Source organism: Canis lupus, chromosome 4, assembly GCF_048164855.1.
Source record: "Canis lupus baileyi chromosome 4, mCanLup2.hap1, whole genome shotgun sequence".
Lineage (NCBI taxonomy): Eukaryota > Metazoa > Chordata > Mammalia > Carnivora > Canidae > Canis > Canis lupus.
The window spans coordinates 88,764,592-88,836,680 of NC_132841.1; positions in this window are offsets into that span (position 1 = coordinate 88,764,592).

Consider the following 72,089-nt stretch of genomic DNA (forward strand, 5'->3'; position numbering starts at 1 on the left):
GTTCTATGAGCTGAAATCTGAGGTGCCTAACATCTTAAGATGAGAAGAAGATGGTAACATATCTTACAGCGTGAAGACCCGTGGCTTGAAAGATGTCGTCGGGCAGTTACCATCAAATCTCCAACATGGAAGTAATCTCTGTTGAGAGAATGAGTGTTGAATATCCACTCCCAAGAAGACAACTCTGATTCATCTAATACTTGCACTATCTTATATTTTACACTCTTTGAATCATTATAAAGGATGTTTTCTCACTTAAGCTGTTGTCCTGAAATCTTTCTTTCTGAAAGCATAGTTATCACCAGCCATTGTTCAATGTTGGAGCCTAAAATCTTGCAGAACTTGGAGCCACTTTAAAGGCAAAAACAAGATGCCCTGGACAGTTTCTACTCTAATGATCCACAACATTTCAATTTGCAAACATATCAAAAGGAACGGATGTTAGAAGTTGCGGTAACTTCATGCAATTGGTCAAGAAAAAGCTGCCTAAAAGCATTTCTAAATTATTCTGGTCCTTTCCTGACATTAACATTTTATAAAACAAAGGGAAAGATAAGATCTGTTATGAAAACTTTAGTTCCAGTCATCATGTTACAAAGTGATAAAGTGAGTTCCAATTTGGGGGACAACTAACCTACAATCAATGCATATCTTAGGAATCAAGTCTCGGTAACAATAGTGCATCTTGATGTTGGAAGCAAAAAAAATAATAGAGTCCATGATAATTCATCCACAGAGCACAATTAATCCACAGAAGTCTTAGGAAAGTAGAAACTAAAGATAATCCATAATTTTGAAATAGAAAAATACACCCTACTCTCTAAGGCAGACAATGATTATTTGGGTTCACGGATACCAGTCTAGGCATGAGCTTGTCTATACACATCACTGTATCCTTACGTGGCGGGGAGTACATTTTGTCAGTAAACCTGATAAATGAACCGGGGCTTAATTCGGCTTGTGAGTTCACCTAGTGAAAGACAAACATTTGCACTTCATTCAGCCTCGGATAATTCAAAAGTTATGTTGTTCTAACAAGATAATCCATTAAGCATAGTTGCTCAAGTGTCTGTCCATTTGGGGGAAGAATTTGTCAGGGGGTTGTCAGAGGAAAAAGAACCCAAATGATCCTTCTCCAGATATTGAGCTTACCCCGTAGATTTGAGAAGGGACCCTGCCAAAGAGCCCACACCGGAGACAAGCCTCCAAGCAGATTTATGGAGCATGGAGACCACACTCGAAGAAAGGGTCCCATGGCAGCCTCCTCACCTCTTCATAAGTTTTGGGTTTGGCTTCACCAACACTGAGCTCTCCTACACATTTACAATGATCTATAGCCTCATTTTGAAGCTCATCCAAAGATAACTGCAGAGCCATCAAGTTTTATTTCTATTAGGATCTTCTGGAATTTACTGAGTCTGCACTGGACCTTGCACAAAAATGACCTTGGTTTGCTCTGTCACAGGAACATAAGAATGAAACATTTCAATCATTAGCTCCTCATGGACTACGAAAGCCTAATATTAAAGATTGAGCCTATTAAAGATTATATTCCATAGAAAGGTTGTGAGAAATGTTTTCTTCTTTGATGTTGAAGGTTAACGGAGATATCATGGAAACACTCCCACACCCATAATTCTGTGGATACCTGCAGGAAGGACGCACAGTCACCGGTAGTTGTGTTTAGAATCCGTGCCTCAAAAAGAGAGTCGAATGTAGTCTACACTGCTTGAGTAGTAAATGTAGTGGGTCATGGGTTAACAGAGGGAAATCCCAGGGGAAGCCCTCGTGTTAATACCTGACGACATAAACAGCTAGAGAAGAATGACACAAGGGTTTGGGGCAGAGGAGACAATACTTGTGGCGTTGTCTGGGATCGTGCTGTATTACCGGGCTGGGCTCTAGGCAAAGGACAACTCCTGTTGTCTTCTACCCAATACATCTTCCAAGTCTTTGTTTTAAGCCTTTTCTTTTTTTAATAAATTTATTTTTATTGGTGTTCAATTTGCCAACATATAGAATAACACCCAGTGCTCATCCCGTCAAGTGCCCCCCTCAGTGCCCGTCACCCTTTTAGATGATGAACGTGGTATCAGATCTGCCAACCTTCTCCCACAGATGCCGGGTCTTCAGCCCGTCAGCCACGCCGCGTCCTCCTTCCAGGCCCAGCAATGTTCTGAGACGCTGCCATCGTGTGGCCACTCCCGGAGAGAGCACGCGGCCGGCCACCTGAAAGCCCTTCACCGAGGGAGGAGGCTGGGAGGTCAAGGCATTTGGGGACTGTTAGTACCCTCCAAAATGTATAGTAATGTGCCCAACGCGATTCATACGATAAGTGACATTTATGTAAAACAGAATTCAGTTTTTAAAAATTATAACATCATTTCCAGAGGCCTGAGTGTGTACACAACCCAGGAGCCATTCTGGGAAAAACAAAATAGAATTAAAGACGCAGTAAAAGAAGACAAGGAAAGAGGAGGAGAAGGAGCAGAAGAAGGAGGGAGAGGACGGGGAGGGAGAGAAGAATATGAGCAATGTCAGCACTGCCGCATAGAATTTTCTGCAATGATTTAAAAAAGAAAGAAAGAAAGAAAGAAACAGTAAAGCATATTTCAAGAAGACATCTGCACACGGAGGTCACTCCGAAGACGATTATTTCTGATCTGTGAGATGAGTTCTGCACAGGGCATTCCAGAAAAGAGGTTGAGATCATGTTTTCCCAAATTTTTATTTTTGGGAAATTTTCAAACTTTCCAAAAAGCAACCCGCCACCCCCCCCAAAAAAAAATAGCACCATAAGACAATGGTATTTCTGTCCTTTTGATTCACCAACTGATAGCATTTTGCTCATATCTTTATCTCTGTATTCCAATTAGAACAATTGGCAGCGAGTTACAGTCATCATCAGCCCTTACCCTGAAATGCTCTCCAGTATTTACACCCCAGGAATAAGGGCCTCCTTCTCTGTAACCACAACATCCGTGTCACACTTAAGAAACTGAACATGTCAGCAACACGATGTAACTTAGAGTCTATATTTCAATTATTTTCAACTGTCCCCCCAAAATCTCCTCTACCTTGTCGTTTTTCCTGATCCCAGTTCCACTCAAAGATCACATGATGCGTTTGATTATTATGTGTCTTCAGTGTAGGTAGGACCCCCCCTGCCCATCACCGTTGTCACTGTTCATGACACTAATGCGCCTGGAGAGCTGAGGCAGTTGACCACCATATTTCTGACATTTTGGACACGTTCGTGTACTTTGCCTTCAGAGGACAAAGTTAGCCGATGCCAGCCTTTCTCCTATCTGCCTTCATTTTCATTAAATATAAACTTCTTAATTCTTTCTGTAGGCTCCTAGAATGAGCCCTGGAGCCCCTCGGGACTCCAAAGAATATCTCATTTAACCAAGAAATAGCTCATTAAACAATTTGCCTGTCTATGTAAAATCTCAAGGGAGAGAGACATAGAGGTCCTGGGGTTTTCAGGGGGTCAAGGATGGGAGAAGAATGCTTCTGCTCATGGCTGGCAGTTACTCTCAGGCTCCGTTTTCTTGGGCCCCACATCCACACAAGCAGAAATCAAAAGCTTACGCTTTCATTTTCACTCCCATGTTCACAGATACTTTCATCAAACCTCGTCTTTAAGGCAAAGAATCATGAGACGGTCAGACTATGCAAAAATATTCTGAAATCCATCACATTTCAAACACAATCCCGCCCTGTTTTATATCCTTTCCTGTTTCTCAGCCACGGTCACTTGCAGCCGAGGCGGAGTGTTCTTTGCTGTAGAAGTACAGTCAAATCTTCCATTGTTGTTCAAATACACATCTGCCACCAGCCTGCAGTCCGCTGCACCCACCTGAACGCTTCCAAGTCCTGCTCTCTGTTCTTTGCATCACTGTTTGGGATCTTCCAGAAACTGAGGACCTGCTTGGCTTCTTCAGTTATTTTATGAGTACCTGAATCCGTAATATAGAATCTACCAATGTCAAGAAACCATCTAATCCCAGTCCGATCTGGCTCCTCCTTCCCCTAATGCTGTTCCATTCCCAACACACCACTGCCCCAGGCCTCCGAGCTTGCTCCTGTGAAAATCCGATACCTCGCTCTGGGAGGGCGACCGTGCTGGCCCAAGGGGCGCCTGCATAAACCAGGGGCAGTAGCACCTGCTTGTCCAGCGGTGTGATCCAGGACAAAAGTTGCTCTTTCCCAGCCTTGGCACTCAGTTCCTTCCTAATGTCTGATTACCAGCTAATTACCACCTGGCCATTCTGCTTGCTAATGGATGGCCTCTCTTTTCCGTGGAAAAAAAATTAACAAGGGCACTAAACTATTCCCTCACACCAAGAGAAGGAGTGCCTATAATCAGGGACACACACACACACACACACACACACACACATCAAGGAGGTCTGATTCTGGGGTCAGATATGCCTGAAATTCCAGCTCAACCAACCTTCAGGAGGTTAGTCTGGGAAAAGTCACTTATATCTCTAAATGTCCACTTTCTCACGTGTAAAATACTGATGAAATGTGCCCTATAGGAAGCTCATAAATCTTAGTGAGATAACGTATAGGAAACACTTCACTTTTCAGGCTCCTTCAAGTGTCCCAGTGCGTGTGATATGTGATCTCAGGGTGTATTATTAGCCACGGCTAATGTGATTCATAGGACTCCCAGATTCACTGATTAGTGAGTCAATGTCAGGAGGAGACATCGTAGAATTAGATAAGACCCTTTGGGAATTTGAAGGCAGTGGTGCAAAAGTTCTTTATGGATGATAAAAACTGTCACTTCATGATAAAAAAGTTGAAAACCCATAATAATGGGCATTGCATACACATTGTTCAGGAGCATTTCACAGAGGCCTTTGCCAAGGAAGGGGAAATTTTAGTAAACTGGTTCCACCTCCCAGAGTACAGGACTATTTGGCCAGCGGATGCAGGATTTCCTGACCATGCTTGGCTGGAGATTTGGCTTGGTTGATACAAGCACGTAGACCTATATCCTGGCCAAAATTGGAGAGATAAACTCTCTCTCTCTCTCTGAAAGCTTCCAGAAGAAGTGAATTTGGCTCGATCAGCAGGTCTGGGTGCATGACCCTGCACTAGGAGGGAAGGCAAGGCTACACTCACAGCTCCTGAACACCTGGCAAGCTCGCCCAGTCCCATCCTGCTCCTCCCTCCAGTTCACACTGGCATCACCACCTTCACAAGCCATCACTTCAGGTCATCACAATGAGCCAATAGGAGTGGACACGCAGCGCAATGCTTAGTCCTCAGCTCATCGGCCACTCTCCTTCTGGGTGTGGGGTATTTTTGCTAAATCATTGGGGTTGGACTGCTTTCCTAAATTTCTCCTTGTGATGCTTCAGGGTTTTTCACCATTTCAATGTAGATTCTATTATTATGTAGTCCTATTATTATGAACTTCATCTTCATTCCTTCCAGAAGAATGAGAATGAAAACCAGTCTTGTAATGAGAGCTAATACCTCTAAGCTTACCATGTGCCAGAGATCACCTATGTCTATATGGTAGATCGTGAAGTCACATGACAACGCTATGAAGTAGGTACCATTATGAGCCACAGTATACATATCAGAAAAACACCCAGGGGTGCCTGGGTGGTGCAGTTGATTAAACATCTGACTCTTGGGTTTTCTACCTACAGTATCATGTCATCTGCAAAGAGGGAGAGTCTGAATTCTGCTTTGCCAATTTGAATGCCACTTATTTCTTTTTGTTGTCTGATTGCTGAGGCTGGGACTTCTAGTACTATGTTGAATAGCAGTGGTGAGAGTGGACATCCCTGTCGTGTTCCTGATCTTAGGGGAAAGGGTCCCAGTGCTTCCCCATTGAGAATGATATTTGCTGTGGGCTTTTCGTAGATGGCTTTGAAGATGTTGACTAATGTTCCCTCTATCCCTACGCTCTGAAGAGTTTGATCAGGAATGGATGCTGTATTTTGTCAAATGCTTTCTCTGCATCTATTGAGAGGATCATATGGTTCGTGTTTCTTCTCTTGTTGATATGATCAATCACGTTGATTGTTTTATGAGTGTTGAACCAGCCTTGCATCGTGGGGATAAATCCCACTTGGTCATGGTAAATAATCCTCTTAATGTATTGTTGGGTCCTATTGGCTAGTATCTTGTTGAGAATTTTTGCACCTGACTCCACCCCAAGATTGCTAGAACTCATACATCAATTCGGCTATATGGCAGGATACAAAATCAATGCCCAGAAATCAATGGCATTTCTAAACACTAACAATGAGACTGAAGAAAGAGAAATTAAGGAGTCAATCCCATTTACAAGTGCACCCAAAAGCATAAGATACCTAGGAATAAACCTAACCAAAGAGGTAAAGGATCTATACCCTAAATATTATAGAACACTTCTGAAAGAAATGGAGGAAGACACAAAGACATGGAAAAATATTCCATGCTCATGGATTTGAAGAATTAATACTGTGAAAATGTCAATGTTACCCAGGGCAATTTACACATTCAGTGCAATCCCTATCAAAATACCACGGAGATCTCACAGAGGAAGACACAGACGTGGCCAACAAGCACATGAGGAAATGCTCCGCATCACTTGCCATCAGGGAAATACAAATCAAAACCACAATGAGATCCCACCTCACACCAGTGAGAATGGGGAAAATTAACAAGGCAGGAAACCACAAATGTTGGAGAGGATGCGGAGAAAAGGGAACCCTCTGCACTGTGGGTGGGAATGTGACCTGGTGCAGCCACTCTGGAAAACTGTGTGGAGGTTCTCAAAGAGTTAAAAATAGACCTGCCCTACGACCCAGCAATTGCCCTGCTGGGGATTTACCCCAAAGATACAGATGCAGTGAAACGCCGGGACACCTGCACCCCGATGTTTCCAGCAGCAATGTCCACAATAGCCAAACTGTGGAAGGAGCCTCGGTGTCCATCAAAGTAGATGGATAGAGAAGCCATGGTCTAGGTATACAATGGGATATTCCTCAGCCATTAGAAATGACAAATACCCACCATTTACTTCAACGTGGATGGACCTGGAGGGGATTATGCTGAGTGAAGTAAGTCAGTCAGAGAAGGACGATCATCGCATGGTCTCACTCACACGGGGAATATAAAAAATAGTGAAAGGGATTATAGGGGAAAGGAGAGAAAATAAGTGGGAAAAATTAGAGAGGGAGACAAACCATGAGAGACTCCTGACTCTGGGAGACAAGCAAGGGGTCGTGGAAGCGGAGGTGGACGGGGGGTTGGGGTGACTGGGTGACGGGCACCAAGGGGGGCACTTGACAGGATGAGCACTGAGTGTTATGCTATATGTTAGCAAATTGAACTCCAATAAAAAAAAGATACAAAAAATTTTTAAAAAATTTAAAAAAAAAAGCATCTGACTCTTGATTTCGTCTCAGGTCGAAATTGAGCCCCAAGTCAGGCCCTGCAGGCAACAGGGAGTCAGCTTGAGATTCTCTCTCTGCCTCTGCCCCTCCTCACTCGTAAATAAATAAATAAATAAATAAATAAATCTTTTTTAAAAAAGAAGAAGGAAAGAAAGAAAAGGAAAGGAAAAGAAAATAAAGGAAAGGAAAAAGAAAAACACCCAGAGAAGTCAAGCTGTTTGCTAAGGCCACAGAGCTGTGAAGTGGCACAGCCAGGCACGGACTCCAACCTGTGAGGTCTGCGAGGAAACACCACCGTGTGCCATCTCCAGGATGCGTTTGTTCACTCCATAGGCAGTTATCACTTAAGACTGTGTTCAAAGGTATATAAATTCTACTTCTACAACTTTATGGGTTTAATTTATAATGCTTGCCGCAGCACTTCATTATAAGAAGGTGCGTGAGCGTATTTCACACGGATTGTATTTTGTATTTAGGAAAACTCCTCTGCTGCCCTTTGTCCTCTTGATGTTAATTATCTACACCAAGCCATAATAGAGAGTTCATCCCTCATCCACTTCCAGAATTATTAGACTGATGCCTCTTTTATCTCTTTGCTATAAATTATTAAATACAGGGAATGTTCTGTGGTTCATGAGAAAACATTGAGAACGTTGAAAAGTGAGAACGTTGTCACCCAATATATGAAAATATACATTTCAAATATCCTCAAAAAAATCCAAATGCCCCACATCTCTTGACTCTCTCAAAGAGAAGAGGTATTGACATATTCATCATCTTATTTGTAAATAATAACCATCAGCACATCGGGAGCAGGTAAAGAGGAGAGAAAAAATAGCAAGTTTTGCTTTTTTTTCTTAAAAAATTGTGGGTCAATGTGGTAGGATGATATAATTGTTCGTATCTATTATTAAGGCAGAAGCTCCAGACATTGAAATAAGGAGTGTATTTTTTTAAAAAAAGAAAATATTTTTTTTAATATTTTTTATTGGAGTTCAATTTGCCAACATATACCGTAACACCCAGTGCTCATCCTGCCAAGGGCCCCCCTCAGTGCCCGTCACCAAGTCACCCCCACCCCCTGCCCACTTCTCTTTCCATGATCCCTTGTTCGTTTCCCAGAGTTAGGTATCTCTCATGTTTTGTCTCCCTCACTTATATTTTCACTCATTTTCTCTCCTTTCCCCTATAATCCCTTTCACTATTTTTTATATTCCCCAAATGAATGAGAACATATAATGTTTGTCCTTCTCCGATTGACTTACTTCACTCAGCATAATACCCTCCAGTTCCATCCACGTCAAAGCAAATCGTGGGTATTTGTCATTTCTACTGGCTGAGGAATATTCCACTGTATACATAGACCACAGCTTCTCTATCCATCATCTGTCGATGGACACCGAGGCTCCTTCCACAGTCTGGCTATTGTGGACATTGCTGCTGGAAACATCGGGGTGCAGGTGTCCCGGCGTTTCACTGCATCTGTATCTTTGGGGTAAATCCCCAACAGTGCAATTGCTGGGTCGTAGGGCAGGTCTATTTTTAACTCTTTGAGGAACCTCCACACAGTTCTCCAGAGTGGCTGCACCAGTTCACATTCCCACCAACAGTGTAAGAGGGTTCCCTTTTCTCCGCATCCTCTCCAACATTTGTGGTTTCCTGCCTTGTTAATTTGCCCCATTCTCACTGGTGTGAGGTGGTATCTCATTGAGGTTATGATTTGTATTTCCCTGATGGCAAGTGATGCGGAGCATTTTCTCATGTGCTTGTTGGCCATGTCTATGTCTTCCTCTGTGAGATTTCTGTTCATGTCTTTTGCCCATTTCATGATTGGATTGTGTGTTTCTTTGCTGTTGAGTTTAATAAGTTCTTTATAGATCTTGGATACTAACCCTTTATCTGATACGTCATTTGCGACTATCTTCTCCCATTCTGTAGGTTGTCTTTTAGTTTTGTTGACTGTATCCTTTGCTGTGCAAAAGCTTCTTATCTTGATGAAGTCCCAATAGTTCATTTTTGCTTTTGTTTCTTTTGCCTTCCTGGATGTATCTTGCAAGAAGTTACTGTGGCCAAGTTCAAGAAGGGTGTTGCCTGTGTTCTCCTCTAGGATTTGGATGGACTCTTGTCTCACATTTAGATCTTTCATCCATTTTGAGTTTATCTTTGTGTCTGGTGCAAGAGAGTGGTCTAGTGTTATTCTTCTGCACGTGGATGTCCAATTTCCCCAGCACCATTTATTGAAGAGACTGTCCTTTTTCCGGTGGATAATCTTGCCTGCTTTGTCGAATATTAGTTGACCATAAAGTTCAGGGTCCACTTCTGGGTTCTCTATTCTGTTCCATTGATCTATGTGTCTGATTTTGTGCCAGGACCACACTGTCTTGATGACCACAGCTTTGTAGTACAACCTGAAATCTGGCATTGTGAGGCCCCCGGCTCCGGTTTTCTTTTGTAATATTCTCCTGGCTATTCGGGGTCTTTTCTGATTCCACACAAATCTTAAGATGATTTGTTCCAACTCTCTGAAGAAAGTCCATGGTATTTTGATAGGGATTGCATTAAATGTGTAAATTGCCCGGGGACGAAAACAATTTCCCAGGAACTAAAAATTTAATCTCCTCACCATGTAAAGGTTCCACTCTGCAGTGGAATTCAAAACCAGAGGCACAAACCATGTGACTTCGAGAAAGTCATCTAACCTTCCTGGGAGTCTCAGAACCTCCCCGATATGATAGGGAAAAACCAGAAGCATTTCACATTATCAAGGGGAGATGAAAGAGATCAGTCATGCGAAGGGCTTACACAGTGCCTGGCACAGGGACAGCATTCAACACTGCCCACCCTGATCATCGACAGCCAAGATAGAAGATATTATTTTGCTTCTGCATTCCTTTTTGTTAAATACATATTTTTTAAGATTTTATTTATTTATTCATGAGAGACACAGAGAGAGGCAGAGACACAGGCAGAGGGAGAAGCAGGATCCCTGCTGGGAGCCCGATGTGGGACTTAATCCCAGGACGGCAGGATCACGTCCTGAGCCGAAGGCAGACGCTCAACCACTAAGCCACCCACGGGTCCATGTATCCCTAAGTATGACTCATCTGCATCACTCTTGACACATATTAATAAAAAAGGCAAAGATCTCAAAAAAATGTGAGAAATTAAAAATCTGAAAAAGTTACCATCGTCCACAAGCTCCAGTCCAAGGACAGGAGGGCAGGAGGACCGTCATTGCTCTGCTAAGGCCTTGCCATGCTGGGCACTTGGCGTTGTCTTTCAGTCCCCACGAGCACCCCGTGGCGCAGGGTTGTCCCCTGCTCTGTGTGGCAGAGTCAGGCACGGTCCAGAGAAACGCCCAAACCTGTCCCGAGAGAAACCTGCTCTTGACGCACTAGTACTTCCTGGCGCAGAAGTGAGTTTGTGCTGCAGCACGTGACCCCACCCCTCTGATCCCATGTGGGTTAGACAGGGATGGAGGTCTCAGCAATGGCAAATATTATTTCAGGTCTGTCCACCAGGGACAGGGGCTGGGTGGTGGCTGCCCAAGAGGGTCAGACCTTGCTCAGGGATTTTGACTCAGGATTCAGAGCTGGTCTGCAGGCGGCAGGAGGAGCAGAGGAAACCAAGGGGACAGTGTGAGTTACCTAAACGGCGGAGCTCTAGAAGCACAGACACGCGTGTGCTGCTGGCAGGAGGCAGGTAGCCCGCCCTTCCCCACGTGGCCCTGGAGACGGGCCTATCCTGAGAGGGAGGCAGGAGGGGTACCAAGCACTGCCGGGGCCCTGCTGAGGCCCGACGCCAGGAGAACGTTCTGATGAGTGAGCAAGGTGGAAACAACCCTCCAGGAACTTAAAATTCTTCTCTCTCCAGGAGAGCAGGAGGGAGGGAGGGATGAGAGAGTAGGAAAGAAGGAAGGAAGAAAAGAAGGAAGGAAGGAGGGAGGGAGGAAAGGAAGGAGGAAGGAAGGAAGGAAGGAAGGAAGGAAGAAGAAGAAGAAGAAGAAGAAGAAGAAGAAGAAGAAGAAGAAGGAAGGAAGGAAGGAAGGAAGGAAGGAAGGAAGGAAGGAAGGAAGGGGGGAGGGAGGGAAGGAAGGAGGAAGAAGGAAGGAAGGAAGGAAGGGAGGGAAGGAGGGAGGAAGGAGGAAGAAGGAAGGAAGGAAGGAAGGGAGGGAAGGAGGGAGGAAGGAAGGAAGGAAGGAAGGAAGGAAGGAAGGAAGGAAGAAAGGAAGGAGGAAGAAGGAAGGAAGGAAGGAAGGAAGGAAGGAAGGAAGGAAGGAAGAAAGGAAGGAAGGAAGAAAGGAAGGAGGAAGAAGGAAGGAAGGAAGGGGGGAGGGAGGAAAGGAAGGAGGAAGGAGAAAGGAAGGAAGGAAGGAAGGAAGGAAGGAAGGAAGGAAGGGAAGGAAGGAAGGGATGGAGGGAGGGATGAGAGAGTAGGAAAGAAGGAAGGAAGGAGGGAGGGAGGAAAGGAAGGAGGAAGGAAGGAAGGAAGGAGGAAGAAGGAAGGAAGGAAGGAAGGGGGAGGGAGGAAAGGAAGGAAGGAAGGAAGGAAGGAAGGAAGGAAAGGAAGGAAGGAAGAGATGGAGGGAGGGATGAGAGAGTAGGAAAGAAGGAAGGAAGGAAGGGGGAGGGAGGAAAGGAAGGAGGAAGGAAGGAAGGGTGGGAAGGAGGGAGGAAGGAGGAAGTAAGGGAGGGAGGGAGGGAGGGAGGAAGGAAAGAAGGAAGGAAGGAAGGAAGGAAGGAAGGAAGGAAGGAAGGAAGGAAGGAAGGAAAGAAGGAAGGAAGGAAGGAAGGAAGGAAGGAAGGAAGGAAGGAAGGAAGGAAGGAAGGAGGAAGGAGGAAGGAGTAAATACCAGGTGTGATCGTGTTTTCCTTTAAGCTACTGTCCCAGGGCGACCGCACCAGACTTCATGTTCGTAGAGCAGCCACGCTGACCGACGTCGCTCGGCGTCTGCTGCCCACCCTCGTGTTCCTCAACGCCAGCAACCATCCAGTTTGCAGAGACAACTGGGAAGTTTCAGCAAATTGGTTCAGCGACCACCACAGGCCGATTTTTTCTCTTGGGGTCGCCCTTGCAATGAGCCATGCCTCTTCCCAGGTGACTGCTGCCTGGAGGGCTCCTCTAAGAGGATCTACGTCTAGGCCAGTCCCTCCCCGCTCACGCCGAGACTTCAGTGCTAGATCCAGGAGCCGGCTGACAAGCATCCACAGGCACCCCGCTCCAGCCACATCAAGATTATTTTCTCCCTAAAGAAAAAAACATATCTAAGAAGGGGAAAATATACGTTTATGTATGTACGCACACGCACACATGTGGAGAGGGGGAAGGAGGTAGTCCTAAAAGGACATAGACGGGGATCATTTATATAAATTCCTTTGTATCTACATCCTTGTATGCGTGTGTGTATGTGTCATGTATGTCTACATGTGCGTGGGCGTGGGTGTGTATACACACGTGTAGAGAGAGACACACACCTACAGTTTATTATATATCAGGTCGCTGGAACTTAGGTTGAACTTTTATTGATTTATTTATTTTAATTGTTTTTTGGGGGGAGGAGATGAGCTGGGAGAGGTGGGGGAAGAAGGAGAGAGAGAACCCCAAGCAGACTCCCCGCTGAGCACAGAGCCTCAGGCAGGGCTCACCCTCACCACTCCCAGGGCATGACCTGAGCCCAAATCGGGGGTCAGACGCTCAACCAGCTGAGCCATCCAGGCGCCGCACATCGGCTAACCCTTTAATAAGCGAAACTACATACCGTTTTTGGAACCGGCACTAAGATCATAGCGTATTTATGGCCCAAATTCTAATCTAGAAGTTTTGACTTTTAAATATCATCAGCCCCTATACTTGTGTCCAGAGGCTCTCAGGCACATCTAATTATCATTTATAGAAGCATCTGATAAGCGCTCACTAAGTCTCGGACTCTCAAGAAAAAATGGTGTCTAGTTCAGCTCGTTCCGTTCGAATTTCTGATCTGGAGAGCACAGGAAATTGCAGAGTTGCACAACCACCGATCAGAGAGGCTTGTTTTCAAAGACTGCCAGCGGGGCTTTACAGGACGAGCTACAGGGTGTGTGTTATGGGAGGGTGAGGCCAGGCTGGTAGATCCCCTTCAACATGTGATTGCAGCCCAGAATGTTCCACAGCCCTTGCCTTAGCAAAGGGGGCCAAGGCTGTTCTCCTGGGAGGCTCTCAAAGGACACAACCGCTGGCACTTTAAAAGCACCGTAAAAGCCACTTCACTGGAGATAACACCTAGAAGAAGCAGTCTTCAACCAGGAACTCGCCCTCTTCCCTAATTACCGCCCTAGAAATCCAATCAGTCACTGTAGGGAATCATATTAAAATTCCTACATTATTCCTGACCTCAAGGAGACAGGGAGGTTGAAAGTGCTCAAGGCCAACCAGAGCCAAGCGTTAATGTGACTTAATAAAATCATGACCTGTTTTGATAGAGCCCTCGGCACAGCCTCTCATTAAACCTAACATGTGGGATTCTTAATGCTTCCAAGGGCTGTAGAGCTTTTAGGTTAGAAGGTAAAGGTAGTGCCAACAATCGAAGCAGAAGTATCATGAGAGACGAGGCGTTGGAATCCCAAGTAGTCAGCACAACAATGATATGGTCTGCGAGCCGTGCACAGTTAAATACGTCACATACGCCGAACACAAAGGCACCCACCTGCCGACCGAACCGCTCCTATTCCTGATGCCCACGTTTCTTAATTCCAGAGCAACCGCAGCTCTCCACAGTGACCCAGGGTCTCGCTGACTTTGCAGCCAAGGCAACCTGGTCGCATATTCCTCAGAGATTATTATTTGGTTCCTCCTCCAGTCGCTATGGAGGTTGTGCATTGGCCTCGTTTCTTATCATCAAGGCTAACTTATCCCCATTGCACTATGGCCAGTTCTTTATCTCTTCGTGGACAGACAAATTAGATTCGCAATTCTTGTCAAGAGTTTCATGGCGTTATTTACACTGCCTCTTCCTCTTTACTTTTTTTCTTCATACTATAATTTATTATCTTTGTGAGTTAATCCAACTCACTCTTTCTCAATAGCTAGACTATTGGCAAGTTGGAACTCATCAAGAGGCAATAAAATACCACGCATTTCCCTGAACCTTAAAAATAATTATCTGGGGATGCCTGGGCGGCCCAGTCAGTTAAGGGTCTGCCATCAGCTCAGGTCATGATCTCAGGGTCCTGGAATCGAGTCCTGCATCGGGCTCCCTGCTCAGTAGAGAGTCTGCTTCTCCTTCTCTCTGCTCATGCTCCCTCTCCCTCTCTCTCTCTCTATCTCTCCCAAATAAATAAATAAAATCTTTAAAAAGAAATAATTCTCTGGAAGGGTGCCTGGGTGGCTCAGTCAGTTAAGAGGCCAATTCTTGATTGTGGCTCAAGTCATGACATCAGGGTCCTGGACGGGGCCCTGAGTCGGGCTCCTTGCTCAGCGGGGAGTCTGTTGAGGACAGTCCCCCTGCCCCCCTCCTTGCTCACGTGCCTTCTGTCTCTTTCTCTCTCTCTAAAATAAATAAATACTTTTTAAAAAAACAACAATTCTCTAGGGAGCCCTTCATTGGCTGTGGTAAATGCCTGGATCAGGGTTTACAGTGGTAATACGTTCAAGAGGGTCTAAGACATGAAGTTTGGGTTAAGCTGTATCTCTTCTTTCATGTAGCTGCATGTCCCTTGGAGAAACCTCCGCCATAGAGAGGCCACAGGGCTCCACTTGGCTCAGAGTCTCAGCAGATTTTACTGGCTTTGCAATGCCTGCGACACCTTGGGACAGGACTGGGACTCACTTTATGCCCGAATTTATGGGGGAGAAGGTCACAAAACTTCTACAGATGAGATTGCCCACCCCAGCCCAAGATTACAAGATTTTTTCTTGATCGTTCTCAATTCATTTCTTCCCAAAAACATCACCATTCATACCCAGGAGTAAAAGTGTGTAAAAGGCTTTTGATATTCATACTTTTGAGGCCTTGTTTCCTTTCTTCATCATGGGCTCAAGTGCACCTATTAGCCATTCTGCATTTCCACAACTTAGTTCAAGTTTGTGCTTTGAAGTTCCTGATTTATCTGAATTTTACATTTCAGATGGGAGGTGGGGGTTGGGGACCTAAGAGGGGGACATTTGAAGAGTTGCCAGAGAGACTGTCTTGACTGAGTCCCACTAGTCCAGCTGCACCTGAGATGAATCACAACAGAACCTCCGGCGGGGAGATGCAAGCATTATTAGTATTTGGTAGGACTCCATGTGCAGAAGAGATTGAAAACTCCTGCTGTAAATAGCCAGGAGTCCCTTATCCTACTTCTTCTCTGGCCTCAGGCACCCCCAGCCATGGGCCACCCATAGCCTCTTGCTCTCAGAATCAGGCAAAAGAACAAGCCCAATCCTGACCCCAGAGAGCACATGGCTTTGCCCCTCCCTGCCCGCCCCCCCCCCCCAGGGAGCTACCTATGGGAAGACAGTCTTGGGTCAGCAGATGTCAAACTTTTAGGGTGTTTATTTATACATCTTTTCTCCAATGCGCAGGTGAAGCAGAGTCTTCCTTTGCTGGAAGGCTCGTCTTTAGGGACTCACGAGTCACTTCACAGAGTTCAAATCTGATGGCAGCAGCGGGTTTCATGTCTAATCAGTTGTGACTCCCTCGACCTAAAGAGATTAACACAAAGGGAAAGAGAAAATGTAAGCAGTTTGGTAATCAGGGCTCCTGAGCATCACCTAGGAAGGCCCAGGGGCTTTCTCCCCCCCCACCCCCGGAGCTCATAGAAGGATGACCCACGGCTGGGGTGTAACACTGTGGTCGCTAGGGCTGCAGGACCCCAGACAGCCTGGGTAGGACAGAGGAAAACAGTGAGCTCCAGAGGGCAGCCAAGAGCTACATGTCTCCCTGACATTTCATCAATAGTGCTGAGGGCACAATTGTAGGACTGGGAACTGGAGGTTATGTCTCCCCACCCTGCCCCGGACCCCCCATTCCCTGGGAGAAAGGATGAGTGGCAACCTGTAGCTTCAAGCTGCTGGGAGAGGCAGCCTGGACATGGGAGGGAGCTTGGCAATGGTGGTTTTGCAGGTGGAGATGAGTGAAAAGAGGGCAGGGAGGGCTGCAGAAGGTCAGACTTGGGAGCAGGATTCCAGGGTGAGGAACCTGGGTGGTGACGGGCTGGGCAGCACATCCAGGAGGCCAGGCAGGAAGGAGATGTGTGGGGACTGGGTCTCCCTGGTGAACTGAGGGAAAATCCTTCAAATCGGGGCCTTTGTTTCCAGTTTTCCACACTAGCTCACATGGAAGAGAACACTTCCTCACAAGTTCCCCCTATGCTTCTGGTAATTTCTTCCTGTATCAAGTACGTGGCTCTACTGAGATTTTTCTAAGACTCTGGTACTTATTCACTTGTTCAGCAGAATAACTAAGTGAGAACAGCTCATTGAGCATCTCCGATGTGCCAGGAATTATGGTAAGTGCTAAGGACGTGACGGTGAATATGAAGTTGACATGGACCATGGGTTTGTGGTGCTTCGAGGACACTGTGAAGAGCTAGACGATGAATTTTAAATGTAGAAACGCACACTTACAAAATGATTACATTTTGATTGCAAACACTACGGTGAACAAGGAGGATGCCGTGATTGAGGGCTGGTTGGGCCATCATGAGAGGCCTCCCTGGCGTGTGAGGAGGATGTGAAAGGCCGATGGGAGTGGCCCAGGAAGAGGACAGCCAGTGCCGTGGTGCTAGGTGAGGAAGGGCTCGTGTGCCAGCAGAACCAACCAAGGGACAGGAAGTGAGGTCCAGCTGTCGGAGACCAGCTAGGGCCACTGTTGTGTGGTCTGGGTTGCACTCAAATGCCTTCACCAGCCACTCGGGTGCATATGCAAAGGCATCGGGATCCAACTGACTCTTAACACAGGACTGCAGCTCTTACCCACAGGTAAGTGGGTAAGAAATAGGACGGTGGCAGGAAAGGAGGCAGAAAGCTGCTCAGAAGGCTGTTGGAAGAGGTGGCGGTGCAAAGAAAGGAAGAGGAGGAAATGAGGATATGCTGCTGGACACAGAATCACTAGTGTCTGTGGGTGAATTCATCATGGGGTCTGAAAGAAGGCAAACCGAAGGCTGACTCCGACTTTGGCTAAAGCCCTGGGGCACGCCCAAACCAACCCCTAGATGAGAAGCTGGGGAAGAGGGATTTTGGCAGCACTAGAAATCCAGGGCTCATCCCGAACATTGATGCTGTGCTGCTCCTGGAACGGGACTGTCAAGTAGAGCCGTGAAGTTGACCTGTGGGTTCATGACGCCGAGGCTCCGAGCAGGGGTCTGGGCCCAATGCACGTATGTGAGCTGTCGCAGTGCGTGAGCTTGCTTGGGCTTCCTCATGGCATGGTGGGTCGGGACTCCCCTGACGGCAGCCAGGGCCCCCCCCGACCCCGCACAGTGGGTTCCAGGACACTCGGGCAGAAGCTATAAGGTTCTTCTGACCTTATGTGAGAAGTTACAGACCTTCCCTTCCCACAAACTGTAAAGCTACACTTCCATCAGATGTTTTCCCCAACTCTTCTCTGTAGGTGACTTAACTGCGTCTGATGCTTCCAGACTCCAGGTGGAAGCTCCAATTCTCTTACAGGGCCCATAATTAAACCACATTCTAAAATACGGATTTTTTTTTTAAATTTGAAAACATACTAACCAACTGAAATATGAAAGAAGGGGCCTCGCTGCAGAGACCTCTCTTTGGAAGGCCAGCAGGAAAGGCAACACTGGAATCATGAGACCATGAATAGGAAAGAGAACAGCCATTTTCCAAAGCATCAGTGCTCTTTACCACCAAACACACAAAATCTAACGTGGATCCGGTTCGCAACTAGAGTTACAGAGAATCCCCCAAAGTGCTTTCACAAATACAGTAGCTTCCAGCCATGTTCCTTCTCCCTCTCGTTTGCCCAAAATCTTGTTTCTACAACTGGCATTCGCCTTCGCTCTTCATACGCCTCCAGACCACATCTCCAAAAACAATACACCAAAGCTGCACAGTATTTTTTTTTTAGAGTTTCTTTAAAAATCTCTATTTAATTAAATTCCAGATTGAGATGTCCTACTAGTCTGTCTAGACAGTGACGGCAATTTGATTAAAATAGTCGTGCACATAATTATATCAAGAATGTGTTAGGGTTACTGAGACCACAGTATTTAATTATGTCAACTTTTTTTATAATTAACATTTTTTCGTAGGGAACTTCTGGCCCCGGTCCTAATGATGCCTTAGGAAATGTGTCTCACTAGTTCTATACTAATTCTTATTCCAAGGAATCTTTTTAATGCTACATCGATTGGAGTGAAGTCTTTTTTTTTTTTTTTTTTCCTTTTTGAATTGTATCAAAGCACCAAATGCCGTGAAGACGAAGGCCGGTGGTGAGATTGCATTTGAAGGACGAGTAGGGAACACACCGAGGGCCAAGGGGAGGTGGCTCCCTCTGCACAGCTTCTGTTCCTCATCCAAGGCCAGCAGCTTGGTGTTACGAGTCAATGACAGATGAAAGACATCCCTGGGAAAGAGCAAAGCACCTGAAGCCACAACTAGAATTATCAGAGACATTGTCATTTTTTAAAAAACAGGAAGAATGGTGTTTAATTCAAAAGGAAGTATAATAAAACAACCTGGTCATTCTTTCAGTCCAGGAGTGAAATGTTTGGAATCCTCTGAACTACTGAAATGTCAAAGTTTCACCAGCATCTACAATGCTCAAAATTAGAACTACAATGGATATTTATTGAGAGTTCTATAGAAGATTGATTAGCACATATCTGAAAAACGTCCTTGCTGAATTATCATGGTCATACTCTTTGGCAGAAATCACAGTGTCCACAGGCCAGATCTGGGCGTCATCCGTGTCTCAGCCGCCCCTCATCATGTTAGAAATAGTTGAGAGATCTCATCCAAAATTATTCATTCGTGCACTCGGCAAATACTTGCTGGTGCCAAATACCATCATAGGTGCCAAGCTCCGTGCTCGATGCTATAAAAAAATATTACGATGAAAAAAGACGCGATCCTGGTTCTTGTGAGGCCCACGTCGAGAAAGCAAGATGGATAGTCCAACAAGCAGTAAGGGAAAGTACGGTGAACGCCTTGACCAAATAAAGGGCACTGCTGTGTGTGTGTGAAACAACTAGTACTGATTGAGTGTTTACGATGCACTAGGAGTTGTATCCTGGCTTTCCCCGCATGCCAGCATCACAGCAGCCCTTTAAAGGAGGATAATCCTATCATCTCCATATTTCAGATGAGCATTCTGAAGCACAGAAAGCTTTGGGAATTTGTCCAGTATCATAAAAAGTCGCGCTTTCGAATTCTATGTTTTGATTTATCTATTCTGGATTATAGTCTCGAGTCATTTATTTCAGGAAAGGACCATGGATAGTTTCATGGCAACAGCAGTGAATTATTCAAATCCTATTGGGAATGTCAAACTATTTTCTAATATGTTTTTCTTATCCTAATCCGTGGATAGAACGTTTGCAGTGTGATGTACTGGATGCAGACCGCGGGGCCAGTTAGACTTCAGTCGGTACTTGAACCTGACAGAGCTGCGCAGGCAGACTGTGGTCCGCGTGACCTTCACCCGGCGTGTCAGCCCCATAATTATGTTATGCTACGCGGCAAAAAAGACTTTGCAGATGTAATTAAAGTTCTAAGCCAGTTGACCTTAAGATACAGAGACTATCTTGACGGGCTCGCCTCAGTCAGATAAGATCCCTCACAAGTGGATAGCTTTCCCTGGCTGGGGACCAGGGATGCTGCAGAAGCCAAAGATCAGAGGCGTGACTCCGTGTGCCGTGGCTGGCCTACTGGGTATCTGATGTACGTCATGCGGTGTCTCGGGCATTTAGTAAATGGTAGATTTGATGTCGATTAAATCTTAATGAAAGGCACTTTTATAATGTAAAATTACTTACAAGTGTTTCTACCAAAATTTGAGTTTCATAGCCATGATTCTCTATTCCCCAGCCAACACCTAGATGGACCCAGCCAAGGTCGTTCTCTATGTGCCCACTGGGCATCAATGTGTATGATCCCACCCAAACTCACCTTATTTCTCTGGATATAGAGAACTTTTTTTTACTGCTTGTTCTTACTCTTTTTTTTTAAGATTTTTTTTTTGTTTTTTTCTTTTCTTTTTTTTTTTTTTGTTTTTTATTTCAAGTGGTGTTCAATTTGCCAACATACAGAATAACACCCAGTGCTCTTCCCATGAAATGCCCCCCTCAGTGTCCGTCACCCATTCACCCCACCCCCCACCCTCCTCCCCTTCCACCACCCCTAGTTCATTTATTTATTTATTCATAAGAGACAGAGAGAGAGAGAGGCAGAGACACAGGCAGAGGGAGAAGCAGGCTCCATGCAGGGAGACCAATGCGGGACTCGATCCCAGGACCCGGGGTCATGCCCTGGGCTGAAGGCAGGCGTTAAACCACAGAGCTCCCCGGGGATCCCCTTGTTCTTACTCGGATGCCCTTCATTTACACTTCTCCAGTCTGGTTCCCTGGGTCTGCGGTGTTGGAACACAGTATCATAAGCACCAAAAAGCACCTCGGGGTTATGAGCCATGTATATTTATATTTTGCATTATAATTTAGCAGTAAATAGCTCCTAATCCTTTTGGGGAAACTCGGGATATATATATTAATCATCAATTAACTTCCCATGCCAAGCCAAAAAAATGAGTTATACATGTAGAAATAGACAAAATACAGATTTGTTAAAAATAGGACAAAATAGTCTCTGCCTTAAGTTCTATGTTATTTTGAGTAAACCAATATGTCATCGTTTACCATAAAACTTCATCAATAGGTCATTTACTGAAAAGTTGAAAATAAAATGAATTTTTGGAACTCAACTTTGTTCTTACAGCAATTTTTATATAAAGCAATATACCTATGGTGAATTCCTGTGTTTTGTAAATTCAAAATAGACATAACGTTTTGTTTTCTTATTTCAATGTACATCTAACAAGGCAACTTAGGAAAATTTAAGGTGCTTTATAGCTCTAGTTATCCATCCATCCATCCATCCATCCTTCACTCTTATTATCAGTAGCCTTAGGATGTACTGAGCTATGATCTAGGCAAGGCACTGTTCCCATTTTTCTCCCTCTAAGAGTTTGCAATCCATTAGGGAGAAAAGAGAGATAAGAATAATCATGGTACAAGGTATACAAGCTAGATCTTGTATAAGTCACCTCCCAGGGCGGAGTGAAGGACCATCCCACCCTCAAGTAACACTTGGAGGCAATTTCTCTATACAGCAGTAGAAAGATATTCAGACCTTGATGCTCTATCATTCATTCTTCAGGTGACTTCAGGCAGGCAAGTTCCCCTCTCGGGGCTCTGGTGTTTTAGAAAATGAAAGGAACTCTCGATGTAAAACAGGAGGAGTCACTTGATGCCTCAGGACCTCATGGCCAGTCAATTTGTTGTCCCTTGGCCTTCACCCAACTGAAGAGTCAAAAACAAAAAAGAAGTGAGAAACTGGGGAGGAATCTGGTTTTGGGCCTCTTTCTCTCTCTAACCGAGAGGCAGGAAACTGAGGGATTTGCAAAGGAGAAGGGAAAACCATGTGGGAACTTCCCCGGGAGACCTCAACAATGATAGAGGGATTAAATGGAGGCTACCTTGATTTTTACATCCGTGGTCACTGTGAATTTAGAACAAAAAATAATCTCATAGAGTCTTATCTTTATACCTAAAAAAAAATCACTCAACACCCAACATAGCTAGAATTATGCCTACCAGCACTCATAAAACCACACACTTGCACTGTGCTCGTCCATCTCACCAGCATAGATGTAATGAGTAGAAACTCGTATCTAATACAAAATTCAAACTCAAATCTCCTCCCCTACATGGAAGGTCAGTCACTTCCTTGCGCTTTTCCTAAATCTAGGAGTCACCTCTCACATCTATACTCTGCAGTCTGAGATCTTAAGATATATAAACGCCAGATAGCTTCTAAAATATATAAACATTATTTTAACTTCAAATAAAGTGTTTTTTAAGAAGGCTTTAACATTATATATATAAAAAAGAAGGCTTTAACATTTTTGGCTAATTCCTCATTTTATTTTTTTTAATTCCTCATTTTAATCTCTCTGAAATTATGCACCAATCCTGAAATTTGGGTCCTCTTAAAAAAAGGAAAACTAGAAATTTGAAATATAGGAGGCCGAGTACCAACACCCGTCACATCGTGACTATGTACAAGGAACTGAGAATGTGACCTTGCAAGCCAGACCGCGTGGGTCTGCAGCCCATACTCAGGAAGAAGGAAACTAGAGCTCACTTGTTGCAAGGAGGCATCTCAAAGAATTTGTGGACATATCTTTTTAAGTACCAGGCTACCTTGACAGGATTATGGTCAAGAGTAAATGAATCAATATGTGTAAAACATTGAGAACACGTAATGAGAGCTTGGTAAATGCCAGCACTCATCAAGATTTTTATTATTCATGGTGTATTCAGCTGCGTTCTAGGCACCGGGATCTGTCAAGGAGAGGTTAAGGCAGGATAAAACCTACGACAGTCCGACTCTGGAGCCAGCATCCCAAACAAGGACGGAGCAACACGGGGAGGAGAAAGAACACCAGGAAGCAAAGACAGGGCTGAGTTAGGTCAACCCCAAATCCCACCGTCCTTCTGGACGTGCCTTAATGTTTACATCAGTTCAAATTGCTGTTGTTGATATTTTCTTCCCAAATCATCCTCACTGATAAACCCCTAAACACTTGCTCCCATATCTTACGTATTAATTTGATCGTTGATCTAAACTACGGTGACCAGGAGGCCTCAGGGAAACCTATTTAATTAATCCAAATTTCGTAGCACCTGCGTTTAATGTCTGGCGGCTCCTTTTCTTCCTGGATGTTAAACAGAAAGCACGAACGGTGGATTAGCCGGTGGTGGCCTGTCGTTGTCACTTTGTAATATCAGTTTCATTTATAAAGAGTTAGACAACATTAGTAGGAAATACAATAGAGTAGCTCCCTGCTAAGTATGCTCCTTAAGCATATTTTCATTTCTTGAGGAATATTTAGTTTGGAAAAGAAAAAGAACCACAGAAATTTTTAATAAATTAAGAAAAATTCCTATGTGGAGTTTTAGTTAATTATGGGAACTCACACACTGCTAATTCCTAGCCATCTATCTTTGGGCAGACTCTTTAAATTTCTTGTTGGAGTCAGGATATTTTCTTTGGTTTGACATTAATGATATTTAAAAATTAATTTTCCCCCCACAGGAAATATTAGTCTTTCGTTTGAGAGTCAATAATATTATTTTTCTCAGATAAATCATCAGCGAGTCAGCCAGCCCTGAAACTCAAGATTCATAAATTATAAAATCATGAGGTTGAAGGCATCTTAGGATCTCTGAGCCTTGTCCTTATATGGATATGGATGCTGAATCTTGGGAAGTAAAAAGAATTGCCCAGAGTTTCAAAATGGAAAGGGCAGACCCAAACCCAGTTTTCCTTCCCAGATCCCTTATTTTCTGGCTACACGATTGCTGGGCTTAGGAATAAATTCCGATTGTTATTTCAAATAAATAAAATTACGAATTGAATTTTAATTATTAATCAGTCATCAAAACGGAAAAGAAGCAGAAGCTGTTACATCCCCCCCCACCCGCCCCCATCTCTATTGGGTGACGTCCCCGTGTGATGGAGCTGGACTTGACTTCCTCTGCTTGTAGCCCGGAGGGAGGATTTCTCACGTTTTCTGTTCCTAAGCACCACAAGGTAGAGGTTGGGGAGGCTCCGTACCCTCAGGTAAGGGTCGTAAGCTCACCAGTCAGCCTGTAATTAACCACCAGGTTGGTCTAAAATGATTTGTGTTCCACGGCTTGGCCCTGCGCAAGCTGCTTCCCCCTCACCAAGAGATGAGCAGAGCTCCTCCTACGGTTGGCCGCCACTCAAACACATCTGAAGACAACTGAGGATTTCGTAGCCTTAAACCCGTGCTCTTCACGGCGTCGACCTGCCCAGGGAATGCCATGAATAGCACTTATTCATCTTGTTGAAAGAATGTTGGCTTTGAACGTGCAGCGTGCACTTCAGGGAAAATCAGCTTTCACCTCTGTGCGTCCTTCTTGGCATCTCATCGCGGTATCTGAAAAGGGGAGGTTTCTTACAAAGGAGAGCAATTTTCTTGTTTTACATCAGCTTATTGAGTTTCTCTCTGGAAACTGTGGCCCAAATGTTTCACATTAGTTGATTCTCATTTCTCAGTTAATCACCCAGTCAACAGAGCCTTAACGACGGTTTTTTATATTTCAGTGTGTCTTGGACTTTCTAGAGCAGCGACTTCTTTGTCTGCCTTGGAGATAATTCCTGTAATTAAAGAATATTGCATTTCTACAAAGCCAAAGAGTATTTATTCAGACACGAGGCCACGTCTCTGCCCTTTGGTTACTTAAATGTTAAATTGATCATCATAGAGTTAATAAGAAGCGTGCAGTAGATGGATTCTCCAAGAGATGCATGAAGGGGAAAGTCACAGAATTCAAATATTAGCTTGGAGAGTGGGTAAAACAAAAGACGTGGCATCTAGTTGCAAAACTCATAGGTATGGAAGCATCGTTTAAAAAAAAAAAAAAAAAACAAAAAAAAAAACAAAAAAAACAAAGCCAGGAGAGCTGCTCACTTCTTCAGACGCCGCTTGCCCCTCGTGCCCAAACAGGAGTGGGGGGGGTTGGAATCGGGAGACCCTACTCTTAAACAAAACTGGTAGGAATGCATTTTATTCAATGAGATAAAAGAAAATAAGTGAAACCTGCTTCCACATCCCAATTTTCTGGAGTGACTGGAATTCAACCTCATTTATGTTGGGGGTCCAACGAGTGACATTTATTCGTGTCATACGAGAATCTAAGGGGCTAATAGTACCAGAAGACACGGAAGACGAGCTCCAGGCTTCCCTCGAAGGCCAAGAGTGGGTGCGCAAAGCCTTCACTGTGGGCCTTTACCCTTCATAAAGCCATCATGCTGGACGCCCATGTGTCATTCGGCAAATGCGTCTCCTCTTTAGGAATCCCTGATTCCTAGCAGCACTTTGTGAAATCAGATTTGTTGAGATATGACCCATATATCACACAATTAATTCATTCAAAGTATACAATTCAATGGTTTTTAGTCCATCCACAGATATATGCAAACTTCCCTGGGGCCAATTTGGGAACATTTTAACCACCTGAATAAGAGACTCCACACCCGTCGGCAGTAACTCCCGTCACCCACCCCCAGTCACCAGTCCACACTCCGTCTCTGTAGATTTTTCCTATTCTGGCTTTTTGTGTAGACAGAGTCATAGGAGAGGAGCTCTGCGACTGGCTTCCTTCCCTTAGCAGCCTATCTGCAAGGTCCGCCCGTGCCATAGCGTCTATCGGAAATTTGTTCCTCCTCATTGCAGAATGCTGTGCCTTGTATGGATCATGCGACGTTTTATTCATCCATTCATCAGTTGGTGGACATTTAGGTGGTTCCCACTTTTTTGCTGCTGTGAACATCCACGTACAAACGTTTGTGTGCACATATGTTTTCCCTTTTCTTGGGTATGTACCAAAGAGTGGCATTGCTGGGCCAGATGACAACTTCACGGTTAACATTTCGAGAAAGTGCCAGACTGTTTCAAAGTGGATGCACCACTCTACGTTTCCTCCATCAGTGCATGAGGGGTCTGATTTCTCCACATCCTGCCAACACTTTTTTTTATATGTTGTCTGTCTTTTTTATTGTAGCCATCCTGGTGCATGTGAAGTAGGATGTCATTGTGATGTTTTCATTTTCCTGAAGACTAATGCTAAGCATATTTTTACGTGCCTACCACTTTTTAAAAGCCCCAGTAACTTCCACTGCCTTCTTCCTAAGTGAAGCTCTTCCCCGCACCAGCTTCCAAACTTCAGAGCCCTCTCCACCCTTCAGGCACAAACTCTTCTTAACTCTGGTGTGAGAAAATTTGAATCTTGGGTTTGAAAGTACAGCTTATTGAAGAAAGAAGAATGGAAAAAGCGCACCTGCAAGGTAAAGAGACCCCATGAGTAGCTGCAAAGTAGACCTTCAGAGTGGACACTGAACACATGGGCTTAACCGGAAACAGCATGACCCTATGAGGGACGCAGTGGGAGGACCCTCATGATTCCGTATTCCCACGGCCTGGCCTCTCGTTAAGAAAGGGTCAAGGGCAACTACTGCTCAGCCTCTCACTTCACGTTGTGTTTAAACTAGCACGTGGATAAACAAACCTCTTGTTCATGAGACAAACAGCATCTTAAATATTTGTGCAAATTAGCAATAAAAATATTCCAGTTATAAAAGAATCATAAAGATAGGGCCCTGGGGGGCTCAGCGGTTGAGCATCTGCCTTCGGCTCAGGGCGTGATCCTAGAGACCTGGGATCGAGTTCCACGTCGGGCTCCCTGCGTGGAGCCTGCTTCTCCCTCTGCCCGTGTCTCCGCCTCTCTCTCTGTGTCTCTCATGAATAAATAAATAAAATCTTTAAAATATCATAGAGATGATAAGTACAGCATAGGAAATATAGTCAATAATATTGTAATAACGTTGTAGGGTGACAGATGGTGACTATACTGATTGTGGTGAGCAACGAGTGATGTATAGACGGTCACATCACAATGTTGTGCACCTGAAACTACTACAACACTCTATGCCAACTGTGCTTCAATAATAACATTTTTTAAACAAATAAGTAAATATACATTTTCTATAAAATATATATAAAATGATATATATATAACTTATATATATGCTCAAACCAGGATAAAAAGTCCTTGGCGACACAATAACTTGATTGAGAGCTACTCTGAAAATCCTGAGAAGAAAAGAGAATCTCTGAGTGAATGAGAAGGGAAATGCTGGATATTTGTTGTCTTTGCTGCTTTATATCTGTAAAGAGAACTCTGCTCATATGGAAGGAAAACCTTATCATGCTTTTGCTCAGAATACCTTTATAATAATCATTTTTTTCAAGTCTTTTTAAAAATGTGATATTTCTTATTTATTTGAGAGGGAGCATGCACATGCGGGGAGAGGGGCAGAGGGAGAGGGAGGAGCAGACTCCCCCCCCCCACCGAGTAGGGAGCCCGAGGCGGGGCTCGACCCCAGGCCCCTGAGATCATGACCTGAGCTGCAGGCAGACGCTTCACCAAGTGAGCCACCCAGGCACCCCTGCTCGAGAGCTCTTTGTCTTTAGCCAAATGTTTTCTGGGGGGAACTAAGAGGGCTGTGTCCACTTCCTCCGACTGCTATAACCCGCACCACACACTGGGCAGCTCAAGCGGCAGACATTTATTGTCTTGTAGTGCCTAAGCCTGCAGGTCTGAGATGAAGGTGTCAGTAGGGTCAGTTTCTCCTGGGGCCTCTCTCCTGGGCTGTAGATGACTGTCTTCCTCCGGCAACTTCACAGCGAATATATCTTGTTGCCTGAATTATCTCTTTAAAGGCCCTATCTTCAAATACGGTTGCATTCTGAGGTGCTGAGAGCTAAGATTTCCACATGCGAATTTTGGAGGGACACAGTTCATCCCATAAGACTCAAGCAATAAGACTCAACCCATAAGACTCAAGCAATAAATTAATGAATTTGCAAAATATGAATTTATTCAATTCTCACAAATAAGTGTGTGATTTAGACACTTATTTATATTTATATTTTTATTTTTTTAAGATTTTACTTATTTATTCATGAGAGACACAGAGAGAGAAGCAGAGACACAGGCAGAGGGAGGAGCAGGCTCCATGCAGGGAGCCCAACGCGGGACTTGATCCTCAGACCCTAGGATCATGCCCTGGGCTGAAGGCAGCGCTAAACCACTGAGCCACCTGGGCTGCCCATATTTTTAATGTAAAAAGATAACAATAGGTGCTCAGAGAGACTCAGAAAGTTTTCTAATTTTATTTAGCAAGCCAGATACTTGTTTTTTTTTAACATAGCAAAATATCCCAGCAGTTAGTCCATTGTTTAACACTATAAATTCTAAAATAAATTTATTACATAAATTTATTACGTTTTCATTACATAGGAAAAAATTAGAAGTACTAAAATAGAATATTCATCAACAATAAAATAATCAGATAGATAATAGTCATGCATACTATGAAATATTATACAGCTATTTAAAAAGAAAAAGTTAGATTTATATGCATCGACCTAATCATAAGTCCATGATATATTAAATGAAAAAATTAAATTATTATAGTAAGCATATGTTCCTCAAACAATTCTTATGTTAAATAAAGGATAAAATTATATCCATAAAAATCTCATTAAATTATATTTTCAAAAAAGTTAAAAGCATAACACAAATATTAAGTGAAGATGTGTCCAAAATATATTAAATAATTCATGAAGAAATAAAAAATGATATAGCTAGTTCAAACATCTGAGAAAGAGAATTTTATATAGTCACTGAGAAACGCATTTCTTTTTTACAAAAATGACAGTTAGTTGTTAGTTTAGACACAAACTGCTTAATATTTTACTGAGCGATAAATGATATATTTTTTTATATCTTTCTTCCAGACAGCAATTACTGGGGTTGTTGTCGCTTTGCTACAACTTAACCACAACCCTTACAGAGTCGTAAAATATCCTAATTAATAGTAAATACAAGTCGCACAAAGGTGTCCATCCCTGAAATCCCAGGTGGACCTGCTGGGACAACTCTCTGCACCGTACTGCAAGGACACCCAATAATTCCTTCTATTTCTAAGTTTTCAATAATTTTCTAATCTTCCTGGTTCCGTTAGACAACTATAAACATTATTCTCTGAGATTCCCGGAGATTAAACCTATAATACAAAACGGATGGGAAAATCATGCCTATTGTCAACTATCCAAATACAATTCACGTATGGAGTGACAAGGAATTCATCTGCGTACGAAGCCTACCGCCCCCCCCCCCCCAACGGAGCGCGAACAACACCGGAGACATTCAGAGTTTTAGCTGCTCCGAGGTTAGCACACGCCTACCTGTCGTGGCCTTTGCGACCCGGCCAAGGGTAGGCCGCGGCCTGTCCCCTTGGGGTCACGCCCTCTCCCGAGGGTCAGGAACTGAGGACTCCCGGCCCAACCGCGTGTGGGGGGACGTTGGAAAACCCGCAGAAGCCCTTACCTGCGGAGGCCCTGGCGGCTCACAGCTCTACAGATGTGAGTATTGCAAGAGTAGGTTTTGCATCAGGAGCATCTGTGGGCGCTTTTGAGGACATCACACGAGTCAGGTAGGGGAGCAAACGCAGGTAGGGGAGCACCTGACTCAGGCAGCCATCAAGCCGCTGAGAGCAACTGGTACAGCAGGCGCAGCTCCGGGTGGCACCAACTCGAAGAATTCAGGAGCCCCCGTGCCAGGAGGCCTCGGTGCTCAGGACTCATCCTCACCTGAACTCCCCTGCTGACCCTCACGTGGGCCGAGCCCCACCCCAGGGTGGGAGCTGCACCCAGCCCTTACCCAGCTCAAGCACTGCCCACCTTCCGGAAGGGATCCGGGGCTGTACCCAGGGGCAGGGGAGGGCGATCGCAGACTGCTCTCCAGAACCTCAAGGAAAGTTCCATGGATCTGAGGAAATACAAAAGATCCCTTGCTCCCTGGATGCTCGTGAAACACCCATGAGCTGCAGAGAACGGCTTCCTCCTTCCAGAAAGAAAGGGAAGGAGAGGCAGAGACAGAGGCAGGAAGACGGACAGAAGGAAGGAAGGAGGGAAGGAAGGAAGGAGGAAGGGAAGAAGGAAGGAAGGAAGGAAGGGAGGAAGGAAGAAGGGAGGGAACGGAGAAAGGAAGGAGGGAAGGAGGAAAGAGAGAAGGAGGAAGGAGGGAAGGAGGAAGGAGGGAGGGAGGAAGGAAGGAAGGAAGGAAGGCCGGCAGCCATCACTAGGGTATGGTGGTCTCAGCGGCCTGCCCCTTGGCTTCTCTCTTGGGCGGGCAGGGGAGTGAGGAAGTCTTAGGTAGCCTCCACCTCAGCACAAAGCCCGACCCGGGGCTCGATCTCCTGACCCAAGATGAGGCCCGAGCTCCAGTGGAGAGCCGGACACTACGGGGCCTCCCCGCCAGGCGCCCCACAGCCGCACCTGGGGGGGGGACAGCAGCGGTGCCACTACCCTCTCCTTTGGGGGTCGCAGGCCTTTGCCCAGGCTTCCATAGCAGAGTCTGAGTCCCTCTATGGCTCTTACTTTTTTCTTATTAAAAATGTCACCGGCCACCGGTTTCAGCAGCTGTGGTCTGGGCCCCTAGGACAGCGTGGATGGTCACAGAAAGCCCAGCTTTCGCTCTAAGCAGGTGACCACAGTCACAGGACCTTTTCTCAAAGACCTTTGTCCTCGAGTCCGATGCCGAGCTGCCACCGTGGAACCACCAGGCCGTGTTCTCCGGGCTCTTCTCAAGCTGAGTGACGTCGAGCAGCTCTTAAAACCCAAAGTCGTTCTCCACCCTTTGCTGCCTGCCTGTTGTAAGATTTTCTTTCCCTTGAGACCAAGGCCCAGCGGCAAACTCCCGGCTGGGGCCCTCCATGAGCGCAGCGCTGCCCTCCGGCCCCTGATGGCCCCGGTGTTCCTTAGTGCCGAGCCCTGCGATAGTCGCGCCACGAGCAGATGCGCTGTCACTTGTCAGTGCACATAAGTCTCCTGTCCCTCCTGCCCCGGAAAGGGGCGTCGATGCGACTGAGCACCTGCTTTGATGCATATAAATAAACTCCCGGGAGGGACACCATCTAACCGAACTCGGTGTGTGATGCAACTACTCGACGTCAACACGCCACCGCCATTGGAACGACATCAATTCACTCTCCAACTCCTCCCAATTTCTTTTGCCTAATTCACTGTTTTCTACTCTTAACATGATTCTTCATCCCGCTTTTTCATTGGTATCCAGACCTACCAGCTGCCAGGAGACAGCTCCTCCCCTGACCTTGGCCGCCCGCGCCGCTGCCCCAGGCTTTGTCTGCCCCGGCCACCTCGGCCACCTCGGCCACCTCGGCCACCTCGGTCAGTGCCTGCTGCTTTCCTCTTCTCTAACTGTGGAGTCACTGATCCAAGCTTGGCAAACCCATGAAGCCCCTTTCATGGAAGCCTGCCCTCCATGGCCCCACATTCTCCCTCTCTACATATGGCCTCGCCTCTTATTTTAAGCAGAAACATCAAGATTGTTCAAAATCAGGGGCACCTGGGTGGCTCAGTCGGCTAAGTGTCTGCCTTTGGCTCAGGTCATGATCCTGGGGTCCCAGGATCGAGCCCCGTGTGGGGCTCCCTGCTCAACGGGAAACCTGCTTCTCCATCGCCCTCTGCCCCCCGCCCCCCCGTCAAATAAGTAAATAAATCCTTAAGGACAAAGAATAAGAAAAGGAAAAGATTGCATTTTGCCTTCCCAGATTCCTTCTGTGACCTTCGTCTTTTCTTTGTGTCCACCTTTCTCACCTGTACCATTTCCCTCCCCGCTGAAGAACACCAAATATGGGCAGAGGGGCAGAGCAGCAGGAGCTCTGCCATTGCTGGTGGGAGCACAAAATGGTGCAGTTTGGGTGATGCCTTACAAAACTAAACAGGCCAACCATACGAGGCGGCACTCACGATCCTTGGCATTGGCCCAAAGGAGTTGAAAATCTGTTCACATAAAAATCTGTATATGATGCTTAAGTGTCCTTATTCATAACTGCCCAGAACTGGATGCGATCAAGATGTCCTTCAAAAGGTAATTGAATAACAAACGACATTAATTCTAATGTCTCATTGTACTTTGTCATTTATAATAAGAAATGCATTTGCAGTCTTCACCTCGTTTCTGGCACAGAGCTTCTAAAACGCTTAGAATTCCCCACGTAGGGAGAGTGACAAAGATGTCTTGATGTCGATGAGGTGGCTTTTGTGCTGCACCTAAGGAAAGGGCCTGGTTGTCAGGGGAGCCAACCCTGCGGCTACGGAGGAGGGAAGGGAGGCTAGAGGCCGAATCAATCACCAATGGCCTTGATTTAATCAACCTCATCTACGTGATGAAACCTCCATAAAACCCCAAACAGGTGGGTTCAGAGAGCTTCCAGTTTGGTGAACGCACAGAGAAGTGGGGAAAGTGACATCCTGAGGACATGAATGCTCGACACCCTTTCCCCACACCTTGCCCTGTGCATTCCTTTCATCTGGCGGTTTCTGAGTTTTAACCTTTTATAATAAGCTGGTGATCTAGCAATTAAAATGTTTCTCTAAGTCCTGTGAGCTGCTCTAGCAAAGTAATTGAACCTAAGGTGGAGGAACGGGGTAGGGTGGGGTGGGGTTCTTGGAGACCTTTGATTCACAGCCAGTCAGAAGCACAGGCGACGACCTGGGCTGGCATCTCCGGGAGGGGCAGACTTGTAAGCCTGAACCCTTAACCTGTGGGATCTGATCCCGTCTCTGGGTAGATAGTGTCTAGATCGAGTTGAGCTGTAGGATACCCAGCTAGTGACCGGACCAGGCTTGTTGGATATATGGGGAAAACCACCCTCTCCAAGCATTGGGATCAGTGACCAGAACTGATACATACATAAAAATATTGTTAGCAATCAACACGTGTAAGATCACTTTTCAACAATATTTAAATCCATCATGAAAAGTAGTTAGTGTGTAATCACAGACACAAAGCACAGTTAAATGAATAAATATCATTTCACACTAGTTTTAGGCCATTGGCAACAATGCCATAAAAGGGGAAACGCAATGCAATGGAAGAGATTTGATAAAGCCCTGGATGTAGACATTTTCAGATCTGTCTTAGGTTAAAAGAGAGAGAATAAGTGTTAAGTGTATTTTTATCAAACTAAACTTTGAATAGTATCATTTAATATATTCAAAAGCTCTATTGAAAAAACTGATTGAGGAACTGAGGTCAGTTTACAGCTGGCTGGAAAAATAAATGTTCAGTATTTAGTCATTGTAATGGTGGCCTCTGTGAAAACATGTCGGTTTATAACGTACTTGATACAAACAAAAAATCAGTGAGTGTTTTAGTGGATATAAGGTCAACCAGAAAAATTGAATCTAAGAGCAAGTGTGGAACCCAACCACTGAAGACAAAACTGCTGGAGTGGTGGTTGTCAGACCCCAGGCCATTAAGAATAGCCGGTGCGTTCATACTCCTTTCATCATTCACTGAGAATAGAGCGCTTGCCTCTTGATTTTCTCATTGTGCTCAATGGGGTGGTAAAAATGGGCAATTTGGTAGAACAAACAAGATGACAAAAAAATGAGTGCTTAGAGACATCTTCCATGAAACAGAAGTGACTTTGAAAACTTAGTCCAGAAGACAGAAAATGGGTTGAGAACCGTCAACTGATTCATAGGAGCCAAGGAAGGCAAAGGCAAGATCACACACAAGGAGGCCATGGGAAAGAAACAGAGGAGGTGATTCAGGACTTCAGTCGTGGAGGAGAAAGAATGACGGAGGACAGGGGTGAAAAGGGGGGCCTGAGATCCAGGAGGTTCATTGACATCAGTTCAGGGATCGCCTGTTTCCTCCCTTCCCTTCCTGTGTCCAGCCTCGACGGGAGCCAGAGATGGAGAGCCCCGGAAGCTAGTATCCAGGTAAGGTGATATCGAGACACTGGAATATTTGAAACTTGTCGGTCCCAGTTATCATTCTTTAGAGTTTCCAAAGATGATTCATTTTACCAAGAGCTCTCGAGAAACCGTTAAGGAAGACGATTATAGCACCTGTCCCGGAGCCCACCTCCAGGAGCCCCGCCACCACTGACGAGGAGGAACTTCTCCCCAGCCTCTTCCTGTCCAGTGGACTCACGAGCACTGCTTCTCTGGCAGCGTCATGGACTCTGCATGGCCTGGAAGTTAATGACAATAGCGAGAGTCTCCTGTCAGAGGCCAATCTGGTCACAACCGCTGTGAGTTCCTGATATTCCAGGAGCTGTGACCCACCCAGGCCTGAACTATGGGACCACACTTCAAGGGGACAAGTCCTCTCAGTGGATCAAATGCTCAGCAGTGTTTCTGCCACAGAGCCAGGAGTCGTCGGACCCAGAGCACAGCTCTTCTCTCAGAAATTCACCCCCGCATTCACATCCAGTCGCATTGCCCACAGGGTCTCCCAGCCGAAGGTGGGACAATACGTTCACGTATCGTCCATCTCATGTAACGATTCTTTTAAATGTAAAGAAAATTAAATTTGGGAGTTAGGGAAGAAAGCAGATCATGGGAACTGAGTTAAGACTGTTGATTCATGTCTTCTGCCCATTTTTTAATTAGATCACTTGGTCTTTCTATGTTGAGTTACGTGAGTTCTTTATATATTGTGGATATTAACCCCTTATCAGATACCTCATTGCAAACACCGTCTCCCATTTGGTCAGGGTCTTTTTGTTTTGTGGATTGTTTCCTTTGCTGTGCAGAAACTCTTCATTTTAATCTGATTAAAAGTATCAGTGGTAAAATAGAAGATCAAAAACATTAGCTTTCTTCTGAAAAAAAAAAAAAAAAAAAAAGAAAGAAGAAGAACTCGTCCGAGGAGAGCTTTTCTGAGTGGGAGAGATCTGACTCATGAATCAGAAATGATTCCAATCCGTGTGTTATTCAACCCTGGTGCCTCTCAGGCAGGAACTCCTCGAAATGTCCACCACTATCAGCCTGAAATCATGACTCTTCGCCTCTGCAGCAACACTTGGGCCTCTCTCTCCAGAGATTTCTCTGATAAAACTGTTATAAGAATGAAGGAGGGAAACGCTACCTATATCTACATACTGAAGTCTGAGTTATTGAGATATCATGACACCAAGAAGCCACAGCAAAATCACCTAAAAGGCACAGCTACTGTACCATTCCACTGCTCTTCAACCCGGACTCATTCTCTGCAAGTGATAAATTCAGTACAATAGTATTTTATGCGTAAGCCGGCTGCCCATTAAACCAGGGTTTCAGACAGGAAACACTCTTGTCTATGTTTGTCTTTTTTTTTCCTGAGAGTGTTTCAAAATATTATTTTTATAATCAGGGAAATACAGAAATATTTGGATGTGACAGTCACATATGGATTTTTAAGACTAAGTACAACCCCTTGAAAGAGTGTCTGGGTTGCTGCGGTGGGCCTCCAGGCATGCCCCTGATTTCTCAGGGTTCAAGTTCAGGTCTTGCCGTTAGGTATACTTCAGTGAAGTATTGTGAGAAGCAGATATTTATGGAATGTGTCTCGATATTGTGAGCAATGAGGAGTCATCTAAAGTTCAGAGTAGAAGAACTAATATCAGCCTGTGAGGAGAATCAGCTAGAGGAACAAAATCCTGGAAATGCAATGGTTTTTGTTTAAGATGAAGATTCCTTGCACAAGGCCATGTTCAGGAGAGATAAAAGAAGAAATTAATATTTTACTAAGATTCCTAATCATTTTATTTCTACTCTACACCTACTAAGTTAACACCACAGCCTCTGACAGGTGCTTATCAACCTCTGCTCCAGCCGCCAATTCTTTCCTTCTGCATTCTCTTTAAAAGCCCTCGTTCTTCAAAGTCACTACAAAAAAGTTATGAAAAGCGAACAGAGGACTCCGTTGCTCCAAACACATTATTTTCTTAACTCTGCCTGTATATTGCGGAGCACAAGTGTTAGCAAAGATCTTTGAAACCTTGAATTCCTTCTAGGGAGTATGATTTCAATCTTCCAAATACATTCCCAGGCACCACTGAAGCTAATGTGTCCTAATGACACTTGACGGGATGAGCACTGGGTGTTATTCTGTATGTTGGCAAATTGAACACCAATAAAAAATAAATTTATTATTAAAAAAAAACTAAACAAGTGGTTGCTTACACTTGTCTATGCCCCCTTCTTTTTCCTTTTTTGAAAAAAAAAATGCATGACAATTTTATCTCTGAAATGAACACAAGGAGCCTTCGTCAACTTCTTTGTGTTCTCCTGTGCTTCACATTTCTCTGTACAGGTTGCAAAGTGTGGCATGGAGGACATTAGGGAGATGACAGATGATAGATAGATGATAGGCACCTGCGTACACACCTACGTACACACATACGAGAGAAAGAGAAAGACGGAGAGATATTGTCCGCGTACGTGCTTACACACAAACCAGGATAGGAGGACGAGAGAGAAAACGTGGGCATGTGATCGTGCTTATTAGACTTAGGGTAAAAGATAAATGCTCGAATTTTCAATGCTCCTGTGTTACTTAGCAGTGAACTTCAGGTTGTCTTGCAACTGTGCCATCCAATAGACTGGCCACCAGCTGCGTGTAACTATGTAAACTTAAATTCAAATGAATTAAATCATGTAAAAATTAAAAGTCACTTCATTTGCACAATCCACATTTCAAAGGCTCGATATTCTCACGTGTCCGGCGGTAAATGAATGTGACAGCACAGATACACAACACTTTCATCACCGCAGTTCTTTTCACCAACTGCTGTCTTGCGATTTTTTTACACGCATATTATATTTGTTAAAAAAGACACTTAATTGGACATATAAAGGCTGAAACATTCTCTTCCCAGAAGGAAAACTGCTTTTGTCAAGCTCACGTAGAAACTCTGAAGATGTTCCTCAATCAATTTTGGATCATCACAAAGTAGAATTACAGAAAGCAGAGCTCAAATCTCTTGTTCTTCAAATTCAGATTCTATCCTGTAATTATCGAACCTCAGGGCTGAAATAGAACTTAGAGATCATCTGACTCAATCGCCCTTTCCAAGTCTGTCGTTGCCTCTTCAAGAGCTCTACCAAAATGCAATCTAGCTCATACTCGAAAACCTTCGATAACACTCAGCCATGGCTCCAGGATAAACCAAACCCAAAGAAAACGCCTAACAAAGGGAGCCACTAAATGGACAACACTATTACAGACTCGCAGGTCTTGAGGCGTCTGCGTGGCACGGCTGGTTAAGCATCTGATTCTTGGTTTCAGCTCAGGTCATGCTCTCAGGATCATGAGATCTAACCCTGCATCTGGTCTGGTCTCTCTCTCCCTCTGCCCCTACCCCTGCTCTTGTGTGCTCGCGCTCGCTCTCTCTCGCTCTCTCCCAAATAAAATTTAAAAAAAAATCACAGGTCTTTGTCATTCCTAGCTTTGCCGCTTGTGATTTTGCTTAATTGCCACTCTGCTGAGGGCAGTAAGAGTCTGACTTCAGTGACTCATTTAAGAGAAAAGTAATAGCTTCTGCTCAAAACGCCATTTGGCCGCCCCTTTTTAAAAAGAAAACATAGTTACTTTTCATAGAGCACTTTTGCTTTGACAAAGTACTCGCTTATTCAACAAAATGCTCTTATTCTTTGCTGATTTTTCACCTAGCACGTGGCCAAGACCCACTCAAGACTCTCCACCCTGTTCCAGCCACTTTTTATGTGGAGCTGGAGAATATACTATTTGGGCAGAGAGAGCAGCAGTCTTCCTCTTCCCCGGGCCCACTCCTGGATGGAATGTGGCTACGACGAATAATGAGGCCTGAACTCGACTGCTTATGATAATCTCATAACCAAGAGAACCAATAAAAGATTCACGGATGGAGGGCAAGCAGAGTATGAGATATTATAAAAGGGAGTAATATCATTTTGTCCTTTTACATTTAGAAAGTCTCAGCCATTCTAAAGATGCTATTGGGTTTTTCCTAATGAAATTGTCATGGTTTAGTTATTCCATGCCAGTAAATCTGCCCTCACCTTGACATAGCAGCCTAGAAAATTTCTGGTTAATAGAAATGTGTAACTAAACCTGTTCTGTAGTTTATAGATAATAATTAGTATTTGCAAACCTATAAAATCCATATAGATAATAATTAGCATTTGCAAACCTATAAAGTCCATATAGATGATAATTAGCATTTGCAAACCTATAAAGTCCATATAGATGATAATTAGTATTTGCAAACCTATAAAATCCATATAGATGATAATTAGTATTTGCAAACCTATAAAGTCCATATAGATGATAATTAGTATTTGCAAACCTATAAAGTCCATATAGATGATAATTAGTATTTGCAAACCTATAAAATCCATATCATTTCTTCCAGCAAACAGCAGTAGATTGGTTCAAGAATATAATCCCTTCTCCACAAGGTAGCCTTGATGATCCTTTCCTAACATCCATCGGCACATGTCACTCCCCAGTTCCAAGCCAGCCAACTCACTAGAATCACATGGAAATCCTTTCCATGGCTTAGAAGGCCCTGCGTGACCCGGTCCCAGGCCACCCTCCGGTTGTCCACCTTGCCTCTTCCCTTCCCTCTGCACCTGATTCCTTGCTGTGCCCTCGCAGTTCTTCAGACGTGCTGAGCTCACCTTTGGCTCAGGATTTTGTACTTGCTGTTCCCTCGGTCTGGAATGCTCCCCGCAGAGAGTCACAGGGCTCCTCCCCAGGGGTAACGGGCTCTGTCACTTGTCACCTCTTCAGAGAAGCCCAGCTCTGACCACACACTCTTTTCCATCACTTCTTGCTCCTTACCTTGCTTTCCTCATGGGACTTATCCACACTTTGAAATGCTATTGTTTTTCTTGTTTTAATACAAATCCTGCAGGGTAGAGATTTTGTCTTGTTCATTGCTACATGCTAGGAGCCGAATCAGGACCCGGCACACTAGTAGGTGTTCAATGAGTCTGTGTTCACGAACGCAGAGACGAGTAAATGAATGAGCACCGGCTGTCAAAGGCTTCTGTCTCTGACAGGGTGCCCAGTATTTCCCCTTCACAACACTCAGAACCCTTTTAATCACTTGACATTTTGTTCCCTGCTAGGTTATGGCTGACTTCATTCACTGGCATAAACCCTCAATGCCTTCCAAAGTGTTCCTTAAATACGCACTAAGTGAAAGTGCATGAATGAACTGTCTACTCTGATTACCCAGAGGATCCATCCTGATGACAGATTTGACTCTCATTCTTAAGCAATAGAGGTAGACAAGAAAAATCTCATGGATTCATCAGCGTTGTCATGATCACTAGCGAAGAGGATGGAGTGTGTTGGAATCAATAGCCAGACCAAGTCAGAAAAAGCAGTGCGATGTCAGAAGGGATTGCTTTGTGGTGCCCAGGGCAAGTAGCCAGAAGGCCCTATAGACCTGGAGACCAAACTGAGCCCTAGGCCAGCGAACTATGGAGCCCACCGCACCGGCAAACGGGCTCAGTGTAAGTTGTTCATGCCACGCACCAACGTAGAAAAAAGTCTTCATTCATCTTCTTCATTGAGGGGGTGTAAGTGAGCCTAGGAACCTGGGAAATAAGGGTACTAGACATGTCCTTTGTGATGTGCACAGTGCCCCCCGCTCTCCCTTTCCCATTCTAGGCTCAGCTGGCCCCTGCGTGGGAGTCTGCTCCTGTTTAGGATCGAAGCACCTACGATGCACAGTGGACATTGCATGACTGATAATAATGCATTTCCTCTCAGAGGCTACCCTGACTCCAATTTCCTGATTTTCCAGTAACATGATAACCAGGCCTGGGATGAGACACCACATCTCAAAGAGACAAGTCCTCATGGCAGGTCAAACACACGGAGGTGTTTAGGCCATGAGGGGTGAACCATTTGGATCTGCTTCCTTATCTCCTATGCCATGGCATCATCGTCTGAGAGCTTCCTGAGGCTTTGTACACCACGTGGTGCCCCACACGCCTCGCTCCTGGCCAAGGAATTCATCTTCACAGCTAAAGGAAGTAAGGTGCGGACTGCCACACGCGGTTTTCACTGGCTTTCCTCACCAGCTTCAGATATAGGTAGTGTTATTAAAAGCAACAACAAAAAACAAGCTCCCAAGTATAAAATAAATCAGTGCTAGGAATGAGAAGTACAACATAGGGTATAGAGGCAGTAAGCTCTACGTCATATTACTCTGAACGGCTCTTTATTTCAACTCCTTTTGTTTTTGAAAATCAGTTTCTTCTGTATTTCCCTTTATTTGAAGCACTTGAACAAATGAGCCACCCCAAATCGTTATTTCCCATTAGAGTGTTCTGGAGAACCTGCAGTCAAATCGTTCCAAATCATTCCTTGCCATATAGGATATGTTGTAGTATCTGTGGCAATAGGTAGTAACTGTTAGAGACTGTGGTGAGCGTTCCCGATTGTATACAATTGTTGAATTATTGTGTTATATTCTATAGTATGTCAACTACACTTCAGTTAAAAAAAATTTTATTTTATTTTAAAGGCAACAACAAAACAACACCATGACATGCTTCAAGGAGTTACAGGCCTTGTTTGAACAAATTCCCCTAAGGAAAACAAAAACAAAACAAAACCTGGCTAAAACACAAAAATACCAGCCTGCTGTTGTTCCAGATGTTTACAAAACTCTTGGGAACATGTGGGCAAGAGGGGATCCCAACAGGACAAAATCCAACATCCCAGGTCTGTGGCCACAGGACCATTTCATTGCACCAAAACTATCCGTATAAATACGCAGAGTCATGCAGGATGAGCCCTGGCGTTATCCCCCACCTTGCAAATGGAGAAACTGAGGATTACGTATTTGAGGTCAGCATTTGTTCACGGTGTAGACGAGCTGCAGGTTCAGTTCTGTCTGTGCTCTTAACCACTAGAAAATTTAATAAGTCCCTAGCTTCTGTGACCTCAAGGGCATGAAATACGACCCTTTTGAAAATCCAAGTAAATAACCTGCCTCAACGACTTATTCTCTCCCAATATGTAAGAAATTATAAATCATTTCTATTATCCATGCTGAAAGTTTTACACCACTTCTAAAATAGAGTCAGATCAAGCCCTCACTGTTCTCGACTCAATACATCTTCATTTTACAGCCGATTATTTACCACACGCCCATTGCAGACCCACTTAATGAGCTCCCTACCCAGTTTAAGGAGAAATAAAGAGGTTTCTGCTGAGAAAGGGCAAAATGTGCTATAACTGGATCGCCAACTTTAACTATTGGCAGGTGAAGAAAGAACAAACTCTTCCCAACCATGACCTTTTGCAAACATTTATTATGGACTCAATTCAAGCTCGGTGTACAAGCTCAGGTCCAAGATAAAATAAAGAAGTATTATAACCAAAAGAGAATCAGGCTTGTATCCGAACAAGAGATTGCCCAGGATGGGCCTCAACCTCTCTGAAGCCCAGATTTTTTCATCTGGAAAATGTCCTAGAGATCCTCAGTCTTACCAAATGCAAGGTAAAAACGTTGTGAGCTCAACGACTTGATGCAAACGAGAAGGTTTTCGTGCACAGTGTGCACGATGGAGATGCTGACGGCGGAGGCTCGGGGAACAGGACGCTGGAGCAGCAGGAAATCGGAGCCTCTGGCGGCAGGTGCAGCTCCCCCGGGCCCCGCACCCCTCGCCCTGGCTTCTCCTGGCCCCGCAGAAGCAAGATGAGGGATAGGAGCCAGCTTGAGGCTTGCTCGTGTGCTCTGCCGACGTTTCTGGAGACCCTCGGAGCCACAGTGTACAGCTGCTGTGCAAGGCGGCTCTGACTTCTTCCTGAGCATCACCTAAAGTCCACCTGAGTCCCCGGAGGACTGCTACCTGCAGCTCTGCGGGACTTCGGACTTCCAGCTTCCCTAACTGAGCGACCATACCGCGTGCGCTTTACAATCACCAAGCTTGTGTAACGTGCCACGGCACAATGTCATTTCAAGCATCAGGACTAGATGAAATCACCAGGCGAGGGAACGTGGATAGAGAACAGGATGCAGGAGAGCAGGATGGAGCGCTGAGGCCCTGCGTTTGCGGGGGATGAGGCTGGGGATCGGGGAAAGGACACTATTTGGGGAGGACACCATGGGAAGGCGCTTCTGGAAGTGTGTGAAGAAGGTGGGTTGGCTCATGGGTCGAATGCCGTGGATGGGCCAAGGAGGATGAGGAAGGAGAGGCGCCCAGTCAGGGAGCGGAAGGCCTTTGGAGACCCCCACGAGAAGCTTTTCAGGGAGGCAAAACCTGACTCGGGTTGATTTAAGACAGAATTGAGAGTGTGTGTATCTGGACAGCTCTCTCAACACTGTGCTGTTTAAAGAAGTCAAGAAATGGAGCGACGGGGTGGTAGGAAGTAAGGTCCAGACAAGGGTTTTCAGACGGGAAGAGCTCCAGCAGCGTGCTTGTATGCTGGTGGGAAAGACCAAGGTGGCACCCGCTCCCATAAAAAGGAGAGAGAAAGGAATTGCTGGAGTGATGCACAAAAAATGTTTTCTTTAATTTTTTATACCTCCATCCTGCCAAGATAACAACTGTTTGCTGAAATTTCTTTTTTTTTTTAAGATTTATTTATTTATTTGAGAGAGAGAGAGAGCAGAGGGAGAGGGGCAGAGAGGCAGACAAGCAGCCTCCCTGCTGAGCCGTGAGCCCCACGTGAGGCTTGACCCCAGGACCCTAAGATCATGACCTGATGTGAAATCAAGAGTCAAACTCAACTGACGGAGCCACCCAGGTGCCCCTGATGAATTTTCTTAAACTGTTTTTTATGGCTTTTTTTACCTGGTTGAGATTGCAGCAGAAAGAACACAGTTTTAGCTATCTAAGGATAGTTAATTCAGTAATATGCACAGGTCCAGAATGGAGTAATATTTGAATAGTTTGGTAACTAGAAACATCTGCTATTAGATAGTTTTTTAAAAATAACTTGATCAAAAAAAATAAAAATAAAAAATAATAATAAAAATAACTTGATCCATTTAATATAAGGTGCTAAAAATTGTTAAATTTCTTGACAAATAAATGGCCATTGTGGAGATCCATGCAAATTCTGCTTTTGTAAGGGCAAAAAGGCTTGACTATATCGTACACCTGAAATGAATACCACACTGTATGTTAGCTATACTGGGATTAAAATAAAAAATAAAAAGCTTTGTAAAGAGCAAAAAGGCTTTTTGTTGGACAATTATCCTTACACTTTGTCCTGCTGGGTTATCAGTAGGCACCTTCTTAGTAAGTGCTGGAAATTGGAAAGCACAGCAATTTTTTTTTTTTTTTTTTTTTTTTTTTTTTTGGTTATCAGATGTGTCAAGGAGTCAATTTGAACAGTGGGTTGAAAGCTCTCCATTGAGGAACACATTTCCTGACACAGAAAAAGAAGCCAAAAGAGAGCAAAGAAGAAAGCAAGGAAGTTTCAAGTTTCGTGGGTTCACCATTATCTGAAGCAGAAAGGAAGCAAATGGTACAGAGGGTTTAGCATTTCCATTTTTTTTTAATATTTTATTTATTTATTCATGAGAGACACAAAGAGAGGCAGAGGCCCAGGCAGAGGGAGAAGCAGGCTCCTCACAGGGAGCCTGACGTGGGACTCGATCCCGGAACCCCGGGGTCACACCCTGGGCCCAAGGCGGTGCTCAACTGCTGAGCCCCCGGGAGCCCCTAGCATTCCCATTTGTAATCAGGAATTGCTTATATCCACGGTCCTCAGCTCTTCATTTATATCCCAAAGGCTTGCATGTCTACCAGCACCCTTCTGATGACTTTCCCATGCAAGGCAATTTCTTTACTTGATCACGCGGCCTTCCCCGCATCCTCTTTAGATTGCTCTCCATGGTCTTTTGGTCTTTAGATTCCGAGAAGAATATTTTTCTGTTGGAATCTTGGGTAATTTTTTTCTTTATCCTCCCAATTCAAAATGTGAACCGGGATTTCTTGGGGGTATGTATTTCTCTTTAGGAATTTCACTGGACACAGAGTGAAAAACCTGGAAGGAAAATGATGAATTGTTTGTTCTCTCTTCAGTGGAAGCTGTGTTCCAGGTGTTCGGTTTTACTTCCATCATTTTCATGTTGAAGTCTCTATTTATAATTTTCTGTCATTATTTTCTCAGCTTGCCCTTTTTCCTCAAGGGCTTCTTAAGTTTATTTTCCGCAGTGCCTACTTTATGAGAATTTTATTTTTAATTCTGGAATGGTAGGTTAGTTCATTAAAATTTCCTTTTCTGGGATCCCTGGGTGGCGCAGCAGTTTGGCGCCTGCCTTCAGCCCAGGGCACGATCCTGGAGACCCGGGATCGAATCCCACATCGGGCTCCCGGTGCATGGAGCCTGCTTCTCCCTCTGCTTGTGTCTCTGCCTCTCTCTCTCTCTCTCTGTGTGACTACCATAAATAAATAAAAATTAAAAAAATAAAAATAAATAAAATAAAATTTCCTTTTCTCATTTATTTGTACTTTCATGTTATCCTGTTGTTTCTTAAATTCTAGGGTTTTTCCCCCTTCCAGTAACTCCCTGTTACAGAACGATGAATGTTTTCAGTGTCCTTTTTAGAGAAAGGATGTTCAGATTTTCTAACACCTTTTTTCTGATTCTTAAGATAAGTGATTTAATTCTTAAGAGAAGTGATTTTTTAAAAAAAAGATTTATCTGCTTATTTTTAGAGAGAGGTAGTATGTGAGCAGGAGGAGGGGTGGAGGAAGAGGGAGAAAGAGAATCCCCAGCAGACTCTGCTGAGCACGCAGCCCCCTTGGTGTTCCACCCCAGGACCCTGAGATCACAACCTGAGCTGAAACCAGAGTTGGCCGCTCAACCACCTAAGTCACCCAGGCACCCCTTAAAATAAGTGATTTTAAGGTATTTCCTCTTCCTTGGAATTCTATTACTTTAAATACATTCTGTTTTTCCTCTATCTCTCTGTCCATTTGAGGGAAGGGGGGCAGAGGGAGAAGGAGAGAGAATCCCAGCAGATTCCACATTGAGCACAGAGCCTGAGGCGGGGCTTGATCTCATGACCCTGAGATCATGACCTCAGCCAAAATCAAGAATGAGAGGCTTAAAAATAATAATAATAATAAATAATAATTTAAAAAAAGAATGAGAGGCTTAACTGGCTGAGTCACCCAGACCCCCTTCTCTACCCATTTTTTAAATGATAGATTAGATTTCATTAAAATGCAAAGCTTCTGCTCATCATTCTTCAAAACATAACGTATCTATATAATGGACATTATGCAGTCTCCAGTAGAGGAAACTTAGTCTTTTATTAGGAGGAACATGCATATTTAACTCGGAAAAAAATTATTCAGTAATTCTTAGATGAGGAAAAGAAATTATCCTGGTGGCACAGGAGAGCATGGTCTCATCTTTGCTTTAATCATGAATATACGTTTCAATCACTTGTTGAATTAATATTTAGCACCTACTAACCTCCAACGTCAGCTGCAAACAAGACAACGTACCTGCTCCTAGGATGAGTACATTCTGTTGGGGAGAATGAAGAAAGGAGCGATGTAATCATTTTAAATCATTAAAAATTGAGATGATTCATCTGAAAGAAATAAATAGAATGATCAAAAGCAGAGTACAGAAGCCAGCTTACAAAGGGTGAGCAGGATGGCCTTGCCATGACCCCACTTCAGGAAAGGCCACTCAGGTGAGTTTGGAAGATGACAAGGAAATGCCCTGTACCTTCAGGAACATGTACCTTCTCTCCACATGGAGAGAACAGCAAGTGCAAAGGCCAGAAGGTAGGAAAGGAGTTGGTGTGTTTGAAAAATAAGTAAATAAATAGGACCATGTATGTGGCTGGAGCATATTTATGTGGAAGAACAGGATTAAGAGATGTAAAGGGATATCTGAATCCAGCCCAGATCATGAAGGGCCTTGGGGACATTGCTGGGGAATTTAGATTTTATTCTAAGAGCTCAGAAATGAGAGGCTGGAGGTGAACAAAAATTAAACTCCCGAGTTTACTTCATTTTTAATTAACATTGTATATATGACATGTGTAAGTCATAAGCTTAGCTCCACCTTAAGCTTTTAAAGAATTTGATTGTTCAATTTCAAAGACTAGCAAATTTTAATAATCATTTAAGGTGTCCAATTGATGTTTGACCCCACTTACAAACTCAATTAATTTATTGCCTTGAAACACTTTACGGTGCATTTATAAACTTACCATTTGATACTTGCTAATTTTGCAATTGCCTGAGAAATTTTCCTAAGTACCTCTGTAATTATAAATGTTATAAATACAATGATTCTTAAAGTCCCTTACATGTCCCAATAAGTACATAAAAGCTTAGCATGTTTTCAAATAAATTACAAACCTAAAATAATTACTCATCTTATTTTTCTCATCTTATTTTTTGAACTGAAATCACAAAGTTAAGCTATTGACGCTCTAATACATCAGATATTTTTAAACACTCCAGATAACAAATGTACGCATCTTATTTTAAAATAATCATGAGTTTTTACTTTCTTCACATCTATATTTAATTCTAAACTTCAAAAAATAATAAAAATTCTAAACTTCACTAGAGCTAAAGGAGATTATCCACTAAGGGAAAAATTGTGTCACCTCAAACTATTTTTTTTCAGGCTAATTGAAGTATAATCGACAAAACTGTATATATTTAAGGTGTAGAGGATGACGATTAAATATACATATACATTGTGAAGTGGTCACCACAATCAAATTAATGACATATCCATCACCTTCCCTGGTGACCTTTTTGGCATGTGTGGTGAGAACACCTGACATCGACTCTCTTAGCAAATGTCAAGTATACAGTCTGGTATCATCAACAATAGTTCCCACGCTGCACACGAAATTCCCAGAACTTACTCATCCTGCTTAACTACAACTCTGTACCCCTTGGCCAACATCTCCCCATTTCCTCCACCCCCACCCACTGGCAACCACCGTTCCATTCTCTGTTTTTATGCACTCAACTGTAAAAAAGAATTCTACGTTGAGTGAGATTACAAGTATTTGCCTCTCTCTGTCTAGCCCATCTGCATAACGTGCCCCGCTCCGAGGTTCATCCATGTTGTCACAATGGCATTCAGCCATAAAAAGGAAGGAAATCTTGCCACCTCACACGATCCTGAGCTTGCTTTCCCAGGGGAATAGATAGGATTTCTTGGCGTACTGAGGATGCTTAATAAGCCCATCAACTCTCTGGGCGTTACCATATCCTGAACTACAGGCATCCGGGGCAAGTCTTCTTACTCTCACCGCCAAGCCAAGTCCCATTCTACAGCTAACAAGTGCGTCCCAACATCACCTAATGCGCACGTTGGTTTGATCCCTAACCTCCATCCAGGTGGCTTCTCCACTTGACTGGATCAACAGATCCATGTCCTGCTTCCATCTGTGTTCGCTTCTTGGCCTGTTCTTCCCACCTTTAAAATCACAATCTTTACAAGTGTCCAAGTGACCTCAGATTGGATTCTGGAATGCCCTAATGGCCTTGCCCGCCAGGAGCAGTGAGAAGTCCTTGAACGACTCTGAGCAGGGGTGTGATATGAAACACCTCTACATTTTCAAAATATTACTCTGCAACTTTGGGCAAAATGAATTAGAAAGATGCAAAGTGGATACAGAGAGACCACTTTCGAGGCTCTTGAAGTATTTCAGGCAAGAGATTACTTTGTGATCTAAGCTAAGGATTGCATCTATCTGCACCCTAGCCCTGAGGAAGGTCCTCCTCCCTGGGAAACTCTGTCTACTTCCACCCAGGACCACAGGGAGACATACACGGGAAAGAAGAATACAGCCGCCTGGACCAGTCCAGTGATCCTGACTCCGTTATATCACCCTCTAGTCCTCTAGTCCTCTAGTCCTCTAGTCCACCCTCTAGTCCATTGCATCTAAGAGAGGTAGGAAACCAGCAAAGAAAGGAACTGAACCCAAAATAGGATCATAGAGTTTCAAATGTCACCTGCTAGATGTAAGGGGAGGTGGATGATTGACATGTAAATGCACAGCTGCATCTACCAGCTGTGATGGGACAGATGGGAAATAACTGTAGCTGCAAATTCTTCTGCATTTCTACACTTATTTTATGATTTTTTTAGAACCTATGAAAGGAAGGAAACCTATTACTAATCACATTTTATATGAAGACATTGGGGCATAGAAAATGTTAAATAGTCTAAGGCAATATCCAAATATATATTTGCACACACATATGCACACGTGCACACACACACAAGGACAGAGCTGGGACTAAAGCTCCTGAAAGTATTTCTTCCTTCAGGTTCTACTCATATTTTAGGATTTTTCAGTCAGGAAACTTCTCCTCAAAGCTGCACTAGCAGTCATGTCTCTAGCTATCAGATTTTTTATATTGCAAAAACAGTATTACAGGCTTTCTAGTGCTAGACACTGTATGTGGAAAAAACAAAGCTGGTGGGATTTCTATTTTGCTCATTATTTTGTCCCCTGTACCTAGCGCTCAGCCCAGCATATATTCAGTGTTTGACAAATACGTAATCAGATGTTGGTGGTTATGTATGTCCCACCTTTAATCAGATGGAAGGGTTCTCTTGGAACAGGAAATTCAAAATAAGAGTCGATTCTTGGGCTCAGTTTCTGCAGTTTTTGCTAGACTGACAGCCCCAAAGCCCTCTCCTCTGGCTCAGGTGTGATTCCCAAGCACTGATCCCTAGAGTTAGATGCCGGCCTTGCTGCTTCTCAGGCTCCTCCCTATTCCCTGACACTTTGTGATTTTTTTCCCTCTATTCTGCTCTTCCAGTTAGCACATGGAATGGTTGAAGTATCATCTTCCCTCCTATGGAAATAAGTGAAGACCAATCAAATGAGCCTAAGTGAGGCGACTGAGTAAGAGCTTGTTATAGCAAGAAACTACCACTTCTGTTTTGGCAGAAACTCAAAGGCAAGAAGAGACGTGGGAATGTTTTTTACTGGGAAATAGGGAAGTCTTCAGGTATGGCCTGACTATAGGCTGTGCATGTGGGAAAGCTGAAGGAGAGCTTACGAGAAGCAGGGAGCCCTTTGTGATGGGTTCGGGGCTTTCTCCAACTAGTCCTAAGTTGGTAGCAGGGACAAAATTAGGAGAGCTGCCAGTTATTAATCGAATTCCAGCCATTGGGATCCACTGGTATAGGAGTCATCGTCGAGCTTCCTGAATTATTGCTAGAGATAGTGGCCTAATTTCTACGAGTCTGACCCAGAGAGCAGACTGGGTCCCTGGGCTGGTAACCTGAGGAAATGGGCTGGTTATCTGGGCTGGTTGGGCGGACCATGGGTCAGGATTCTAGTTTTACGCCCGGTATGTCCACAGCCCACTTGGCTACTCAGTCTCTTACTACTGTTCTAGATTCCGATCTTAGGCTGAGCAGAACTGCCTTTACCTCCATTGCTTAAATAAGGCTTAGCACAAGAGAACACTTGCATGTGACTGGCTTTCTAGCACAGCTTCTTTCCCCTTTGAAATCTGGGTTAAGAAGTAATTTAAATATCAGGAACTCACCAACTGTCCCGCCTCTGTGGCCCCTTACTTCTGTCCTCAGATAAAGCTTGGGCCCCTATATTTTTTCTCTTTCTAGAACAAATGTTCTTACCATCAGCTACTCTACTTGAGACAGACCCAGGGGTGTGTCTGGTCAACATAATTATGAATCTGCTTTCTGTTCACCTCTGCCCCTCACTTCTTTAAGTCTGGGAGTAAACTCATATACACACATATGCACACTCATATTCTCTCTCTGTCTCCCACCCTTTCTCACTCTCTCCTACACACACACACACACACACACACACACACACACACACCAGTCTAAACATTGAAATCAACCTGTTCTCTGATTCATTAAGCAAGACCTAAAACACAGATGAGCAAGTGCAGCTGATAGTCTTGCCATTGGGTCCGTGATTTGCAAGGATTGAACTTAAAAGCAGAGAAGAGTCCATCCATTTCTTTTTTATGGAAGTGATGGGGCAGCTGGGTGCTCTCACATCTCTCCTATGACCCTTAATCTGAGGTATGAGTGTAACACTGAACTCAAGAGAGTCTGGTCAATAATAGAAGAATAGAAAAGTAGAAGAATAAAAAGAGTCAATAGAAAGAAGATCAGATTTAGCAAAGTTGTTACCTCGAGTCATTCCTGATTTACAGTTTAACCTCCTGGCTTAGAGTCTCATCCCCCAGCAGGAATTTAGCAGGAATCCTTTGAGCCCTGAGCTGGTTTGGGGCTAGATGTCTGGGATTCAGATGGTGCATGCACAAAACCATTGGCAATCGCAGGCTGTGACTCCAGGCAGCTACCGGATTAAGGAGAAAATTTTTTCATTGGTGCTAAATTAAACATGATTCAAATCCTCACGTGACTAATATTTTGTCCTTTTTTTCTCATCAAAAGGTGATTTATTGAGTAGGGGAAATGGATATTGGGAGCAAAGAGCAAAGTGAGTGAGCATGAGTGTGGAGAAGGAGGAAAATGCACTGCAGCAGCCTCCGTTTGCTAGTGAATCACCCCCTCTAGAATTATCACCAGCAATGAGAAAATACATCCATCAAGCAGACAGTATGCTAGAGGGTCTGTGAACAAAAGCCAAGGAAACAGCCACTGCCTCCTCTTTTCCCAAAGTGAAAGCATTCCAAAATCCAGAGGGCTAAGATGAAAGTCCCCAGTTGTTCATATTACCCTCAAATGAAACCTCATTACTATGAGTCATTATGTTCCAGTAGCTTTATTTCTAGTGCCTTTAAGCTGCAAGACTGTGAATATTTCATCCGACACGAACAGGCCTCGGATAACTTGTGGTTTGAGGCATTATAGAATCACAAAAGGCGACCTAAATCACGTGAAGGACGTCAAGTCAAATTAGATCAAGATGGCAGACTGGAAACCGCTTCCTCTCCTGTCCCAAGTCCCGAGACTCACGGGAAATTGAGAAAGCGTGTGTGTGTGTGTGTGTGTGTGTGTGTGTGTGTGTACAAGAGATCAATTGTTTAAGCAGGAAAAAAATCTCTCAGTACTCTAGAAATTTGACTAAATCCTGAAAGATAGAAGGCAAATGAGCTTGGTTTGATGGAGTAACCAAAAGCCCAAAACAGACCAGGGTAGGGAAACTACAAACAATCAGAGCAGAGCTGGGTATGCTCTAAGCCCGGATGTGGGTCTGACACGTTGCTAGGGAAACCACCAGGGCTCAGAACCACATTTGGAGCATTTAGGGCAGCCTGGTGGGTCCGGCCTGCCCTCGCCATTCCTCTGTGCCAAAGCTCTGCGTCCATCAGAAGGAAGCATTTAGTTTGAAAGCTCAGGTTGAAGAGGGCGGAGGGTGCCAAGAGTAACTTCTGACAAATAAAAATAGAGCCAAAAGACAGGGGAATCAAATGCTTTCCCAGGGAGCACATCCTGTCCCCTTCCAAAATCTCCAAAACACTGGAGGCAAATGGCAGCAAATAAGCACAATCACATATGTGTGGACAGAGAACCTCAGATTGTAAAAACAAGTACATGAACAAGAAAGAGAAAATATTTAAGGAAAACTAACACTTGGAAAAGGAAGCACAAAAGTCAGCAAATAGAAAACGTACACAATAGAGTAAAAAAGAGAGGATTTTAAATGAAGTAAAATTAATAACTTCAGTTATAAGAAAGGTTATCTATGAAATTAAAAATGAGTTATTTTTACAAACAGAGATCTTGGAAATGAAACCACATGATTATCAAATTGAAAATATCAAATAAGTGGGAAATATCAGAAAGGGAGACAGAACTTGGAAGACTCCTAACTCTGGGAAAAGAACTAGGGGTGGTGGAAGGGGAGGAGGGCGGGGGGTGGGAGTGACTGGGTGATGGGCACTGAGGGGGGCACTTGGTGGGATGAGCACTGGGTGTTATTCTGTATGTTGGCAAATTGAACACCAATAAAAAATAAATTTATTATTTTTAAAAAAAGATCTCATACAGCTCCAAAAAAAAAAAAAAAGAAAGAAAATATCAAATAGACCAAATACCAAAGTAGGCACCCCTGAGAAATAAGTTACCAAGTTGGCAGACAGAGCTGAAAAATTCTCTCAGAATTCTGAACATGACAAGAAAAAAAAGGGATGGCATAAAAGTCTGAGATAGGATGGGTACTTGCAAGAGCGAAAATCCATTGAATCAGAGAATTTCAGTGCAATCTAAATCAAAATCCCAACAGCACTTTCATTGAACTTGACAAGTTAATCATAAGATGAAGAGGAAAATGCAGAATAAAAAAGAACAATGAAAGGAACTTGGCCTAACCAACACGAGGATGAGCCACAGAGCCCTGAGCTGGCTCCGTTCGGTGACGCGGACACACACAGGTGATCATTAGAAAATGGAAAAGCTCATAGTAGGTTTCCTGTGGAGAGTTACTGTGGTAAGTCAGAAATCTGAACTCTTCCCCTTTTAGGAAACAGCCTCGACGTATTACTGGGTTTTGATAAAGACTGAGGACCCAGCCATGGGCGTCAGATGCCCGCGCCGCCGGAGCGCCCGTGATGCGCCAAGATGCGCCTGATGACCAGTGTCCGCGCGAGCAGCCTCTCCAACCTGTTACGTGGAAATGATATCATGGCAGCTTTGGACCGTGTCAACAGGACTGGCCTGAACCTCATTCCAGAATTCCCTTTCTTGGATATTCCCGGGTATGCCGGGTCACAGGCGGGATTCTTGAGATACGGGAGAGGCCGCGGAGAGCAAGCAGCTGTTAGTGAAACACGCACAGTTGTTGTTGACTCACCTCGTTAGCATGAAGCAGCCTGGGAGCCTGAAAATCCCTCACCAATCCTACATCTTCCTGTAGGTTTTCTGCATTCGGGGCCAGGTGTGTGTGTGTGTGGCCCTATGACAAAGGGCCATCAAGCCAGGTTTTAGTTTGTCCTTATGGGGCTCTGCTCCTGCTCCCCCGGGTTCAGCTACTCAGGATCCTCCTTTCCCGTCTGCCTGCTGTATGGATTTGCAAGGACAACAGCCTTACAGACACTGCTTAACCAGCTCCCTTTGGTAGGAGCATAATCATCTCCCACCGGTTCTTCTCTGGGTGGGTCCTGATGGGTTCAGGTGTAAGAGAAGCCATGCTTTATTTATCCCTTCTGGATTATGAGCAGATGGCTCAGCCTTCTCCAACACCAACTCCCATTGAAATGGTCTTCTGGGGCAGCCGGGGGGCTCAACCTGGGCCTTCAGCCCAGGGCTGATCCTGGAGACCAGGATTGAGTCCCACGTCGGGCTCCCTGCAGGGAGCCTGGTTCTCCCTCTGCCTGGGTCTTTACCTCTCTCTCTGTGTCTCTCATGGATAAATAAATAAAATATTAAAAAAAAAAAGAGATTGTCTCTTGTCCCTCAACTCATACCCATAGCCTTCTAAGGTGTCCCTTACGTCCAAATAACGCTTCCAGGGGATATGCTGGAAGCACCAGAAGAGGAAAGCCTGCTGCGCCACAGCCCCGCTCAGGGTGACACTGAAGGACAAGGTGAAGGACAGTCCTCCGCCGGGCGGCCCTTTGAACAGTGCGTGTCCACTGGGACGAGCTGGGAGATGGCCAGCCGCGCGGCTTACGCTGATTCACAGGCTGTGGGCTTGGCTGGATGCTCAAGGACCTGGACTTTAGCAGGGTCTTCCAAGTTTGGAAGATTGATTGCCTGCCAAGAAGTCTGGGGTAACGGGGTGTGTGCAAACCTCTAGAGTGTGAGACGCTGGTGTCTTCTGTAGATCCCACAGGGCGCGTGAGGCGGAGGAGCCTTGGCATGTCAGGTGGACAGAGTGACCTGCCCGGCGGGCGCGGGTCAGTCTCCTCTCTCAGGCCCGCAGTCTTCCATATCTCGATCCACGTGTCAGCTTCTCAACCTCATCCCCTTATCCTCTGATCCCTTATCCTGATTTGTTTCCTTTCTGCCTTTATCACTCCCAGTACTTCCCTCCGCTCACGCTTCCCTATCCAGGTCACCGTCGAATCTCACCTGGACGCAGCAACTACTTCTAACTGACCTCATGTCTTGTTCTCCCACTTATTCTCCACGCTGCAACCAAAATGACCTTCCTTGGGAGCCTCGGTGTCCATCGACAGATGATGGATAGAGAAGCTGTGGTCTCTGTATACAGGGGGATATTCCTCAGCCAGTAGAAATGACAAATACCCACCATTTACTTCGACATGGAGGGACCTGGAGGGTATGATGCTGAGGGAAGTAAGTCAATCGGAGAAGGACAATCATCATATGGTCTCATTCATTTGGGGAATATAAAAAATAGTGAAAGGGAATAAAGGGGAAAGGAGAGAAAATGAGTGGGAAATATCAGAAAGGGAGACAGACCATGAGAGACTCCTAACTCTGGGAAACGAACTAGGGGGGGTGGAAGGGGAGGTGGGCGGGGGGTGGGGGTGAATGGGTGACGGGCACTGAGGGGGGCACTTGACGGGATGAGCACTGGGTGTTATTCTATATGTTGGCAAATTGAACACCAATAAAAAATAAATTCATAAAAAAAATAAAAAACAAAATTCATTCCAGTGACAAAAAAAAAATGACCTTCCTTGAATAAAAGTTGAAATTGTCACTCCTTTTTAAAGGCTTCCCCAGCTCCCCTTTACCTTTCGCATAAAATGCATCAGATGCCCTTTGTGATACATCCCCTACCAACACCCTCCCCACCTCAGCTTAGAGCACCTCAAGATGCCAAGCAAACCAAACTTCCTTCTGTTCCTCAAACCGCACCACGCCCGTTCCTGGAGGACCCACCATACATCTCCCCACCCCACCCCCAAACCCCGGTCTGGACACTTGCTCCATCTTACCTCTTTTTCCAGTAGCTTCTGTTTGTCCTCCCGTCTCATAGTAAATGTCACTTTTTCTGGAAGGCCTTCCCTTAGCCTTCCCCCTTTGTAATGGCCCCGTGGCATCTTCTCTTTTTCATATAATAACTATCACCATCCTTTCTTACAATTACCCAATTAAGGGCAGTCCCAGTGGCTCAGCGGATCAGCGTCGGCTTCAGCCCAGGGCGGGATCCCAGAGACCCAGGATTGAGTCCCACGTCGGGCTCCCTGCATGGAGCCTGCTCCTCCCTCTGCCTGTGTCTCTGCCTCTCTCTCTCTCTCTCTCTCTGTGTGTGTGTGTGTGTGTCTCTATGAATAAATAAATAAAATCTTTTTTAAAAATTACCCATTTAATTGTTTATTGAGAAGTAGTGAGGCAAAGAGTTTTCGGAGCATGGTCCTGAGTCGGCCTGCTTGGGTGTGAGTCCCAGGTCTGCCTCTTACCAGATTTTGACCCCAGGTGAATTATGCCAATAATGGTATTCGGTTGGTGTGGGGATTAAGTGAACTAGCGAGAGCCCCTACAACAACACCAGGAGAGTAAATGTTCAAGTAAAAGCATCAAGTATTTGCTGAAGGAATAGACAGATAAGTGGATGACATCTTGGGGATAGACATGCAGCTGGTGGCAGCTGGGGTAGGAATCCAAGGCTCCCATCTTTTCTTCTGTTGTTTTCCCTGCTTATAATTGTGAATCTCAGGCTGAAAGGACTTTGCCCCCAGGAAGGCACGTTAATTTGCTCAGACCCTTCAAGCAGCCACAACACAAACAAGAGTCATCTTCCTTGAGCATCAATTTTTTTTTTTAATGATGAGCAATTTAAACTATTCTCCTTATATTAGGGAGTAAAATGTAATATTCACCCGAAAATTAAAGGACGGGAAGTAAAATGTCCGCCTCGTTAGGGGTTTGCTTTGCCCCCACCCTCTCAGCCCCCCCTGCCAACAGTGCCCTTCACCAACCAGCAAGGCCACTATTCACGACAGGGATGGCGCTGGCCACCAAACTATCCTTCGTGTCATTATTTACAATAATGAATAAGACAACATAATTAACCTCAATGGCCTGCGAAGTACTGGATAGCATCTTAGGTATTATTTTAATTAGAATTTGGTCCATATGTATGTGAGGATCATTTGGACTTCTAATCAAAATTTGAAGTTATGTTTTCTTCCCCATTATTTTTTTTTAAGGTTTTATTTATTCATTAGACACACAGAGAGAGGCAGAGACACTGGCAGAGGGAGAAGCAGGCTCCATGCACCGGGAGCCCGACGCAGGACTCGATCCCGGGTCTCCAGGATCACACCCTGTGCCCAAGGTGGTGCTAAACCGCTGAGCCACCCGGGCGTCCCTTCCCCATTATTTCTGATTATAAGTTTTTTTGAAGCCTACTTACGAAGAGAGTCTAAGCTGCTAATCACATGTGGCTGCTTCTCGTTGGCTCCAGGCACACGGACAGTCGTGGGACGCCCGTTCCCAGGCCCAAGCACGGCGGGCCTTGCCCGTTCCCACGATCCCGAGCCGCCTCCCACAGGACGTGGGCAGGGCCCGGGAGGAGAGCGGCCTCACAGAGCAGGTGTCTCGGGGCAGCCCTGCTGCCGTCTGGGGTGGCTGCCCTGGCGCGGGGCTCACCTGCGCACTGTCAGGGTTTGGCAGCACCCACCGAGCGCCTGCAGGGCCCCCTCCCTCTAGTGCGACAACCGAGGGCTGCTCCAGGCACGACAAGAGGTCCCCCGCGGGGTCAGCCAAGAGCCTCTGTGCGCGAGGCCACAGGACCCAGCTCAAGCGGCACGAATGTCTTTTCAAAACAGACACACTCTGTTCCGACACTTCTGTTCAAGCTCTGGTGCGGGGGCCTGATGGCAGCGACGGGGACGGCCCTTCCTCGGGGGGCAGGGGTCGCCTTCCACAGCAAGGAAGACAAGGTGCCGGAAAGCTGCTTTCTTGAGAGCCCCTCACTGTTCTTGGAGATGGATCGAAGGTCCATTCCCTTTGCAAGAAGTCTAGGGGTGGTGGAAGGGGAAGAGGGCAGGGGTGGGGGTGACTGGGTGACGGGCACTGGGGGGCACTTGACGGGATGAGCACTGGGGGTTATTCTGTATGTTGGAAAATTGAACACCAATAAAAATAAATTTATTATTTAAAAAAAGAAGAAGAAGAAGAAGTCACTCGGAAGGGCGGCCTACACTTTTCTCCCCCATGTGCCAGGAATTGTCACAGGTGAGGCCTTCTCTCGGTGGCCCTTTCTGGGTGTCTCCAGGATGGCCGGGCCTCGGCCTTTCCAGAGCTGGAAGCCCGGGGCGAGCCAGGGCCTGGGCCCCTGCGTGGCCTCGTTGAGGGGTGACCCACGGGGTGCTCCCTGCTCAGCTGCGCTTCAGGGCCACCTCCTCTCCCAAGGGCCGGTGAAGTCGCATTGACGGCCTCCGTGCTCTTCCAGCTGAACGCAGTGTTAATGACAGCTGTGACCCGACCCGAAGCGCTGTGAGAACAGCTGCCAGACAAACTCCGCGTCTGCCCCGAAGTGACTCCCCACAGAAGATCAGCGGCTGTTTGCGTTGCCAAGAATGTGCGGCTCTGCTGTGGTCCACCTGGGCCCCGGGCTCTTCTACATTCGGCTCCTATCTGTAGGTATTGCTTCAAAGCTGAGGAACTCGACCTTCCTTCGGGGAAAGAAAAGAATCTGTCATATGGGCATGAAGGGGGAGAGGGCCATTTAGGGCAGATTCAGTGTCGGGATTTCGCTCCACTCAACGGGCCCTCCTCTGGCTCTACATCCCGCTCACCCCCATTTCCCCAGGAAGCAGTTCCGTGCTTAGTAATAAGGAAGACAAAGCAATATGTGTGTGAGATATTTTTTTCAAGAAGCTCCTTTCTTTAAGTCAGTCGGAGAAGGACAAACATTATATGGACTCATTCATTTGGGGAATATAAAAAATAGTGAAAGAGAATAAAGGGGAAAGGAGAAAAAATGAGTGGGAAATATCAGAAAGGGAGAGAACATGAGAGACTCCTAACTCTGGGAAACGAACTAGGGGTGGTGGAAGGGGAGGAGGGCGGGGGGTGGGGGTGACTGGGTGACGGGCACTGAGGGGGGCACTTGACGGGATGAGCACTGGGTGTTATTCTGTTTGTTGGCAAATTGAACACCAATAAAAAATAAACTTATTAAAAAAAAGAAGATGTGGTGTACACACAATGGAAAGTTGCATTGAGGGGGGCTCTTGATGGGATGAGCACTGGGTGTTATGCTATATGTTGGCAAATTGAACACCAATAAAGAATAAATTCATATAAAAAAAACTAAAATGCACATATTCATAAAAGAAGCTCCTTTCTTAAAAAAAAAACTACTGGGCTTATTCCATTAAATTCATTTGAAGATGCCTCTGATGCTTTTTCTCATATGCCTTTTTTTTCTCATTAAACTCATATCATGTTAACTTCTATTTCCCACGTTTTTCCTAGATCATGGTCAGATGTCGGGAAGCTGACATTGCTGGCAATTCTCCTATTTTACCAACCGGGCAACTATTAAAAAGCCTGGGTCGACGGCATAGTTCTAACAGATCTCAGCTCTCCAGACGTCTTCTCCCAGGGTACTTATCACTTGATTTACACGACTTCTCTGTCACCCTCGGTGCTGCTGTGACATTGTTATGAACCATAGCACGTGGCTTCTGAATGGCTCTATTTTCAAAGTGAAGAGCACACATCTGAGGCAAGGATTCAAACGTTATTGTTGAGCAAGCCAACAAAAGAGTATCCCTGTTAATCTTTAGCTAAAAGAAAGATATAATGCACAATAGATAAAGACCCAAAATACAAAGTACTTTGTCTGCTATCCAATAAGCTGAGTAAATACATGACCATTCAGTTAAAATATGTGATTACAAAGGGGGAAAGTGGTGAAACCTAAATGTGAATTTTTTTTTCCCCCATGAAAGCCTTATAAAATCTATTTCAGGAAAATCGGTCTTCGGTGGAAGATTATTGGAAAGCCCAGAACAAAAAAGTAGGTCAAAACTGTCCTAATTTATAGGCTGCTGGATGGGCTCTGGCTTCCGCGAGGGAGGTTGTTGGCACGTTAGGAACTGCAGAGATATAAGGCGTCCGTGCAATCCGCGGAGAGCTGAGAAGTGGGAAATTAAGCAGAGGCTCGAAGCAGCTGGGATCCGGTCTGGGCAAGCACAGCGGCTGTCTGAGGCGCTCGGAGAGCAGGCAAAGAGGAGATGAAGACCTAAGCAGCTCCTCCCTTCAGCCCAACTCTGCAGGTACGATGATTGCAGCCCGGAAGAAAGATGCTCACAACGTCACGTTGTCTTTCCAGTAAGTGGAAGAAAAGATGCTCTTATATTTTTATTGTTATCATTGTTCCCCCCAGAGGATGGAAACTCTCAACAGAGCCGTAAGTACTCAACGCACCGGGCGTCTTAACAGAGACAGGAGGGCTTTAAACACCAGGTCCCGGCCACCAAAATGGGAAAGTCGCTGAGCCACCACGTCCGTTGTCTGTCTCCACGTCAGGTCGCCGGGAAATCGCGACATTGGCGCAGAATACAGAAGCCCTTCCCTCCCGAGCCCTTCGTTCTCAGGGCCCTGAGTCAGGGATGCCAAGGAGGCGCTGGGCGGGAGCCCGACAAACACGCCTGTCCGAAGGCCAGAGAAGCTCGAGGGAAAGAACACACGCGTTTTCGGAAGCCTTGCAGGAGTGACTCAGAGAATATAAACCAGAAGACCCCGCAAGACGATTTAGGAAACACAGACGAGACCCCTGCTAAGAAACAAAATGGAATACCAACAAAAGAGGTAAAAATAAAAATAATTGAAAAATAATTACCGGGTGTCAGGCTATACGTTGGCAACTTGAACTCCGATAAAAAATAAATTAAATTAAATTAAATTAAATTAAATTAAATTAAATTAAATTAAATTAAAATAAAATAAAATAAAATAAAAATAATAAAAATTAAATAAAATAAAATTAAATAAATAAATAAATAGAAAATGGTAGGGTGTGTGGTAGGTGTATGTCACTTCCCGCTTGTCTTACCGACTGGACTAAGGGGTCCTGTGCTTTCGAGGGTCCAGCGTCTCCGGGCCAGGCCCCCCTGCCCAAAGGAGCATAGTGTTGAGCGTAAACCCCGTGGAAGGTGGAGAGAGGAACCGCAGAGGAAGAGCAAGGGTCTGCATTTGAGTGGCACTTGTTTCCTGATTTGAAAAAGGGGTCCCACGTTTCATGACGAACTGAGCCCTAAAACTTCTGTAGCCAGCCTTGCCCAGCGCCCCAGCAGGCTGCAGATCCAGCCCCTAGATGGGGAGCCGAGGTCAAGGAACTCCGGGAGACGAGCTGTTCATCCGGAAAGCCGGAAAGGACGCCCTGGGCTTCGTGGCTCTCCCGGAGCCTGAGTCTTGAGTGTGCCAAGGAAGACCGAACTCCTACAAAGACATGGACGTGACCAAACTGCCAAGACCCCAGTAAAATCCCGGTAGTGTTTTTGCAGGCTCCCCCTGCCCCCAAAGGATACCTGCTTCAGAGTCCTAAGTCTCGCAAGCCCATACAGTCTCTTTGCCACTTAAACAGCTTTGAGTTGGGCTCCTGGACTCTGGAAGGGAAGAGCCCCGAGCCATATGCGGTGCTGAAGCTGGCGGCCGAGGGGAAGGGACTCCCCACCTGCCCCCTCACGGTGCTTCAGTTCCCATCACCTCCCAGAATGGTGCCCGTGACATCAGACCAGCCTGACACCTGCAGTCCCATCCCACCTTGATGGAAGACCAAAGTCCCAGACAGTAGTGAGAACAGGCCTGTCAGGGGGCCAAGTCTGATGAGAAGGTAAAGCTAAACAACTGATTAACTGGGAATTAAAAGGCAAAAGGGGTTTCTGAACCGTCCTTCTCGTAATAGTATTCATAGGAAGGGGAAATCCGCTCCTAGGGAAGGGCTCACTCTGAATCTCATCAATAACTCACAACTTGTGGCAATAGTTTCAAGGCAATTGTGGGAGGAATAGAAAATAGTAAGTCCAAAAAGTAAATAAATAATAAATAAATAAATAAATACATGTCAAAAAATTAAAAATTAAAAAAAAAAGAAAATAGTAAGTCCAGAGGATGAAAATTATGACTGTTTTGCCTGCAGGAGGTAGACAGAGGGCTTTACAGTCTGGGTTACAGAGTTTGCCTTGGGATCTAGACCGTATATGGGCATCATTGCTGAAAATAAATCCAAAGGGAAAATCTATTCTTATTTGACCCCAAGGCACCTCTTCACTTGATAGCAAAGCCAGCCGCTGCAGAGAGTCTGTGGTGTGTCACTAATGCCACGATCTTTCGTTAAAGCCAACACATGCCGCGCCCGGTCCTGTGCGAAGCGCTCTTGCACACTCAATCCACATACTCTCTGCGTCTCGGGGGGGATGAATTATATTACTCTTCCTATTTCACGGAAATTGAGGCTCAGAGAAGTTGGATGTCTTGCACAATATCTCAGGGAAAACTAGCAAGTCTGGGACTCATCCAGGTACGTGTGGCTCAACAGTCCCCATGGTGTGAACATAATTTCTCACAAGCCTGACAGGTTTGGGATGCTCACAGCTTCTAGAGAAAAACTTTATATCTTAATTTTTTTAATTTTATTTATTTATTCATGAGAAACACACAGAGAGAGGCAGAGACACAGGTAGAGGGAGAAGCAGGCTCCATGCAGGGAGCCCGACGTGGGACTCGATCCCGGGGCTCCAGGATCAGGCCCTGGGCTAAAGGCAGATGCTCAACCACTGAGCCACGCAGGTGTCCCAAATCTTAATTTTTTAAGACTTTTTTTCAAAGTAATTTCTACACCCACTATGGGGCTTGAACTCACAACCTAGATCAAGAGTCACATGCTGCACCGACCCAACCAGCCAGGTGCCCTTAGAGAAAAACTATTTTTTTTAAGATTTTATTTATTTATTCATGAGAGAGAGAGAGAGAGGCAGAGACACAGGCAGAGGGAGAAGCAGGCTCCACGCAGGGAGCCCGACACGGGACTCGATCCCGGGACCGGGGGTCACACCGCTGAGCCCCGGGGGGCCCCTGGAGACAACCTTTAACTGAAGGCGGGGACAGTAGTAGGTGCTGCAGACCAACCCTACCTGGACGCCGCTAGCACCTTTTTTTTTTTTTTAGTTTTTAATTCCAGTGCAGTTAAGGATTCAGCAATTCCACAAGTTACTGCCGGGTTTTTAATCCGTGTGCCTTTCCCCTCAATTTATAAATGCAGAAAATAGAACTCTGCGCTTGATCACCCTCAGGCCGGCACGAGGGGGGAAAGTTAAACTTTATCATTTTATTGCAAGAAATTTGTTCTGGAAAAATAGTTTCCATGAGAATCCAAACCACATACTGGATATAAAATTTCGCCATGTGTGTGCGAGTGTGAGCATGAGTGTGAGCGTCAGCGTGCACCAAGGTGTTGTACGCCTGCCACACCACCCGAAGGGAAACCCTGCACAACTGCAAACACCCGAGAGCAAATCCCTGACCACGATGGGCTGTGGCCACAGTCCAGGGTCCACGACGTGCACAGGCCTCACGCCACTGACCACAGCGCTTTCCCCGGGCTTCTTCCACTCACGCAGGATTTCCAGGAAGCACCAGTGGCATTTCCACTTGCGTCCCACCTGGAGCCCTGCAGGACAAAGCCCGAGAGGCCGTGGGGTGCAGGGGCCCAGCCGGGCTACCTTGGCGGCCCTCCCTGGGGCAGCCGGCGCGAGCCCATGCGGGCGCTAGAGGGCCTCGTTGCCCCTCGGATGCTTCCCCCGACGCTGGCTTGAGCGCATCCCGGCTTTGTCCTCCCCTGAAGATGTCCTTTGCTGCATAGGGTGTGATGCCCTGGGTGACGGGCATCCTCAGCGGCCCGGCCCCGGTCGGGGTAAGGACCGTCCCAGGGCTCCTCTGTGCCGAGGACGCTAGCACCAGGCCACCCAAGTCCCAGCACAGCCTCGGGTGCAGAGCACCGGTGCCGGCCACGTGCTGCAGCGGCTCCCAGACCGGGTTGTCCCGTGTAACTGAGGTGTTAGGACCTGTTGAAACTGCCCCCCCATCCCCCCCACCGGCCTCCCATAACCGCCCTGTGGTGACCCTCATGGACTGGAATCAGGCGGTATTTGTCCTTCTGCGATGGGCTCCCTCCACATAGTGTGACGTCCCCCAGGCATGCCACGCTGTCCCCACCGGCAAGATCTCCTCTTGCTTCTGTAGGGCTGGGTACATGGCGTCCCACTGTGCACACATCCTATCTTCTCCGTCCGGCCGTGGACGGGCATCAGGTTGTTCCCACGTCTTGGCCACTGGGAACAAAGCTGCAAGAACAACGCCATGGACACGGGGGTGTAGCCGTTACCCCGAGATGCTGATTTTGACTCTTAGGGGCATATGCCCAGAAGTGGGATCGCTGGGTCATAGAGTATGCTACTTTTAATTTTTTGAGGGAGTTCTGTACCGTTTTCCATTCTATTTAAGGACATTTGATTTAAGGACATCGTTAGGCTGCTCTCTGACCACCTGTATCAATGTCTTCCTCTTTACCGTGTCATCTGCAACATTAGGAGCTAAAGGGGAAATGGGGCGCAGAAGGATAGTTTAAGCGAGTTCTTTATTGAAATACTATATATATGCAGAAAAGCACATAAGTCATAACTATGTGATCTGATGGTTTTTAAATCATAAGCACGTGATCTGACGGTTTTTCACAAAGTGAACCCAGCGAGCCCTGAATTCACAAGAAAGCACAGGGCGTGCCTACCCGAAGTCCCTCTTGTCCTCCCTTCAGGTCACCACCCACCAATGTCAACCACCGTTTCGACTTCTCACTTTTGTCCCCGTTCTGTAGGGATAGAAAAGTCTAACAAACACTTTTCACGTCTGGCTTCCCTTGGCCAACGGGGCGTGTGCAGGCTCACCCACACTACTGCAGGTGTTGCCCGCTATCCGTTCTCGCGGCCATGCACTATTCCATTGTATGATGCACCGGAATCTGTTTACCCTTCCCACCTGCAATGGACAAGTGAGTTGTTTCCAGTCTGAAATATTATAAGCAGGGGCGTCTGGGGGGCTCAGCGGTGGAGCGTCTGCCTTGGGCCCAGGGCATGACCCAGGGTCCCGGGATTGAGTCCCACGTTGGGCTCCCTGCATGGAGCCTGCTTCTCCCTCTGCCTGTGTCTCTGCCTATTTCTCTGTGTCTCTCGTGAATAAATAAGTAAAATCTTTAAAAAATATTTATCAATAATATTTATAAAAAATATTTGACTGTACGGAATATACGGCTGTATGATAGATCCTGGGAGGATGAGATACCGGCATGCTTGTCTGCAAAAGCAAAGGTCTTAGAACATAGTGCACAAGATTCATGAATTTAAAGATCATTAGTATGCTTCCTCTCTCAAATGCATTTATGCATTAATCTGCAGCCCGGGCCCACTCTGGAAACTCCAGACTCTCAGCCCCCATGACCCACCCAACTGGTCCATGTTGCTCTCCACTAAGTGTCTCAGACTAACCTAACCAAAGCCACTCTTTTCTGTCCACATCCACAGTTTGACTACTTCTCAACAGCCCACAGCTAATTAGATGAGCTAATTAAAGTGGCCATTGTTCTGATGCCAGCCCCTACCATCTCTCTACTCCACCTTGCAATAGTCTTTGACCTCAGCCACTGGCCCTGATTCTGCCCTTGCCCCTTCGCCTTCCTTTCTTACAGTAGGAATCGGAGCAGAGTCACGGGCCATACAGCATAACGGGGTGGGTAGTCCGGTGTTGCATACTAAGAAATGTATATTTTGTCCCCCTCACAGCTCCTGGCACAGAGTTCCTAAAAGCCTCGTAATTTCCTAAGCTATGAGGGTGTTATATTAATGTGGTGACTTTGGGGAAGCTCCGAGGGAACCTAAGGATGGGACCTGGTTGCCAGAGGACCCACCCGTGAGACCAGAGGGTTGGAGATTCCGGCCTTACCCTCAGCCTGCTGGGAGGGAAGGGGACCCCGAGATTGAGGTCGGTTGCCAAAGGCCAGTGACTTGATCGATCATGCCTGTGCCAGGAAGCCTCCATGGAGACCCACAAGGACAGGGTTCTGAGAGCTTCCGGAGAACACGTGGAGATGTGCCCGGAGAGGGCGTGGGAGCTCCTGCAACATCCTTACCCCGTGTCCTCTTGCTCTGGACATCTGCATCCTCTACAGCATCCTCCTCGTAGACTGTCAGTGTCAGTAAATGATTCTCTGAGTCGTGTGGGCCACTCTGGAAGGTCAGCCAAACCCGACGAGGAGGTCGTGGGGCCCTCTGATCCACAGCCCGTCCGCCTCCAGCACAGGTGCTGAGCTGGACTCGTGGTTGGCTCCTGAGGGCGTGGGAGCAGAGGGAGGCATCCTGCCGGGACCGAGCCCTTAACCTGTGGCCCGGACACCATGTCCAGGCCAGAATCCGGTAGCTGCTCGGTGCATGGAGCAAACACACACTGGAGGTTCACGCTGCTGAGAGCCCCCCGGGGCCTCCCAATCCCACTCCAAGTCAAAGCCAACATCTTCCCAAATGTCATCTAGACCCCAAAATACTGTCCTCTGCACCTCATATTTGTCCTTGCTTCTGACCACTCTCCCTGTGGCCACTCGGCGTCCTCACTCTGCCCAGCAGCCTCCTGTTCCTGAGCTGTTCCTCTAACAGTCTGACTTGGATGTATCGTTCCAACGCCTTAAAATAGTCTTTCCTCCAAATATTGGCATGACTTTCCCTTTCAATTCCATCAACCCTTTATTAAAATGTCTTTTTGAAAGGCTTTCCTTTGTCACTGTGTTAAAAATTGCATCCGTACACCTCCTCTATATTTTACAGGTTTTGTTTGTTTGTTTTTACCTATCTTGTTGGGGTTTTCCATGAACTTTTTTTTTTTTTTTTTTTTTTTAGTAGAAAGTACCCTCCACACATGCCAGTAATTTTGTCTGCTTTGCTCACTTCACACTAAGCTAAGAAAGTTTATCCTTGGGATCCCTGGGTGGCTCAGTGGTTTAGCACCTGCCTTTGGCCCAGGGCGTGATCCTGGAGTCCTGGGATCGAGTCCGACATCGGGCTCCCTGCATGGAGCCTGCTTCTCCCTCTGCCTGTGTCTCTGCCTCTCTCTCTCTCTCTATCATATATAAATAAATAAATCTTTAAAAAAAAAAAAAAAGAAAGTTTATCCTTGCACTAAACTAGGGGTTAGGGACATAGCTGCCACATAATATTCATATGTATACATAAGAAGACTCCCTTTCGGAAAAATATTCCTATTCCTCAACGGCTGTAAGAAGTAATATTTTATATTTTGTTTATTCCATCATAAACTCAACATGTCCCAAACCAGACTCATTATCTTATCTTATCTTATCTTATCTTATCTTATCTTATCTTATCTTATCTTGGGTTTGGCTGGTGGTGGGGTACCAGCAGACCCCCGCACGGGAACCTGGGGGCCATTCCATCACCATCACGCTCACCTGCTTCATTTTAAATGTGTGTTTGCATTATTTCCCATCCTCTCCGACTCTAGCTCAGTCTGAGCCGGAGCCTGATCTGTCTCTTGCACACTCAACGCCTGGCACCATATCTGTCATGTGGTAAGAGTTTCATAAATCTTCGTTAAATAAATGTCACTGAGTACATCCTAGGCTCTTCCCTTCCCCTTATCTCCACTTTCCGAGAGTCTTCAAGCCCCTGGTTCTAGTCCTAGATGTTTCTCTAACGCAGCCCTTCTCTCTCCATCCAGCAGTCTTGTCCAGAACTTGCTCATTCTTCACATTAATTCTTGCACTAACCTACCAACCGGACGCCGCCCGCGTACCTACTCTGCTCCTGGCCATCCTCCTGCGCATCCGTCCACGCATCTGCTGGTGACCCTTTAAGGCTGCCCCGTAGCCTACGGCACGGTCTGACCTCCTTTGCGAGCTCTGAAGCCCACGTCTCCCCCAGCAGCCCCCATGTCTGCGAGGAGGCCAGAGCCCTCAGGGTCCCCGCCTCAGCAGGCCGTCCCCTGCTCCATGCCCCTACCTGCGCGCTGGCGCTAACCTGCAGCATCCCGCCCACCTGTCCATGCCTACCTGGCTAACTCCTGCTCGTTTGCCTCTGTGCCACGGTGGCTCCATCCTTGGGACTAGAACTCTATCCATCTTCCCTCCGCTCCTGTCCCCTGACACCTGTGACCATATTCAAGACGGAGCCTTCACAGAAGTGATTCCCTCAAAGTGAAATCATCATGGGGTGTCCTAACCCAGTGCGATGCCCACTGTCACCACGGGAAGGGATTTTGGGGCCCAGACGCACACAAAGCGAAGAGCACACGAAGGAAGAGGACGAAGATGCCCTACGTGCCAAGGACAGAGGCCCCATCCTGGTCCCCAGCCAGCCTCCAGGACTAAGTCACCCCGTCTGTGGGGCCTTGTGGGGAGCCCTAGCAAACCGACATGCACACGCCTGTCCCTTCCACACGCCGTCCACAACAGGGGAAACCTGCTGTGCATACTGTGTCACAATCCGCTTTTTCATGCAATCGTAAGTGAACATCTTCCATGTCAGGCGTTACCTGAATATTCTACAGGCTTTTCTTTAAAGGAGCCATGCCTTTTTTGGGGGAAACATTTTAAAACACAATTGACTGCCATTTGGAAAAGTGTCATTGGGGAAAGTGTTCCTTCGGGGCTTCATGCACATCAACCCACTTCCCCAATTTCACTTTTTGAGTTAAGAAGGAAGAGAGAGAGAGAGAGAAGAGAGAATCAGGCCCTTTTTGGAGAATTAATGATTTCCCATCTTCATGGGAAGCACAAGCATGTAAATTCTTCAGATGCTGCAGGCCGTAAGTGTTCTATTTTAAAATAGAAATTTTCTTTCTTTCTGGAAAGAAAAGGAATGATCCAGGGAGTAGCTTGGAATTCACTTGCAAATAAAAATTGTATAAGCTGAGATACACGCGGTTTATTACGTGAATGACGCATCCGAGCGTGTTTGTTGTTTTACGTTTGGATTTGTTTTCTAAATGAGGATGAAAACATTTTATAGACAATTTTTGTCCCGTGTAGGGCTTCATTTATGAAAGACGTTACTATATTGAAGTGGGTAGGAACTCGAGCTTTGGCGGCCGCTGGACCTCCATTCAAATCTCGGCTCCTTTAACTGACAAACCGAGATGCCTGGACCACCCACAGCTCTGCCTCTCTAAGTCGTTCTCCACGTTGGATCATCCGTGACACATCCAGGCTGGCGATACTGCTCTAAGGTATCATGGGGAAAAAGAAATGAAATATGAATTACTTAGTGTGGTGCCTGACACACAGTAGATATGAGCTAAGACGCATGCTTGTTTTTTAAGAATACAATTACATGACCCTATGGATAAGCAAGCGGTACATAGTATGCAATAATACATATCATGCATGTAATTACTACATGATTATAATCCCTATAATTACAACAAATATTTATCAGGCATCATTCGTCTATGCATAAATAAACCCGTTTTTATTAAGTTTTTTTTTAAGATTTTTATTTATTTATTTATCCATGAGAGACACAGAGAGAGGCAGAGACACAGGCAGAGGGAGAAGCAGGCTCCCTGCAGGGAGCTGGATGCAGGACCCGATCCCAGGACCCTGGGGTCACGCCCTGAGCCAAAAGCAGACGCTCACCTGCTGAGCCCCCCAGGCATCCCAGGTTTTTTATTTTAATTCCAGTGTAGTTACCATATAGCGTTATGTTATGTTACCGAGACTCAACAGTTCTGTCCATTACTCAGTGCTCCTCGTGGTGAGCGTGCTCGGTAACCCCCATCAACTGTCCCACCCGTCCTGCCCCCCACCTGCCTTCTGGTAGCCCTCAGTTTGTTTTCTATACTTAAGAGTCTGTTGCATGGTTTCTCTCTCTCTCTGTGCGTTTCTTTCTTTTCCTTTGTTCATTTGTTTTCTCTTTTAAATTCTAAATATGAGTGAAATCATATGGTATTTTTCACTGGCTGATTTATCTTGCTCAGCATTATCCTCACTAGCTCCCTTCGTGTTGTTGTAAATGACAAGATTTCATGGCTCAATAATGTTCCACGGTATATACGTATCACTTCTTTGTCCACACAACTTTTTTATAAGGAAATATTACATCCTGAATATAAGATTTGTATTTAAAGCATGGTGACTGGGACTCCCGGGGGGCTCAGCGGGTGAGCGTCTGCCTTCAGCCCAGGACATGATCCCTGGGTCCTGGGATCGAGTTCCGAATCGGGCTCCCTGGGTGGAGCCTGCTTCTCCCTCTCCCTGGGTCTCTGCCTCTCTCTGTGTGTTTCTCTCAGGAATGAATAAATAAATAAAATATTTAAAAAAATAAAATAAAGCATGATGACTTAGGTAATATTTTATCCTACTCTTCACCAAGTGACTGGAGAAAAGACCATGGCCTAAAAAAACTAAGTTTGTAAAAAGTAAGCTATAGTTTGAGCACAGAGATCAACTTATTCCTTATTGTCACCACACAAACATGGGAATGACTATTTTAAAACTTTTCATTTGTACACAAAAGATACCTTTTTATTAAAAAAAAAAGATACCTTTTTATGAACAAGTAGTTTAGCTCTTCAGATTCATGTACCCCGTCTGTAAATGTTACAGAGTTCTGGAAAGTAAATATAGACAGAGGGGTAGAGAGTTACAAAGGTTGACGTTTCTTGGACCTGAAGCCACGGGAACTGAATCACCATAAAGCTGAGCAGAAGTCGGCCTTCCATGGAGATGAGGGGATCTATTCTCTGTGTGCAATGGGCATTTCCTCACAGTTACACAAAGTCACTTATTTCTGTATAATTTGGGGGAGAAACAGTTTTAAGCAAAGATACTCTCCCCTCATAAAAGTTTAGTGTTTTAAGAATCAGAACAGTTTTAATGCACCATTCTAATGTAAACCAGCGACATTTTCTAGCTCATTTGAACTTTCCTTAGGGAGAAAAAGAAAAAAAAAATCACATATCACATTTTCTTAGCTCAAGAGATCAAATCATCTTTGTTGCTTATTTATTTATTTATTCATTTATTTATTTATTTTGTTGATTTTTTAAATTTAACTTTGATCTCCTTTCTCAAGTTCACTCGATGGCCTTTCAGGACTCTGCCCCTTTCGTCTGCCTCTCACCAAACCATCTTTGATTATTCGGTCACGTGCCCGCCTCTCCGCCTGAATCCCCCAACCCACCTGCTGATGTGCCTGGTCGGCCTGAACATCCCACCGTCAACCCTGAGACTTCTAAGATGTACCTTCCACGGATCACCAAAGGCCAGGGCCTCGAGCCAAGGCAGCTTTTCCCCTAGAATCATACTGAACCAGACCATTGAATCAGAATTGACCAGACCATCTTCAGTAAATGGTTTCCTATGTTCTCTCCTCCTAGAAGTTGATTTAGGAAACAATATGGCAAAGTGCTATTTTCTTTTAATGGTAAGGAAAGAAAAGTCCTTGAAGAAGACAGGCTTTGATTGTTGAGAGATTACTTCGGGCCTCACTCCATGCCTCCCTCCCTGCCTACCCACATCACTGCAGCAAGCAGCTACAAGAATCCGACAGGGCCAAAACACACTGACTAAGTGGAACCACAGTGCTTCCTGACACGCGGAACACTCAGCCTTCAGATGACGCAAGGCGGCGGTACAAGTTAGTCATGCGCAAACAAGAGCGGCCCATGACTAGCTTTATTTGCTTGGATTCCAAGGGTCACCACCCACACTGGACCAAGCCTATGATAGCAATGATAACTCTTGTTGCTTTATTCATCGGTGTAGCAACCGCCAAGTCCAGCAGGAGCAAGGATGAAGTAAACAGCCGTCGTGGTCCTCACTAACTCACCCCCCGACAAACAGGAGGGCGCCCCAAAACAACATGGAAACCCGGTGCCAAGTGTGCCGCATAGAAGGGGGCTCCTAACTCAGATGATGGAGGAGGAGGTTTTAGCAAAGTCCTCCTGGAAAAGACGATGCCGGAACCGAATCTTCCACTCGAAATCCCGGAGATCAAAATATTTTTACACGCTTAGAAAAACCCTTGTGTTTCAAGCAGATCACCTCTCAAGCCAACCTCCACAAACACCCTCAACTCCCACTGGAAAATGGGCCCCAGAGCTGTGATTTCTTTATGGAATTAAGTTTTGTCCATTTTCTTTTCCTTCTTCTTCTCATGGGAATGAACCCATAAATCCTGTTCACAAAATAGGTATTTCTCGACTTTTAAAACTTTGGTTCGGAAAACATCCATTTCCTGCTCCGTTAAATAAGGTTCTGGCAGATGCTGGTTCTCACCCTTCTGCCAAAGCCATTATACACGTGGGCTGTGGTGTTTGGAGAGACTTTAAATAGGAGTGTTGAATCCCAACGGGTGTGTCCTGATGTGATAATTGCTTTTGGGACAGGTTATTGTGCGCGGTTTCCAGTTCAGGGCATTCAGCTTAAAATACATTTTGTCTATCGTGCAAATCACTTGGAAAAAAACCCTGGGTGAACTGCCTATAAAATTCCTAGCACAGGCTAAGTCATATCCTCAAGTATTTCATTTTTCCATTGGACCCAACTTTAGAGACTTTAATTAAAGGCAAATTTTATTACTTTCATTCTAAGGGTGGAGATTGGGTGACATTAGCCTAAAATGAGTCATGCACAGTCGCAGGAAGGGTCAGATGCAGAATCTTTTTGGTAGATGTTAGCTTGGGTGTCGAGTCCTTAAAAGTTACCGCTGCTTACATTTCCTCCCTGTAAGATCTTTTTCCACGTTTGTGATACAAGGCGACAGATCTGCAGAAGTGAATGCAGAAAAGAAAACACAATTAAGATGGGTGTCGGGCTCTTCCAGCCATCAGGTTAAGTCAAACAGTCCATTTTACATCAAAATGCATCTTTAATTTTTTTATCCTTCTGAGCACAGAGCTAAGCTGTCCTTCAAGATGGTGTATTGAGGCCCATAAGCCCAGCCGACTCCTGGTCTCTCTAAGTACATTCTAGGATTGTACTGATACTAATGAGCTGCTTTTGTGCAAATATGCTGCTCTATTAACGTATTTTCAATTTATCGTCTCTATGAGTCAATGTGTCAAGAAATACACTGTCAACCTGAGCAAGAGTCCGATGGGAACACCTTCGTTGAGC